General features: G+C 41.6%; 2 protein-coding genes across 3 annotated transcripts; one reads left to right on the top strand and one right to left on the bottom strand.

The window, feature by feature from the left end:
• Positions 1-20,472: 20,472 nt before the first annotated feature.
• Positions 20,473-32,434, bottom strand: LOC122773117 (LHFPL tetraspan subfamily member 6 protein-like). 2 transcript variants are annotated; one of them, XM_044031516.1, is made up of 3 exons: positions 32,081-32,434; positions 30,001-30,497; positions 20,473-20,571 (listed from the first exon to the last, which is right to left on the bottom strand). In XM_044031516.1, exons 2-3 carry the CDS (start codon positions 30,383-30,385, stop codon positions 20,507-20,509), a joined length of 450 nt encoding a protein of 149 aa, XP_043887451.1. In that variant the 5' UTR covers positions 30,386-30,497; positions 32,081-32,434; the 3' UTR covers positions 20,473-20,506. The 2 variants fall into 2 exon arrangements, with proteins under 2 accessions (XP_043887451.1, XP_043887452.1); XM_044031517.1 differs by lacking the exon at positions 20,473-20,571 and adding an exon at positions 28,922-28,977.
• A 468-nt stretch (positions 32,435-32,902) lies between these two features.
• cog6 (component of oligomeric golgi complex 6) lies at positions 32,903-68,048 on the top strand. Its single transcript, XM_044032093.1, has 20 exons — positions 32,903-33,104; positions 34,274-34,417; positions 34,858-34,929; positions 35,586-35,644; positions 45,077-45,188; positions 45,882-45,964; positions 46,120-46,190; positions 48,902-48,995; positions 50,510-50,638; positions 52,169-52,260; positions 53,739-53,803; positions 53,929-54,020; positions 55,985-56,102; positions 57,002-57,133; positions 58,023-58,190; positions 58,794-58,901; positions 61,596-61,649; positions 61,724-61,803; positions 63,901-64,079; positions 67,583-68,048. Exons 1-19 carry the CDS (start codon positions 32,991-32,993, stop codon positions 64,046-64,048), a joined length of 1,935 nt encoding a protein of 644 aa, XP_043888028.1. The 5' UTR covers positions 32,903-32,990; the 3' UTR covers positions 64,049-64,079; positions 67,583-68,048.
• Positions 68,049-72,089: the final 4,041 nt, after the last annotated feature.

Genomic DNA, 72,089 nt, shown 5'->3' with positions numbered 1-72,089 from the left:
TCACCGCTGCCACCACCCTCCCCCAGCCTCAGCTCCCATCAACCTTCAGCAGCCCCTGAAAGTGTGAAGGAAAAAAAAGAAAGAAAGTGGATGTAACGGAGCAAAGGTTTGGGGCATAGAGGAGGAAGAGGCTGATTAAAAAGTCTTTTTTTCAGGCTTTGTAGCCACAAAATGGACCAAGTGCAGGTCACACTTTCTTTCACTTCTTCTTCTTGAGGCAATCCACTGGAAATACAGGAGAGGAGCTGCCTGAAGATGATGCTCTGATCCAAGGAAGGTTACATTCATACGACTGCATTTTCACTTGAAAATGGCACTTTCAGATGAGAGCCGAAATGTAATGTAACACATACACGGTGCCTTTTGACCTGTGAGGGTGTGATTTATGTTATTTGGACAGATTTTTCTCATCTGCAGTTGAACTTTCCCTTCTACCATTCTTAAAAGGTTGTCTGTAGACATCGTTTACTGTAATTCAGCCACAGAAATCCACTCAAAATACTAAAGAAAACGTGGTTTTGAGTCAGACTGATGGTGTAAAAATGAGGTCTTTGTTGTTGCCCATTAGGACTAAATGAAAACGGAGCCAGCAGTGATTTTTCCCCCTCTCCATTTTTTCACACAATCTAAATACAACAGACTCCTCTGTTAAATAGTGAGATTTTAGACATGTCCTTTGCTAAATGTTGGAGATTAACGCATGTTTTCAGGATTTTTTAATCCCTGGGTTAGGGTTAGGATTACAGTTTGACATTGTTGGGTTTGGTTATTGTGTCGGACGTCGCGCTCATGATTCTTCCTGTGATGACACTCTCTGACCAATCAGTAGCCGGCAGTCTGCCGACGTCACATTTTAGTCTTGGCTCAGCTCACTTGGAACTTCACCAGAGCAGGTACCAAAGCTTTGGGGCGATGGTAGCTCAGTGTCAACTCGAAGGCTGTGGGTTCGGTTTCTCGGCTCTGCTAGTCTATGAAAGATGAGTGATAGGAAATGGGCTGCACATAGATGTGCTGTGTGAATGAGTGTGAATGGCAAACCTGTAGTGTAAAGCAGCTTGGAGTGGTCATCAAGACTAGAAAGGCGGACGATAAACAATTTTAAAAAAGTACTAATTGAAAAGCTAAAATAAACAAGTCAAGTTAGAACTTACACTAGTAAAAAGAAACACTAACGTTGAAGAGTAAGAGCAAGTATTTCACTCATGTGACTGATGACGAGGTGAAACTGAGACTGAATTTAAGTGTTACTTTATGCATTTTTGAGTAGCATGGAAGCGGCCAAAGGTTTGGGGCACGGAGAATAAAAAGCCCTTGTCCAGGATTCGTGGCTATAAAATGGACGACCAACTGCAGGTCACACGTTGTTTAATTTCTTCTCAAGCCATTCCGAAGGAAATGTAGGGCAGGAAATGCCAGAAGATGATTCCCGCTGATCTAATGATGTCTTCACGTAGCAGCATATGGGCACTCAAGGCAACAAGGAAATGAATAGCAAAATAAAGGCCCTCTGTAATTTCCTGAACATTTCAGCAGCAGAGAAATGAGACAATTTCCCCTGTAATTACATTTCGGAGGCTTTCATGATACGTCTTAATGGGAAGGAAAGTCGGCGCGGCGGAGATCTGGTAATGTGATCGTCATGGATAACTGACACTCGGTTCAAATCCGTCTTTAAATGCCTTTATTTTATGAGCCTCTAATGTATTCTTTACTCACTGTGCTGGTGCCGAGAGAAGCTACGGGTAAAGATGAGCTGCTAATTTAAACGTTCCATTTCACACATGGGAAAAAAAGAGGCAAAGACATAATGTGGGGTAATTTCTGGTTTCATTATTAATCAACATGTGGCTTCAGTGGTAAAAAGGCCATTTGTTTTCGACCGTGAAGTTTGCTGAAGCTGTGTTTGACTTCCTCTCGGAAAGGAACAAACAAGGAGCTCGGCCTTTTGGCAGCTTTTCTCGTGTCACTCACTTTGCCACAGTTGTAAGACTTTCAGCGTGTACGTGCCAGAGTAAACAGCTCGGCGCAAGGCTGGCAGGCCGTCTGCAGCGTGCGGCGGAGCTTTAATGCTGAGTGTCAGCAACATTGTTCTCGGCTTTATTCATCGAGTGAAACTGAGGACGATAAAAAGATTTTTTATGTGGGGTCTGTGCAAAAAAAAAACGTCTAAAGATTCATGCCGGGCCTCTACAGTCGGTGAGAGAACACAAACAAACAAGACGAGGAATGACTTTGCAAACACTTCTGTGTCGTCCTAAAATCTTAGCCTAATGGAGAACAAACACGCTGCAGGAGAACATCTTTGTTTCGACGCCGTGTGCATGCGTTTGCATAAATGCCAGAGACTCAAAGAAAACAGTGTTCCATTTTTAAAAATATATGTTTGTGAACTGACAGGACGGACGACTAAAAAGTGAACGGCTGATGGAACTAAATTCCCATCCTGTTTTCTCTGCCACATCTCGGTGCGAGAGTGTGGTCACGCCTGCTTGTTGCCTCGGAGGAGGATCCAGACTCCCCGCAGGGCGAGGAGGGCCAATTTCCACTGATTTTCATTTCCACGCTCTCTGACAGGATGTGGTGCAAGCAAGAGACAGGCCATTGCACTGGTGCCCACCTGGTGACCAGATGATGGCACCAGGGTCCAGTCCCCCCGCCCCCTTGTGCTGTAGCTCTGCATAGCCAAGCACGACAACAGGACAGACAAGAGGCCGGCCGCTGCCTGTAAAGCCTGTCGTGAAGACGGATGAGGCGATGGTGCCGGGCCTGGGGCCCCTGAGCTCCCTGCAGGAACCCTCACTGCCGCGCTGGTAGATTAGGTCTGGATCACAGTTGACGTGCCACAGTAGAAAGCAGTGGCTCAGAGAGAGGGCGGAGTATTTTCCTCTGGTTTGAAGTGGAGCAGCTTAAAATGATAAACATACTCCATCTGTTGCTAAAAGTGTTCAGTTATTGGATTTAGCAAACATTACTTTAAATATAAAACCAAAGTTTTGTCGTTGAAGGCAAAAAATGTCCCTTATTTTCCCCTATTTTTACAGGTATGAGGATTAAAATCCTTAATTATTGCACAGCTGATGGAGAAAGATAATTCATTCAAGTATCGGGCATTATGAAAAGCCTATACAGTATTTACATGATGAAAAATAGATAGTCTTTTCCCTCCACGTTTTTCCAATTTTTAAGCTGTGGAAGTTTCCCACTTTGCTTTGTCTCATCACTGAATATTACAAATCTTTAGTTTTTGGAACATGTAATCTAAGGGTATCAGGCATCGTTGAAAAGTTAAAGCATTAAGCTTAAAAATAAACATGATGATAATAGATGGACTTAAGCAACCCTGAAAAACTTACTGAAACAATTTAATCCCAACGTATCGAGCGAAAATGTCACGCTCTCCAGTTTTTAAGATGCGACGCTTTACCGCTTCTCTCAGATTTATATCACTGCAAATTGAATATCCTTATCTATTCGACAGTTGGATGGAAAACCAAGTCATTTGAAGGTGTCAGGCTTCATGAAAAGCTTCTTATTTGCATTATTTAGGTCTTTATAACTGGTTCCTACAAAAATCACCCTAAAAAATTCCATCACAACTTCATAAAAGTTTTTATCAAGCAAAAATAACACATTTTACAGTTCTTAAGATGTGACAAGTTACTGCTTTTCTTGCATTTATATCACTGTAAATTGAAAATGCTCATCTATTAGACGGTTGGATGGAGAACCAAGTCATATGTAGGTGTCAGGCTTCATGAAAACCCAGGAGCTTTTACTGCATTAAGCTTCTGATTTGCACTGCTTAAGTGCTTACAACATGATGATGATAGATTTTTTCCAGTTCCCACATAATCACCCTAAAAAAATTAAAGATAGCAAAGATATCACCTTTTTCCAATTTTTAAGACGTGGCGATTTACTGCTCATCTTGGATTTATATCGCTGTAAATTGAAAATCCTCAATATTAGACAGTTGGATGGAGAAGCGGGTCATTTTAAAAGTGTCGGGCTTCATAAAAAGCCTACAGCTCTTACTGCATTAAGCTTTTAATTTGCATACTTTAGACACTTAGAACACGATAACAATAGATGTCTTTCCACTCCCCACAAAAATCACCCTTTAAACTTTAAAGATGTCAGGCGTCATGAAAAGCCTACAGTTTTTTGAACAGCTTTTAATTTGTATTGTTTAAGCTGTTCAGACATGATAATAAAAGATGTCCTTTATTTTCCTCCTGCTCTTTAAATGTCCGTCTGATAGATCCCATCATTAGCCACTCAGGCAAATGCAGTCCCTTGTCCACCCTCACCCCCCCACCTATTACTGCTTCCTTGAGGATATATAGCCCGCCATATACATGCCAATGAATCACAGCCCTCCGCCGCTGCACACGACACGTTGCCCTTGGTTTAGGTGCTACTTCTCAAGCTCAAGGTCTAACAGCGGGGTAATTATCTCGAGCTGCCGCGACGCGGGAGGATGTTAGAGGATGTGTTTAGACGCGGCGCGGGGTGGGCGTTCCTTAATTGCCCGACGCGCGGTTTACAGGGATCAATCATTTGGTGGGCTGTTTTTTTTTTTTAAGACATAAGAGAGAGGAAAAGGAGGAAGGTCAATGGCTGTGAATCTGACGGAGAGGGAAAAACAGAGCGCTGTATGTGGGGAATGTAAATCAGCGCCGCGGGGACCGCGTGTATTAAACAAAGAGCGGCCGAGAGTCAGGCCACCCTCACAGGTGACGATGAGTGTTCTGTCGGTGGCTCAAGAGAGGATGTAAATCTCTCTCTTGGCCGATCGATAAGTCCTGCGACAGACGACCCTGTCACCGGCCCTGGCCGGGTGCCTCGCTTGTGTCAGACACTGGTCAAAAAAAAAAACAGAAACTCACATTCCCTCATGAATATGCTAATTTCGTCCCAGTCTTCTTCTTTTTTTTTGGCAGCAAATTTTTTGAGTTCCGGCCTCATTCTCCGACATAGTAGCAAGACGCTTAACCATGAATGTGTTCAGTGAATCCAACTAAGGTCAATATTTCTTTATTAATCGTACATCAGACAGCAGCGTGGGATCATGGGAATTGTTGTCTTGTTGTCTAGTTTTGGTGCCTTTGCACGTTTGCACTTTACGGGGAGAACTTGAGCGTCACAGTGTTCAGCAAATGTAATACTCACAATAAATGTAAAAACTTAAGACAACACACTGGCTAACTATAGTGGTACCCAATATTTCCGTCCTCACACGAGACCAGTGATTCCCAAAGACTGGCTGTGGACCCATAAATGGGTCGTGGGACAGTTTTTTTGGGGTCCCCAAACAAAGGTCCCAACCTTTGTAGTTGCGATTTAACAGCAGCGTGGGATCATGGGAATGGTTGTCTTGTTTTGGTTCCTTGCACCTTACGCGGAGAACTTCTGCAACTGGTCTTATGAGGGGTTTCCCCGAGAAGTTATCAAAGAGACAGGCAAACCATTAAAAGGTAAACCAAAGGGGAACGATAATGTAATAACATAGTGCTTTTCTAGTCTTGGTGACCTCTCAAATCTGCTTTACATTACAGTTTTACCATTCACACAGCATTTCTTTGTCTATGCCACATCTATCACACACTGGAGTGTCCTGCCCAGGGACACTCCTACATGTAGACCAGAGGAACCGGGAATCAATGGCACGCCCCTCCACTTGAAAGACGACCCACTCTACCACTGAACCAGTGCCGCCCCAAAAAGCCTGTTACAGATTAAATACATTGAAATAATCATATTCCAAAATTTTTATGCAGAGATATAAACATTTCTATCGTTCAAATCGTTGTTTCCTCCTTCCTATCGCTCATTTTGTCACATTCCACTCAGCGGTGACAAAGAAACACCACCAGCTGGCGATGTTTATGGTGCTAATCAGCTTTTGAACCTTTGACAGGTTCAAACAGGTTCAAACACCCTTGATATATGAGTTCATTTGTGTTGGGTCTTCGCCCTGCACTGTCCCCACGACTCCTGCTCTCTGCCTGTGTAACTACCCACGGTGGGACAGATGAGTACGTTCACAACAACAACAAAGCTCCGAGCGTGGACACTCACAGGCTCCCAGCTGATGGATCTGAGCTTTGATCATGATTACAGATCGCAGGTGTCTTACTGACTCGGCGACACCCTGCTGGGAGCCCATCGGTGAGCCGCGGGAAGGAGGACTGTTTGACTACTTTGTCCTGACGACAACACACCTCACAATCCCTGTGATACCTCTCTGCAAGCTGTCTGCTTTGAACTGTTGTTTTGCTCAGCTGCTTTCCAAGAAAGAGGATGTTGGTGTAAACCCAGGGGAGCCTCTGACGAGATTTCACAAAGGAAACTTTTTTTTTTTCCCTCTGTGAAGGAAATCATAAAAGACTCTCCACGCCCCAGTATGTCCATCCGGTCCCCTGTGTAATGTGGTTTTCTTATCAAACCAAACAGGCTTTTACTTTTGGCTTAAATGGATGGCCTTTGATCTCATGCCTCAACAAACTATCAAACAGCTGAAAGTCATTTTGGAAAAACACCAGTGCCCTTTTTGCTGCAACTTTTGGTGTTTGCGTATAAATGTGTTTGTGTTTTTACACCAACTGCCAAAGTTGAACCCTTTCTCCAAAAACACTGTATATATGCAGATGATATACAATATTTACTTGTGCTTTTATTCCCAATTGGACGTGATTATGACCACTAGGTATAGGGTTGCCGGTTTTAATCCTGACAGGTCAAGGGCCGTGGTGTCTCTGAGCAAGGCACCTAACCCCCATTGCTCCCCGGGCGCCGCTCAGTGGCTGCCCGCTGCACCTACTTAGGAGAGGCCGGGTAAAATGCAGCGATGAATTTCTCTATGGGGATTAATAAAGGGGGGAAAAAAGGATGGCAATTCTGGAAATCTGCCCTGATGAAGGCCTTAATGGCAGCGATGCTTTGACATGTTTTACTGTTGATATGATTCAATAGCCATGAAATATTAAAAGGCCTTTTAATGCATCATCCTCCAAAGTGCCTCAGATCTACGGTCTTACCCACACGGAAACAGAACTTTTCCTTTTTACGATCGCTTTCTTTTTGTTCTTGGAGAGGTTTTCCGTCATCACAAACGCCGCAGTGTACATGCCAGGCCCGCATGTGGCGCTGTGACACTGCCACAGAAACCCGCCAAAAACAGAGAGGAAGATTTGGAGCACGTGCATGAAGCTTGTCTCTCAACACAAGAAGACAACGACGAGTCTATGATATCCCAAAGCTGCATATTGGTTGTTAGGAAGGAGCAATGTGGGTAACAAACACGATCTTGTGTGTACAGGCCCTAAGATTTTCTGGATCCCCCAAACTGAAGAGCATCAGGAAGAAATGATCCATTACACGTGAGTAGCAATCGTAGCTTATCGTCTTTGACTGAGGCATTGAAGTGGTGCCTCACAACAAGGTTCTCCTTTCAAACTCTCTTTCAACTATGGTCTTTGAGGAGTTTGCATGTTCTCCTCGTCTCTGTGTGGGTTTTCCTCCGGATTCTCTGGTTTACTCCCACAGTCCAAAGACATTCAGACTGGGCTTGGGTTAATTGGAGACTCTGGCTCCATCCAGACGACTCCGTTTTTGTTTAGAAATGCATAAATTCTGCTCCGGATACGCCTGCCGTCATCACTACCCTGGCATTTTTAAGACTCAGACATGCTGGACACGCTCCGCTGCTGTCTCTGTTTTAGAATGGAAACTCTGGGGAGGTTTAGTCTGGATGGGCAGCAACAATGACGCAGTTACCTGCCTTCACTTTGCAAATTGGTTCTATGGTTGCAAATGACTTCTATTTGGAGCTGAAGTGCTTTTCTGGACGCAGATGAATCTCATTGAAGAAGACGTTTTCCAGTTAAAACACAGTGGTATGGATGTGGTCTCCTGCAGGAGTGAATCCGTGTGTGCATCTTTGTTTGTTGGCCCTGTGAAAGGCTGTTGATCAGTCCAGGCTTTGCCCTGCCTCTCACCAAACATCATCTGGGATTTATTCCGCTCCCTCTGCAACCCTCGCAGGATTAGCGGGATAAGCAAGATAATCGATGGATGTCTCTGGAGGACGGAGGACAAAAATGAGGATTGACCAAAAGCAATGTAGTTGTCATTGCTCATATTTTCTTGCGACTGAGAACATGGAGTGAAGGCAGAGTTCAGAGTTTCGTTTATGACCAGTTTACCTCTCCACAGATTTTTTCAAATCATGAATTCGATGTGAGTTTACGGTCCTATTAATACTTAACTCACATATACGACTGCTAGCAACTTCAAACAGAAACTCCACCCAGATACACGTTACAGCAGCTGTTGTAAAGCAATTAAAATCTTGCTATTTATAGCCTTGCTCAGGTAGAGTTATCATGTTAGTCCTCCTGCAGATAATTAGCTAACAACATCTGGGTAAATACAGTGTCGTCAAGCTGATAACAGAAAGGTCTTCAGTGAGGTGAACATCCACAGTCTGGATGTTATGGACCAACACTTAGACGGTTCCTCTTACGGAGAACCCCGCAGAGCAAGCTCTCAATTTAAATTTAGATGTACAGCACTCGGTTTATCCAAAAAGCTGCTCTAATCACATGGGAAGCCTCCGCCAAAACACATAATAAGACGGCTCCGGGACAGATCAGCAGCCAAGTGAGTCCACGCGCTCTTCAGCGGTTTCACTGCTCTTTTTGAGCTGACAGGCAGTAATAATGGATAACTCATAACTCATCATCAACTTGCACTGCCTGAGGAAGTGGAAGCTACTGTACATGAGTGTGGATTTGCAGACTGAGTGGGGGCTGGAGGGAAAGGTGCTGAGATAATGGTGGACGTTTGCTGGTCAAACCTCAGCAGCGTTGCTGCACGCCACACACACACACACACAGCTGTCCCTGCCTATATTGACATTTTGTGCATGTAAGCAAAGCTCAGTTTACACACGACTCCAGGAGGCTTTCCAGACTAACAATCACGTCACTGCTGTTAATGTTTTAGACTACATCAATACGACTACATTTTCACATATTTGCCCATCTGTAAAACTAAAACGTAGCCCCGCAGCTTTCAAACAACAACTGAGCCAGCAGCATTTTTTTAATTCTCCACCTTTGGAACTTAAACACCAGGGTAAGTTTGACAACAGGCATATTTATAGCAGAATTGATGTGTTTCTGAAGAAAAATCAGGCCTGGGTCAAATTTTACTTATCCCTTGAGCTCTGCTAGAGTCTGCGTGACATATATTTAATCATCCACCCAATTTTTACAGTGGAAAGTGTGGATCCTATGCAAGACGACGGCAAACAACCTGCATATTTTGAGTCCGTGTAGACCAGGGGTCTCAAACTCAAATGGGCCAGTGTGATCAGGAGGGGGGCAAAAATAACCCCAACTTTTTGGGAAAGGAAACAGGTCAGTAGGGCTAGGTGACATTAGCTTGAAAATGGAATCACAATATTCCACTATTTTTATTGCAAAAATGATATTAGCAACAATATTTCACAGAAATAATCCCACAGGCGTAGACTATATGCACTGAACCTCACGTCTGGTAAAAAGACACTGAAGGAGATGGACATTTTGCTTGACCCAGCAGAGAATAACAAGGACATTCAGATAAGGGCAACAATTCCTGGTGAGGAATCACAGCGGATGCTGTATCTGCGTACATGAAGATATGACCCAGGACCGAGTGTCAAACCTCAGTAACAGCAACATCTCCTCTCTGCCACCTCACACCAGAGAGCTAATGTTGGCACAAAAACAATATTGTGGAACATTTCATTTCTGGGCCAGTCGACTGTGAGAGAAAGACATCAATCACAATCTGATATCCAGCAAACAATCAAATATACAACCTACACTTTGTCTGCTCTTCTGTGTGACTGACAGCGTGCACAGTGTTATCAGCAGGCCTGAGTGCCTGTGACTTCACAGCTTCCATTATCTCCCCTTTTCACATGACAAGCATCCGTGCTCCCTGTCTAAAAAAAATAAATAAATAAATAAAAAAGGAAATAAAACACACTCACACACACACACACATTCAGAGAGACTCCGGCCAACCACTTACTCTGTGGTTATCTTCAAATGTCAGATGGCGAAGCACATCAATGTCAGCAGAACCACTTTGGAGGACTTCACTTCTAGATCCAGCTGCTCTCGCCGAGATTCAGCGATATATCGACTTCTGTGTCAGAACAGCTCAGTCAGCCACACTCTGAAACGACTGCACCTTTTACACGGCTTCTTCCTGGCTGAAGCCTTTAAAAACGGTGTTTCCTAAACTTTTTTTACACATGCGGACTCACAAACCATTGCTTCCCATTCATGAAATCGCCTTTCTGATTTTTCTTTTATGAAACAAGCAAAGGCAACATGGCAGAATCTCTGAATACATAACGCCCCTTTTCCACCAGCATTCCCAAGGTCCTGCTTCTTATAGTCCTGTTTAAGTTTCTCTAGCTTTTCCAAGACTTGTTTCGGCTTAACTTGTCTGCTATTTGGGTATAAACATAGTCATTTTGCGTCCACTTGTCATAGATCCTTATCTTTTGCTCCATATTTTCAAATGGCTGAAATAAATGAACTCTTCTTTCTCCTTTTAAAGATCTTGTTTAAAGGTCGGTTGAGCTGCACTGGCTTAAACAGCTGTAAAGACCACCGTTCTTCAACACACTGAGTTCCTGGTAAACTGAAAAGCCCCTGGTCACAAGTAGGTACTTTTTTTTCCCGGGTCATTTCAGTGGAAAAGAAACTGGAAAAGGGCCAACACATAGAAAATATTCCCAGTCCAAACAGACTTACAAGAAAAGCCAGAATAAAACATGTATTACAAATAATACTTAACATAAAAAAACCTCCAAACACTGCTTCCAACTCATTGGCACCAGAACATTTCCAGATTTCGAGCAGACCGGTTCTCACTTCACCATAAGGGCAAAACAGAACCTAATTCACACAACCTGTTTTCTTCCTGAACTTCTTTTAAAACTAACAACTTCAAGGAAAAACAAGGGGGCTAAACTAAAATATGTTCTGACAAGCAAGCGACAGAATGCATGCGAATGACCCACATCCAGACTGAAGATATTCGTCTTAAGAAAGGCTTGTGTTCAGTTATTTTGCATAACCCTGCTTCTTAATGTGCACAGAAACAATTTCAGGCAGCCTTCTTAATGGCAATATGTGGGAATGTCTGTATAAAAGGGGCTCGTTTGATCACATCGCCTTTAATTTGTGTAATTCTCTGCAAATTAAACAATTAAGTGACACAATTGTGTGTCTCTTTAATGATTCAGAATCGGTTTTATTACCCGTTCTGACCATTTTCTAATGAAGGCCACATCTTCACTCATTTTGCCTCTTAAAAAACAAGGGGACACAGAGGGAGGGGGAGTCGCCATGAGAGGAATGACAACAAAGGACGAGCACTGGAGTAGCACTTTCAGGACACTCAGGATAGCGACGCATTTGCTAATTATCTGGTTTTTGCGAGTGGTGCAGGAGATAAGTAGATGTGAATGATATCAATGGCAGCAGAGCAATACACTGCACAGCTCCTCGGGGCTTGGCTCCACATATAATCACACTGTAATTACAGATACTCCATTCTGCTTCACCTCAACAGGTGACACCCTGGTCTTTAGTCGTTTCACTTAAAATCTTTCCAGTTCCCTTCCAATTTGGTCCAATGTGAGACACTGTGATAAGGTTCATGTATTTCATAGAAAAAAAACTCTTTTTTGGACACTGAGAACTAAAAAAATTAAAGTAATTTGATCCCATTTTCTCTTTTTGGATGGATTTAAATGACTTCATCTTGCAATGATTTACGTAAAATGAAAGCCACAACACAGAGGAATGACGGTGGCCAGTGTTTGCATTATCTTGCAGCAATTTGCAGGAGATTGGTGTTTTCATTAGATTGGCGAGTCTATAAAGCCACAGAATAACTCATATTTAATCATTTCGATTCATCCGCACCGCCACCACCCACTGGAGAAATCAACTCATGAGCCAGCTGAAGCGGTCGCTGGAATATGTGATTAAAAAGCCCTGAGTTCAGTCACAGTGTGAGTCTAAATCACACAGGCGAAAAACTTTCTGTGATATTATGGTGTAATTGACAAGAGCCTGGTCGCTGTTCCCATGGGGCAGCAGGGGCGAGTCTACAGGCCAAGAGATTCGTGTGCTTTAGTTTGTCAGGCCTGAGAGAACAACAGCGGGAGGTTAAGGCGGGTCCAGACCCTGAATTTAATCAGAAAGCAAAGTCACTGCTGGAGCAGCATACCTGATGTTAACATCGTATCCCGAGAGGACGGCTCCGAGTGCGTCAGTCCAATCCTGACATTAGGACGCGACTCCACATATGTGACCTCTTTTGGTCATAAAACATCTCCCTGCTCTAAATGCAAACAAACACGCATGTCATTGTTTTTAGTCTTTTATAGTCTGAATTTAAAAGACGGGTACGCTGACGATGGATTCTGTCTGTGTGTGCGTCCGTTAGAGAGAGAGAGAGCAAGTGAGAGGAGCTCAGTGAATCAATGAACTGTGCATGGCTCTATAATGACATAATATTTCACTCATGTGAAATAGTAAAGCAAATTGAAAATCTATATGTGGTAGTCAGTGTTGATAGCAACAAATGACTTAATTTATGGGAGGAGTGTGAAAATATTTCTAGTTCATCGTGACACAGTTGCGAGCCAGATCGAGGTCAGGCGAGTTGGTGGTCCTGCAGTGGCACAGCGCACATTCATGCACACACAATTCACACATTCATTTTCAACCACCAGTATCATCGGTGCAGTCCGGCTCACCATGGCACGGTTTGGAATGGTTAAACCCGGACCTGTCTTGCATTATCACTGCAGGGGTGTCAAGACTGGACAGCAACAGGTGTGTCAGTAAATTCATCAAAGAAGAAACAGCTCATGACCAGGGTTCCCACACCTTGGTTGACATCAAATTCAAGGACTTTTCAAGGACTATTCCCTCCAATTCAAGGACCGAAATGTGCTGACACAGCTTAAGATGGGAGGGCAACTTCGCCCATGGTGTCCACTTTTATCGATTTGCATCACACTCTGCATCTGGGATCTTGGTCAAAGTCAGTCTTTGTCATTTTCTTTGGTGAGACAGAGATCTTGGAATTTTCATTTCCCAAGCGTTGTTTCATTTGCTCTCTCTTGCTTAATGTTACTCGCTCGTTGTTCTTCACAGAATCCCACGTCAACGGCGGAGAGAGACAGTGGACAGTGTCCACAACAACGCTAGTAAATATTGGTAGGCCTGAGAGAACAACAGCGATGCAGTACATCACGCTCCTTAGGTGCCGGACCATTGTGCTTGGTGCCCCAACAGAAAGGCGCCAAGAGTGGGACAATATGGATCATGTCTGTGAAGGTCCTCAGTCATCCAGGTCTTAGTCATTTTCAGTAGTTAGTTGACTCAACTGGAACCACTTGAGTTAAGTTTGAAGCCATTTCACCTCTCATCCAAGAACCTTCTTCAGTTCTGCGTTATTTATGTCCCTTCACAACTTTTGACAATCGTGACGCCTACAATTTTCCGCAATGTATTGAACCCAACCATACGACGTGGTGGAAAAGGTTTCTCCATGTTTCCCTGCACATGCGCAAAATGAGTCTGTGATGTTCATGTGTAATTGATCACACTTATTATTCCGTTCCAAGATATTGTCCTGCCTGGAGCATGTGCAATAAAATGTGAACAGTCCGTGCAGTCACAGATGTCCATATCGGGGTGCGTTTGTATCCTAGGCAACATGGATGGATGACCATACGTGCTGTACATCATAATAACAATAGGGGGACTAATGAGTGTCAAAACTGACTAGTAAATTTTATGGTTCCTTTGAAACCAGAGCAAGATCTTACTACTTATGTGTGACTTTTCTGTGACATGTCGTTTCAAGGCATGAAAAACATACACATGATTCAAGCAAGAAGTGATCACAAACAGAAATCAGTTGATGTGACTGATGATGGAAATGAAAGCAGCAGAGGAATTGGCAGAGCGGGCGTGGGGAGAAGATTGTTTTGCTGATGTTCTCAGCTCTCAAGAGGAAAAAGATGAGATATCATTGCCCCCACCTTGAATACAGCAATTTGTAAACTGCACCTGTGAGCCGGCTTGTACAGACAAGTTCTTCTTATTCAGACTTGAGCACCGACTTATTCCCAATTTATTTATCATAACTAACTATCTTTGGCTGGCATTTATTAATAACAGCCTCCAAATCTCACACTGCACGTCCAACAATTCCTCAACAATCCCATATAAGGACATTGTTTCTTGCTGATCTTCATACACTCATACTAATATGGGTACAGTGCGTCTTCTGTCCCGTTTATAGCCTCTGCGAGCTTTCTCTGAGGTGAAGCTCACTTAGTGCATTCCTGAGACCTTGTGTTATGTTTTCAGGGGGCTGCATTTCAGACTGAGTGGCTGAAAATATACCCAGCCACCAAATTGAATGTGTGCTCCATCTTGGAGCCTGTTATTCCAGACCACTTTCACAGTCTTTGTTTGCTGGCTTGATAGGGAGAATTTCTCCTTGCCGGGTTTTGTTTATGTCTTTGCTGTTGTTGACTCTGCTGCTGATTTTCTTTCGTTTTCAAGAGAACTGTTGAGGTTTGACTGCAGTCTTCTTGCGGAGGGTAAAAATAGCTTTTAGGAGATGAAGTGGCTATCAGCAGAATTGTCTGTGTTGGTTCTTAAATCTAAAGACAACTTGTGGTTTAGCTTGTTCATCTTAAGCGACAGACCCCTGACTGCTGCAAGACTCCAGGATTTCTCCAACTGGTGACCTTCCCTCCTCTCTCTCTCTCCGCCACCCTCCCCTCTCCGCATGCGTCTCCTTTGGGTCTGCACCCCCTGCTGCTGTGGAAACCAGATCCTATAATGGGAAGAGCCCACCCAACTGCTGCTGACCAGCTGGAATGAGAGTCTGGGAAGCAAAGCAAAGCTGGAATCACACCACACTGCTTCCACCCAAACACTCAAACAGTCTCCTGTCCCCTCAAGTACAGCTGTGGGCCACAAAAATGGAGATTTATGTTCCGCTTGTGTCAACTTAAAAAAACGAAGACATTTCCTGAGATATAATTTTGTGCAGCACAATTGCGGGGTTGTAATTTTACGATAATGACGGCGCTGGCATTTTGCTTGTTACTCCACCAAGGTGACTTTGATGGCGTGTTTACAATGCACACGGGACTTCTTCAAATTAAGTCTTATTTGCATTCATCACTAAACACGAAAACACTCATTCTCTCGAAGGTCTTTCTGCCTCTAATTTTAATAAAGTTAGCTGAACTCATAACAGAACCCCCACTCCCTCTGCTAGCATTCACAATCATGAGCAAAAACGGATTGGGGCTCCCTGCGCCAGCTCAAATTTAAACGACAGCGGTGATGAAGACGAGGAGGTATGAGGGAAGTGACGGGGCAACAGAGTATATTTACCCCAGATTCCCAGCATTCCTTCAGGCAGACAGCAAACGCAGACTCTGCCCTCAGCACACGGGTCAGTCACACTCTTAGCCACATGCAAGCTAACTGCTGAGAAGTAGAGATGCCAGATGGGGATGGATATTGTTAAGATTATATCAATACTCTTATTGATAGTTCTCTGTAATTTGAGAAATTGATGACTTTGGCAGCGAGGAGTGTACTTCTTACTGCACTGACAGACACCAGGCTCTTCTGTTCAAACTACTCCGCTGTTGTGATGGATTGTAAATCTTTTAAAATAACCTTGGCCACAGTCCTGTGACATCAGCTGTTGTTTTCCCCTGAGTCATGTTCGCTAGTTTGGACTGACTTCTGTGGCTGCTGCTTGACTGATGTTGTCTCTGGGATTAATTAGCACATAAATTAGAAGTTCTTAAAATGATGCCAATAGTGTGCTAAGTCACAGCAACACATTTAACCGACTTTGTGTCAGAGGCAGACTAGGAGAGCTATTCTGTTAGCTTTGCTACCTGTAAGCTTTGCTACATGTTAGCTTTGCTAAAGCAGTCAAACACACAGCTCTGTCTAACCATAACAAGGTGTTACCTCACTCAAGTTTGTGTGAGAGCCAGATTAGGAAAGCAACGAGGAAAGCTAGTTATGTTAGCCTTACTAACGCTAAGCTTTGCTAAAGCAGTCAAACACACTGCTGTATTTAACCATAGCAAGGTGTTACCCTCACTCAAGTTTGTGTGAGAGCCAGATTAGGAAAGCAATTTCTGTTAGCCTTGCTAACTCTAAGCTTTGCTAAGTATTAGCTTTGCTAAAGCAGTCAAACACACTAGTTTGCTTTAAGTTGTGCGACTGTTGCATATTGCAAACATTACCACATTTATTACATTGTCACATATGATGCAAAAGTTGCTTTGTCTTTGCTAAAACCTAAAACTTTCAAGCGCTGGTTCACAATGATGCTAAGATTAAACACACTTCACACATAATCACCTGACGTCAGCAGCTCTGTCATTAGAACACCGATGAAAAGTGGAAAAATGCTGACTATCTGCACTAGCATTTTCAGGTAGAGTCTTTTATGCAACTGTGACCATGTTGTGACAGACAAATGCATGTGCACGCCAGAATCCCTCCATCCTCCTGTGACCTGAACTGCAGCTGCCTTTTACCCCACCTTCCCTGAGCCTCACGTCTCACATCAGCCACATGTGTCTGAGTGGCCCACTGAGGGACACACTGACCCTGATCTAATGCTCTCGGAGACAGAGGCCACTCTCTTCTCCACACATTACTTGGCTCAGTCCCCGCGTGCAGCTCTTGATGCTATTCCTGGCCTCTGAGGAATAAGATGCAGGAGATACTTCGGACACAGTGAGTCAAATCAAATGAGACGTCCAAAGAGTCAGCGTGGTGAAAGGGACAAAAATAAATGACTCCAAATTGGGTCTTCGTGTTGCCTCTTTGGTGTAAGAAAGTTTGTGATGTATTTTTAGACCTGGTGTTCCTTTAGCAAATATATTTCTTCTTAGCTATTCTATACAGCCATATTATTTTCAGATCTGTCTCCATACATCCTGCCTATATTCTATTTCCTTGCTGACCTGCTATTTGACCCACGAGAAGGCAGCATAAAGGAAGTATTGACCCCACATTCCCCCTCTCTAGTAAGAGAGGGGTGTAATTATCTGTAGTGTTAAAGGCACGGTGCCTGTGAGACTGTTAAACAGGGTCTGAATACTGAGCAAACTACTTGATCCCACAGGGCTCAAACCCAATCTATCCAATCCATACTTATTCATTTATCCAGCCGACTCATGGCCTCCGACTCCCTGGGAGATTTCTAACAGGTCAAACGTGGGCTTTCCATCTTCTTCATCCCTAATTAGACACAACATGTAGAGAAGTTCAGAAAAACAGGGTCTTTTTTTGTTCTCACTTGTGTTTGCTTGTTTGCTGCCTCAGAGGAAGGCTCAGCTCTGAATGAAAGGGCTTTTCTTTTTTATTCCATTCTTGTATCACTACCGGTGACTAAAGCATTGCTCACTGTAACTACAGGCCAGAACACTGACATCAAACACGCTCCAAACAATGTGTGTCACCAGTGATACAGAGAGGCAGAGCATCAGCCATCTGTTCAACATCTGTCTGACTGTGATTCACACAAAGTCACCATTTTACATGTCGGTGGCAGAGATGTCATATGTGTTAACAATTTTCTCTCTGCTTTGCTTCTTCCCGTTAAAGCTTTTTATAGAAAATAAGGCCCTATACACACGGAAACGTAACGTAAATTATCTTTTGATCTGTTTTTTCTTAAATATGGCATTGTTCCAGGAAATGACTTCATCCACGAAATCCTCCAAAACGTCTCTAAACGCTGCTCTAAACAAGCCTGTGCATGGTACTGTACAAATTATGGTTCAAGCGTTCGCAGTCATCAAACTATAAGGTGTAATAACAATGGTAACACGCAGAGTTCTCATCTAATGCCATCATCAAGTCAAAATTTCAGTTTGGTAAAACTTTGAGAAAGTCTCCTGTCAGCTATTTTTTTCTGCGATGAAGTTAAATGAATACTAGACCTGTCACAGTCGGGGGTTATTGACGTGCCTGGCTGTTAGGCGTCATCACTGAAAGTAGACGTTGAATGACATGTTTTCTAAAAATGTGCCACAGCTACAGTTTGCCGTGATGAAAATGGTTGCAAGCGACAAAATGTGCTTGGATGAAGTTAACACAATTTGGTGGAATTTGAGGGCTTGAAAGTGTAGCTTCTTCTTTTTTGAAGATCCTCTGTTATCCGGGAACGTTTTGTGGTGAGGGAGCTAATAGTTAAGAAGCTGAAATGTCATTTAGAAGAAGAACTTGTGAAGGAACCCAGCTGTAAACTGATGAGACACAAGAAACACCACCGAATGAGCCATTACTGCTAAAGTCGATATGAGGGATGGATGACAGAAACTGCGTCCATAAACCTAAGTTGTTTGTCTAGTTTCACAAAGCAACTGCAATGTTGAAAAGCAGGAATAAGGAAGGATTTCTCTCGTGACACCAACAGCATGGTGAAAGTGAAAGTACTTAACTAAGCATCGAGGCAGACGGATGAGTTGTGGCAGATAAAACCCAACCAGGAAATGAATGCAGATAACAGAAATTTAAATGTCTCAGGTTTTTAAAATGAAAATGGATTCAGCAGCGTGATCTAACTTTGCTGTTTTTTGGGAGAAGTCGGAGTAATGTCGTAAACCTCGTTACTTTCACCTGTGCTCAATTAGCCACACCTGCAGTATATAACCTTCCCTCATCCTCCAGTCTGTGCCAAGTCGTCGACTCATTTTCCTGATCGTGGTCCAACATTTTTTCCTATTTAGTCTCTATGACCCTGTGATTCTTCCCGTGTCCCAAACCTTTTCTACAAGAAAACATATATCACTCTTTACCACCTGCTTCTGTGTCCTGCTTGTGAGTCCACTTCCTGCTCCGGGTTGTTACAAATGTGGACGTCAGACGAAACTGGTGCAGAATTATCGCGTTTTTACGCAAGAAAGTAGCAACGCGGATGCAGTAAAAAGCCCAACAACGAGGATTTGTTTGAGCTATAGTTGTTTTATCATCTTTATCATCATCGTCACGACCATCTGACATCAGATGCCTCACTGTAGAGAAGCAATTGCGGCCATTGTATCAAATATGTGCTCAATAATTTAGTATGGCCTCCGAGGGATGTTATAAAAACTGAAAATGGCCCTTGATAGAAAAAAAAAGGTTTCCCTATCACTTTTTGCTGATTTATGAGTTGAAAAATTATGACCACTCACTGCTACTGTGACTCAATCATTGAATAATTCAGATTTCCCAAAGGCCGTGATGAAATTGCTTGTTTTGTCTGACCAATTTTAAATGAATTGACATAAAAAAAAACGAAATACTCACATTCTGCATCTACTAAATGGCTTTCAAATTGGTGATTAATTGCTTTCGGTTCATTTTCGGTGGAAGAATGAATCACTCTGTCAACAATAACCACAGCAATACCTAAATATATGTGAACCTCTCAATACCCAGATATTGATCTCTATTTTACAGGCTGTGTGATGCCAGACGTGACAGCTAAAACACACCAGACACATTTACTGCAACACTTCTTGTTCCTATAGTGACTACAACACATTAACAATGTGCCGCACGTCTGCGACTATGACAGTGAAAACAATGACTTAACCATGTAACAGACTGAAATAACCTTTCTGTCTGTCCTTTGCTTCACCAGACTTCCTGTTTGACAAACCTAAATCCCTGCTGATGCTGGGCTTTGTGCCTCATGTCTCTCCATTTCTGTCTGTTCTGTCTTTCCGGCCGGGCCCACGTCCACTCTTCGGGTCACTGGGTACTGTCCCAGTCTATTTTTTCTCCCCTGCAGTGGACAGCAGTGTGAACAGCCACAGTACAGAGGAGGAGGAGGAGGAGGAGAGCGGTAGAAAGAGATGGAGAAGGGGGAAGGACGCAGAGGGGTGCACAGGAAGCAAAATTAGGGGAAAGGTGAAGCGACGCTGAAACAGAGACTTCCAGATTTAAAGTGCTGGAAGTAAGACTATCGTGGAAGGAGGAATGAGTTCCTCCTGAGAGAGACTGAAGGTTGAAGGAGAAAGACAGACCAGAGTGTTGGAGAGGAAAAAAAAGATTGCCTCTGATGAACAGGCTGCATTTCCCTGACCTCTCGACTCCAAACACCCTTGTGGTGTCGGTGAGGGATTGAGGGAACTAAAATAGCTGCAGGGCTGAATGAGCGCATTACTGTGTTGCAAGAGTGGTCCGCACTTTAGGTGATCAATCAACCCAGAGGAAGAGACGTCCACTTTATAACTATCAGTGGCCGGAAATGTAAGCAGTGAAGATGGCGTTCTGAAAAACCATTACACAAGAGCTCTCGTCTGTTGTAAAAAGGCCTGGCTTTCTCCTCTCAAACATAACAAGCCGGTGCTGTCTCATTAGTTTTACCTGATGACTACGTGGCAGATGAGGCGGCGCAGTTCGTCTTCATCAGACCAAAGTTGCAGACCTACGAGCACAAAGGAATGGAAACTGGGGGTTTTTTTAGAAGTAAAACGACACAACACGGCGCGTCAAGGACTATTTACCTTGTCCAGGAACGTGTCTTGTGATCCGACACCATTAAACAATGAATGTCAAGAGACACCGTTCCAGAAAGAGAGAAAAAACAACTGGAAACATGAGCTCTTCATCCCAGAGCCTTCCTCAGATGGATGCAATTTCATTTTTGTTGCAGTCTACCTCTTGAAAATGAGGGCTCGTGGTGAGAGGGGAGTGGAAGTACATATTCTGGGACTGGGCGAGATCCAGCTGGCAGGAACTCACAAAGCCGACACAAGGACAAAGCTCCTGGCTGTGCTGGTATGGCTCTCAAGCAGGGCAACACACTTGTGTGCCAAATAGCCCCTGGCAACATTCTGGAAACCGCAACAACGCGCCCATATTTTAATTTATTGACTTGTCTTTCAAGTTATCACTCATGCCCTTGATGTGTTCTTAAAGCTGTGGGGGCAGTGCAGAGCGATATGGTCAATTTAATTTCATTTTTATCATTGACCAGGATATTGCATTACATGCAACTCCCCACAGGTCACCTCTGAGGGAACAACAAGGAAGGAGTGATACAACCAAAACAGTTGCAAGATAAACAAATAACTCACCCGGAGTTGGACATATTTTCTGCGTCTGTCCTCAATGTGGTTCCGTAATGTCCATTTACTGACACACCAGTGTCAACCGAGCCAATCCACCAGAAAATAAAATGGAGGAGCTTTCCCAGGAGGCGACACAGCCAATTATTTGTTATTTAGGATCAACAGCAGCTCCAGAAGAGGCTGAGGTAGGAAGTATGTATTCAACCAGTGCACACTGTAGAGGCTACAGCAAATGTGTTACACTTTTATTGTTCCCCACCACACAAACGTGTCATTTAGACCCCAATCGGACCTCGTATTAATGTCCGTCCTTGAACGTGGTTTCGGGAATCTGGCCTTAGAGACAGCTTAGAGACGGACTCCTCAGTCGACGTTTATTTTGCACTAATCAGGGCTCATACGACACTGACTGCCTGACTTTTTGGGGTTAAAATAACATGTCATGCTACAGCAGCGCGAGTAGAGCTTCGACTCCCTCCTGACTCTGTATAGTCTATTGCAAACAGTCATTATGTGATTGTGTATGGGGGACGGGATGCCAGGTCTGATCTCATGTGGTCACAAGAGACATTCCGGGACGCACTTGTTCCAAACCCCGCTCTTGCTGCAAAGGCAAGAGCGCTAACCACTACACCCACTGTGTCGCCCCTAATCCATTACAGTTTTACATAAATTCTCTTTCTGCTTTCACAGTTTTTAATACCTGCAGCTATTTCTTCACATGTTCTTTGAAGAAGTGTGCAATTCAAAACCAGAACTTTAGCTGGTCACAAGATTAATGTACATGTCCAATAATTCTAAATGTGTTATCTCCCCCTGAAAGACCTCACAGGGGAGAAGTCAGGGGAAAAAAGGGGGACGCTTGTGAAAAATAATATTTTTCTGATCTCATTTCATCAAAGAACTGTCAGCACCCACGGGTAATATTTAATGGAACAGACATTAAATGTATCTGATCAATAATAAATGCTCTTAGATCATCGTGCGGTGATGGCATCACATTTCTCCTCTGGAAGACTAATGACTTCTTGGTTCTTGTACCGACAATGACAAAAGCCGAGGCTCTCTGCTGACCACAACCGCACCTTATGGCAGTGAAATATGTTGTGTTGAGCTGTTTTTCTTTCACATTCCCTCGAGGACTCACAGGTCTGCATCTCCTGCTGCCGTACAGGATAAAGTCCTCTGGTTGTACCCTTCATACTGTCCCAAGAAACAAACTCCCTGAAAAAGGCCAAATGCAGCCTGCCGTACTTTACACCCCTTCTCTTTCAAGGACGTAGCAGTTCTCAATAAAATACAGCCCGTGTCCTTCAGCCTTGAGTAGCTGCACTTCCTGACATTTTTATCAGGAGTGAAAATGATTTCAAACCAGCTCACAATCTCAGACGGTCACAGATATATTTTACAGCCATTTCGGGCAGGTTTCGGAGCGACGCTGAGCCTTACTTTAGTTAGAGGCTGGCTAATATGGGTTTCTTTTTGGCCAACGCCAGGACGATCTTCACATCCTTTTGGACAATATGTTTGGATGATTTTTTTTTAATTTTGTTTGGCCACTGGAAGAGTCTCCTATCAGAGGGCTTTGAAAAGAGCTTTGAAATCATGTAAACTCAGCTGTTCCGCCGTTGTTGTTTATCACAATGCACAATACCTTTTTTTGTGAGATTTCACATCCATAGGAGCCCTCTTTTCACCTCAAATGTTCAAAAGCTCCACACCTCAAAAGGTAGGAGACGACCTTTCTGCATCACCTCCGTTTGTTTCGTTCCGGCGCCATCCGTGATGCCCCTGGGATTTATAGAGAAGCTGCTAAATGCTGCGTCTTTGTCTTCATCGCGTTAAGCCCGCCTCTAGGCATTTGTGATCGGTTCCTTTTTTTTTTTAGTTTCACAATAACGAATGATACATGACTTCAATAAACAAACATTGGTCTGTATCTCTGCACCGCTGTGGACTCTGTATAAACAAAACATCTTACTAAACTAATCTTTTTTTAAAAATGAAAGATTCAAATGAATACATCTCCCAGTTATGCAATCAATCTACAAAATCTACATTTTTGTTTTGGATGAAATAGCTAAGTTTAAGGGCATTTAGCAGCATTTATCCAGTGTCTGAGAGCAAAATATAGACTTACATAAGTGATAATCTGCCTCATTTATGAAATTATAATGAGTGGGTGCAGATTATATAATCAGCCGCACCGATTCATCAGTCCCCATCTAACTACAGTGGCGTTATAATGGCTTTAAAAAGGACTTCTGTTGTGTTGAAAATGCAACAGGGTGCAATTGTGTGCGACTTTAAGTGGGTTTATATTTGCATATTATGTGATTAAGGACAAGTGAAGTTCACAGTCTACTCTTCAGTGTTTCTGGCACAGTGTGTCGAGCCTCACAACTTATTGGCTTCAGAATTAAGCTGAAGCTTTTGTCGGGAGGAAAAAGGGCCCTTTGTCTTTTCAAGCAACACTATAGCAATTAATGCTTTATCTTTGGAAATACAATGCCAATGTTGTTTTTTAATCAACTGTGAGTAAAATTAGATAACGTTACTCTGCTTTGGGCTTTTTTTTTTTCTTACACATTGAATTCCTTCCAGTGTATGAATGATTTCCCTTTTTTGGCTGTGGTCGGCCTCGGCAGCTGGCTTTATCGTAATCCTATTAATCCCTTGAAGTCAGTGGCGCTGCTGTGTATGAATTAGAGCGTCTCAGACAGAGATTTGAGATGGGAAACACAATCCCGGTGTTGGAAACAAAGGGTGAAAAACTGCACGTTTTGATCGACCGCTCGTTGTGGCAGTTTGAACCAAATAAATGAGCAGATTTCAAACATGGTGTGTTAAGTTCCGAATGTGTCAGCAATTTGAAATGTAGTAGTATATGGTGGGTTTTGGAAAAGCCAATAATAGAGTCCAGGTTATTGGATAAAAAAAGTACCACCGAGTCGAGTTATAATTAAACTGTCTTCATCTTTTACCTCGGGCTTTCTCTGTAGTAAACAGAACCAACGCAACCTGCATCTCTCGTCCTCTCCCCCTCCTCCGAACGTAGCATCTTATTGTCAAACTCCACTGAGCTCGTCTTCTCTCTCAAGCTCCAGCGGCACCACAGTGAAATGAAAAAGGGTTATTTTAGGGTTTGCTTCAGTGAGATGTTTCCCCGCGATTTCCTGAACCATCTCATAAGTAGATCTGGCAGGAGTTAAGAAAAAAAAAAAAAAAGTCCATTACACATTGACGAGGAAGGACGCTCCCATGCGCCCACCCCTGTCCCTGATATTTACCGGGGTGATGGAGAAGACCAGTCATCCAGTCATGAGGTCCCATCAAAAACATTACTGTGTGTCAGGTTCAAAGAGGAAAGAGATTGAAAGACGAAACAGAAGCATATATTAGACAAAAGGTTATTGTGCTGGAGGAAGAAAAATGTAATGTGACGATAAAGTAGATTTTAAAAAGCCTCCTTCCTGATGTTTGTGCTGAAAAAACCCCAAAAAGAATCTCTTTTTTTTTCATGTTTGAATCCCCTGTCTGTGCTGCAGTTGTTTGGTGAAGGCGCCACTGAATAACTAAGACAAGAAACTACAGCGAGAGCCGGTGTTTAATGTGAGCAGCACAGAAATCTCAAGCCTTTGATTTATGAGCCAGAACAGTCTCAGACTCAGACTCTGGTCTGTCGTGAACATGTTGCCATTAGCGATTAAGCAGCTGTGCAAAAAAAAAAACAAAAAACTCGCCCATTGTAAACAAGAAAACAGAAATAAGGACATAAAAGAGGGTCGTGGAGAATTCCGACAACAATAAGTCAGGTCAGCAGCTGAAGTGTTGATAAATCTTTTCGGCTCTAATCCATTTCACTGGATTGAAGTAAATTACAGGGAGATCTACGTAGGTAGCTCCAGTACTGTGTGCTCAAGCTGCGGGGCAAACAGATATTTTGATCTGCTCAGACAGACTGTCTGCATTCTTAATTACACTTGATCAAAATCAGATTTATGTGCGGAGACATAATCAACCTACAGTATCTGCGTGACGTCACAGGCGTGAACACTTGGTCCATCACCAGTTTGTGTGACAAATTAAAGGTGCAGTATGTAACAGTGAGAGTTTATTGGCAGGGATTTAATATACTACCTGTAAGTATGTTTGTATAGATTGTATAATCGCTTTAAAATGAAAAAGACATGTTGTTTCGTTAGAATAAGCCTTTCATATGTGCTTTATGGAGGCCGTCATCTTGTGCTACCATGTTTCTACTGCAGCAAAACAAACCAGCCAAAGTCTGTGTTTTGCATTTTAAATTGAGAGTTTAAAATGCAAAAATAAGAACAAAATTCTTGGTATCAGGTATGCAAAAGCCATCATGGTTCTCCATGACACAGTTCTAGCACTACTCAACTCGACTCGACTAGGTTGGCATCAGTCACGTCGTTTTCCATCACTTCATAGTACCTCCTCAACGTGGGCGGAGTCACCATAGCACGACAAACACACAAACTAGTGACTTGTAAAGCAGTTGCTTTTCGCTGTAACTGATTCTAATGATTCAGTTACACCGAAAGACCAGTTCAGTACTTCCTACTGAACTGAAATACAGCTGAACGGGTTTCAGCTAAATACACCACACTCCTCCGTTAAATGTTGAGATTCTACACATTTCCTTTGCTAAATGTTGGAGATTAACGTATGTTTTCTGCTATTTTTAAGTCTTTTTTTAACTGATCTACAGTTCCATATTGTACGGTTTGATTCCTGTGTCGGACGTCGCGCTTGTGACTCTCGCAGTCACATTTTAGTAGGTACTATCACTGATGGAAAAGCAAAAAAATAACCAAGTAGAGCCGAGCTGTGCTAGAAATGTATGATGGAAAAGCACCATAACATGCTTGGGGGTTGAGCAGAGGAGTCGTTGTTTATTGCAATCCGCAGTCTCACCATCAGATGTCACTAAGTCTTACACACCGGATCTTTAAAAGTGATGCAAAAGACAATTAGAAGACTTAGATACATCTGTAGAAATCCCAGATTTGATGTCATTTATTTTTTATTGTCCAGACTTTACAATCTAAATATGCAAAAAAGAATCAGACTTTAGAGGCTCTGGCCTCTCTGATAAGACGCTCTTCAACAGTGGACGACAACAGGCAGCTGAGGAAACACAAAGGGAGGACGACAGTGGCATCAGACTGTGAACCATGAGGCTCCTTTTGCATGCACCAGCTGCACGCCTCATTTGCTCCCGCTCCCTGTTCCCGCTAATCGCTGAGATTTGATCGTATCTCTCGGCACATATCTCCCGCTTCCACCCCGCCGATCTTTATTTCTCCGGCAAGGTTTCTCGGTTAATGAGAAGTGATTGCCGAGCGTTTCAATTATCAAGTCGTTTTTTTTTTTTGTTTTGTTCCGTCCTCTGACATCACAACTCTCCCCGCCAGCTTCGACGTCCCATTCTCCTCTTGTTAGTGATTGAAGGGGGAAAACACGGAGCGGCCCACACCGAGCTTCCGGAATCTGTCACTTCCAATTAGCTCTTCTGAGACATCTCTGCCCTTTGGCTCACCGGCAGTCAAGTTAGGGAGATCTGAGCGGTGCCGCGCCTTCCCTTCACTATCCCTACATCAAAATTCTCGATGTGTGACTTGGAATCATAAGAAACTCAGGAGGGGATTTTTAAGGGAAAAAAAAAATCACCAAAAATAGCAGCTGTGGGGCTGTCGCAAGCTTTTATGACACGAGAAAGTGCACATTTTCTGAAGCCTTCACCTTAATCATCCTCCATATTATACATCATTAATACTGATGTTCCTAAGTCGCTAAGCCTTTTAGAAGTAGGACACGGCGCGTTGTGGTGGTCCTCTGAAGATTTATCCTGCAGGAAAACCTGGCAGCTCTGTCAAATCAGCCTGCAACCTGCTTCCTCTGTCAAATCTGCTTTTTTTTGAAAGCCACACTGAAGTGATGGGGGATTGTAAATAGCAGTAGTGGTGGTGAGCCACAGTATGCAAGCAAACGTTTCCGAGTTAATGAGAGGGCTGGAGCGCCGCCGCTTCTCAAACTTGGCCTAGAGAAACTCGCGGCTCCGATGGAACGCCTTCCCTCAGACCGTCCGCCACCGAGAGAACACATGTACAAAAACCGAGCGTGTACATAAACAAAAATCCTCCGCCGCTTAGAGTGGCGTCCACTTACGATGACCAAACACACAAGAGGAGGCGTTTCCATGCACAGATCTGCAGCGTGGACAGAACTCTATTTTTACAAAGAGCAAGCGAAAGGGCGTGGATTTCTTTTTCAATTTAAAGACGCACATTCTGGACGAAAGCCAGAGTAAAGAAATCACGCTGACATATTTTGGGCTCGTGGCCCCAGTGGAGTTTGATTTTTTTCCATCACTTAATCAGTCAAACTAAAGGCAAAAGAAAGGAAACAAATGTCAAAACTGTGGCTGCAAATAAGAAAGAAAAATCGTAATGAAACCTGTTGGTCACGAGTAGGAAGTTAAAACATTGCTATTAATTATATTTCTCACTATTAGGGTTGTCAGTAAAATCAATATTAAGAAATAGTCTTGGATTAGACACTGTTATATAACAGGCAGTGTTATTTCACAGGATAACACTCAAATCTGTGTCAGAAATTGTAAAATTGCAAAAGCTGAGAAAACAGTGGCAGCCGACTTTAATGACTCTTTGTGATCAACAATGAACATATGGTGCTAAATATGTCACCAGAAACACACACAAAAAAGAACATTTAATGTTAAATGGTGCAGTATTTTATGTCGGACAACCTCCAAACTGTATTATAACTGATGTTATTGTTATTTTGTTCCAATCTGTTAAAAACAGCAGGCATAATTTACAGAAAAAAAGAGCCATTTTAGCCATTATAAACTGTGACGTTTGTGCTGAGTCATTTCTAGCTATTTCTCCAAGACATAATTCTCCAACTGTGTAACAAATATTCTTCTCCCATAAAGAAGAAACAAACAGCCCACGCCATGACTCAGCTAAAACGCTGCCACAGCATTTTATTTACATTTTCACAGTCATAGAGCAGAGTGAAGTCTTAATCCGTCCGATATCCGATCGAGTGATTTTAACCAGCATCATATCGGTTAACGACATCAAGTGAGTAACATCACCGTCATCCATCAGGGAGAGTTTTCACTTCCTGTAGATTCTGAGAATCTGATGAAAACCACTGGCTTTTCTCGCCATGAGAGCAGATTTAATACTAAAGAGCTTTGGTTGGCCAGAGGTATTAAAATAAAAATCGAGATTTCTTTGTTTCCTCGACAATGCGTGACAATGTCGTGGACCGCACTCATGTCTGGGATATCTAAACAAATTTGACGAGGAGTTAATTACAGCCATCGGCACCAAGCGAATCCATACAAACATCCATATTTGAGGATTTAGAGAGAATCCTTAGTCGTCCATAGCAAAGCTCGACAAATATGTGATGTGACTGTTTAAAATGTAATCCACATGCCACGTTCATAATGATTATCAGAGCCTCTGTACTTTGGTCTCTCAGTAAGGTAAGGCCAAAGTTAAGCTTAAGTGACGTTTTTTTCCTTCCCCTTGATGTGACTCAGATGTGATTTATTTAGGGCTGTGTGGACATCAGATTTGTGGCCACGCGCCGACTGCATGAAAACCCAGATTAACAGCTCTGTAAACATTTTTATTCATCCTTTATTTACCCCGGAAGGTCCCACTGAGATACAGGATCTCTTCTTCCAGGGAGTCCTGGTCAAGATGGCACAGATAGTTACAGAGACAATTTCAGATATAAAACTCACAACACAATATAAAAGTCAAAGGGAAGTAATTAAAAGAGAGTAAACAAAGAGAGAACATCTGCCAACTTCCTGGCAATTTCTGGCCATTAAACTCCAAACCCGAACCCTGTCGCATGATTCAGAACTAGGAAAAGGCTCAGTTCCACTTTTACTTGTCCAATATCAGTCTGTACTTAGTGTAGCATATATTATGTGCAATTTAGGTACCAGTAACGGACTGAGACCAATACTAGAATATCATATCATCAAAATCCGTGCAACTCATGCACTGGTCGTTTTTGTCATCGACCTGCACCAGAAGCTAGACAAACAATGCTAAAGCTAAAGCTAAATTCATTAAACTCACACAAATCTTTGAAATCTTGGGTGTGTCTCAGGCTGATTACAAAAAAACATAGACTATACTTTTGTATACTGTAAATAGTTCTTTAACTTTAACTAAATGCCAAGACTTTTCAGTATTAAACCGTAGATCCGTCAGTCCTGCTAATAGTTCACAATAAATGATGAAAGACTAAAGTGCTTTTAGTTTGAAAGAGGAACAGGATGTGCTGAGTTTGTAACTGAATATCATTTTTGTTATTTTATGATAGGTCTTTTCCCAAAAAAGCAGCATGAGCGACAAGCCATAACAACACACACAAAGAAAAAAAGAGCGAGAGTAGAAGCACATCAGACCATCTGAAGTGATCACCACACAGTCCAGCAGATGGCGCTCTCAGTGCAACTCAGACTTAGATCCATTTTGAATGTCCTCTTGACCCATTAGACAAACAAAGTGACGTCACGTTGTTTGGTTGTGAAAATGTAGAAACATAATATCTTCAGAGAAAAAGCTTGTCATGTGACATTCGTTCAAACTTCAACCTTGAAGTTATGAATGTAAACTGTCAAATCTGATATTCTGGATTTAATCAGATTTGAACCCAGCGTCTGCTAACGTGAAAACACAAAAAAAACACGCTCTTACCTCCAACAAACTGGATGCCACCGGCCACGCGGCCAATCGTGCGCGAGATGAGGTCAGAGATGCAGCAGCCCATGAGGGCCGTGAGCGCCACCAGCAGGAGGAGGCCGCACCCCACGCCCGTCACCACCGTGCAGATCCGCCACTCCAGACTCGGGATGCCGTTGAAGGAGGCGTAGCGGCCGCACTGCTCCAGCATGACGGTGGCCTGCCGCTCCTCGTCCCTCACCGGGTAGGAGCAGCGCCGGAACGTGCCAAAGGACACGGGCTTGTCCATCTGCGTCCCCAGCAGCCAGTAGGGCATGAAGAAGCCCACGCAGGAGGCGGCGGCACAGAGCAGGGACAACAGGGCCCAGATCACGCCCGCACATGTCAGACTTGACGCCATGGTTAACAGTCTGTCACTGAACTGGAGGCAGTTATATGAGCAGTTGCTGTGATGAGGGTCACACTGAGCACTTCACACCAGCAGTCTTCACCTTCTCAGTGACTCCGGGTCCCTGTCAGGAGCAAGAGACACAAACAGCCTGAGCACGGACTGAGAAAGTCATCAGTGGGAGACCAGAAACTTGTTCGTCCCCGACCGGAATCAAAGTTATTAATGATTCCAAGTAAACATGATCTGTTAATCTGTTAAATGTGTTTTTCTAAGAAGACCTCAAAGACTTTTCCTCTCTGATGATGTCAGCAGATACAATTAGACACACTTTATTGTCCCCTGGAGAACACTATCTCCAATAATATGCAATGACATTGTATTGCACTGACCCTTTAAATTGCACAGGCCGTCTAATTTGTAAACGGTATCATTGGAGGACTAGTTAACCGGTGTTTATACTCAATAACCAGGAGTCTCAGACTCAAATGACCTGGGGGCGACATGAACTTCAAGTCTGGTCAGAAGGTCAGCTGACAAAAATGAAGAAGTGTCCAATTGTGTGGGAAAAACCAACTGTTCAGTAGGGGTGGACGACGTGATATTAAAATATTCCATCATGACATGGCAATAATGTCATTTGTGACAATATTTCACATTATTTCAAAATAAAAGTGTTTGTGTTAATGCCGAATGATATCTAGTTCACAAAGATGCAAAACAAATGAAACTATAAATATAAAAACCAGACATTTTTTGTGGCGGGACGCAAGTTTGACACCTCTGCGATACACAGTATAAATGATTTCATCAATAATATGATGAAATATCATATTATTGATATAGTACAGCGACAATGTGGTGCGAGTTTGGTAATCATTGTGTTCAAGGGAAATTGCACAATCTTTATTATGTGTAAATTTCTGTTGTTAATTGTGTACATTTTTCCATTTTTATTTATATTTTACCTTTCGTGCACCGTTGCTGTGTGGAGCACCAACAATTTCATTGTACCCTAATGTCCAATAGCATTAAATTCTATTGTATTCTAAATAATATAATAGTAATACCAAATAATTTATACAGTAATGACAGAGTATTAGCTTAGTATCTTAAATCTTGGCTATTGTGTTGGACATAAGGGAGGAGAAATTTCAACGTTCTAACATAGTATTTATCTTTTTTTTTTAAATAAAAAATGTCATGTAAAGTTATTACACCAATGGTAATTGTCATTAATACCATCTTCTTAAACATGATATTACCTCTTACAAGATTATTATCATATTGCTGCTGTACTATAAAGTTTTACCTGAAACTCAGACCAAGTAATGAGCAAGTACAACTAATAATAATAAACATTACAGCTTAATCTTAAAGGCTGCAAATGAGTACATTTGTATTATTAGTTTTAATTTTATTGACTTGAAGTTTTATTTTAAAAAGGAATGCGAAAATCAGGGATATAAACTTTAAAATGAGGTCACAATTTCCAAAAAAAAAAAAAAAAAACTACAGACAACACAGCCCAGTGCGACTGATGTAATCGGACTAAATTAAATTAAACCGGAATAAACATCCTATTGGTGCGTGTCAGGAGTGACCTGTGAGGAAAGACCCTGTTTCATCGCAGTGCTTCCACTGTCGGAATGTTAATCACATAAACGGAGCAAAGAAGGAGAAGAGGAGGAGGAGGAGGAGGCTTACATGGTGAAGGAGCCCCGGAATGAGGTGAACATCTGCGGACTCCACAGCAAACTTTTCTCCTCCACAGACTCAGAAACACAACACACGAGAATCTCCTTCACACAACAAAAAAACCCAGTGAGAGTATAATCCGATTAAAGATCAATCACTTCCAGCTCCTGCTCCTGCTGCTGCTGATCATCAATATGTTGAACCAAAGCGGTGATCGATTATTGTTCATTCAGTCCCGGACAGAGAGAGGGAGAGTGAAGGGACGCGCGGAGCTTCCCACACTGAGTGAACTGAAGAAGTCCACATTCCTGCTGAGAGAGAGGGAGAGAGAGAGAGAGAGAGAGAGAGAGAGGAGGGGGCGAGTCCACGAAACACTCGTGGGACTGAGGGAGAGAGAGAGGGAGAGGGAGGAAAGGAGAGAGAGAGGGAGGCGGTGACCATCAATCACACAAGTCCCCGCCCAGAGGTTGGACTTGCTGCTTCTTCCCCCCCTTCTCAATTATTTTTTTTTCTTCAAAGAACTTTATTAACAATTGTAAATACAACAACGCTGTTATTGCTCGGGGATATAAAAATAAGGATTACAAAATCTACAAAAAAGAAAAATACAGATAAATTAGAAGAATACACAATAATATATATACATACATATATACATATATGTATGTATATGTATATCTATATATATATATATATATATATATATATATATATATATATATATATATATGTATATATATATATGTATATATATATATATATATATAATCATCAGTGTTAAATTGTTTCTTCTCTTCATTTCATGCAGCGGAACCTTGTGTCGTTCCTGCTCAGTAAATCGCCCGGACGTTGATTTCTGACGGACCAAAACATCTTCGAGGGCAGTTGACGTGGAAGTATTTGTTTGTGTTCGTGAACGATGGCGGATCTTAAAGTAGAGATTCCCGCTGACAGCTCCATTCAGAATCCGCCAAATAATCCGCTATCAAGGAAACTGAACAAAATCCTGGAGACGAGGCTCGACAATGACAAGGTAAAACTGGAAGAGGTTTAGCTACCGGCTAGCCTGCTAGCTAACCTCTGAGCTAACTGCGTTCAGAATGAAGAAAACATGATTTCAGAAATATTTTCAACAAAATATTTAGATATTTATGTGTTGTTATGTGTGTAACAGGTTGCTGTATTCAATTATTATGTACAGCATGGACGCTGATGTTTAGTCTTATTTGTAGCATCCGTAGGAGCAGTTTACACTGCTAACACACACAGTTTACACTGCTAACACACAGATATAGTTTGAATTCGATGTATCTCATTAGAAATATCGACAGCAGGGCTTCTTCTTCTTCTTCCACAGTGGATCATCTGCCTCCATCTCCAACTGTCCTCAATGTCCTCCTTTACAACATCCATGAACCTTTTACTGTGGTCTTCCTCTTTTCCTCCTACCCGACAGCTCCATCTTCAACATCCTTTGAGCAATATAATCACTATCCCTCCTCTGCACCCAAACAAACCATCTCAGCCCTGCTTCTCTGTCACTTTATAACCAAACCATTCAACCTGAGCTGCCCCTCGAATATACTCATTAATGTTTGACAGTTAAAATAAATTAAAATGATGTAGCTGAGATTGGCACAGCACCCCCCGTGACCCTCTGGTGGAGGATAAAGCGGTTAGATGATGACTGACTGACTGACTGAACTATTTAATTTACCACACAATAATTTAAATACATTCCATATATCGACTGCCTCCCTGGTGTTGTCCAAGCCTGGTTACGTTCACTTTCACTTGGGCTGAGTTAAGGTTAGCATTTGTCTCTACGGCCTTGTTCAAACTGCCAAAAAGAAATGACATTCGTTTTTAATGATTGTTTTTTTTATATTCTTGACAGAAAAAAATCACATCTGATTCAAAACACAGATGGAGGTGTTTTCAAAACAGGTTTCTGCATATGCGTCTCAATTTGGACACGCCTGCTACAATACTGATAAGAATTCACTCTGAGTTTTCCTTGTTTTACAGGGTTGTCCCATGAATTCACATAATTATCTTTCCTGCATTTGTATTGATATACAAATTGTATAAAGTGCTGTGTACATAGGTGTGGAGCAAGCTCTAAATAAAGAACATTTGACATTGTCATAACACAGAGTAAAACAACTGTTCAATTCAAACATGTCCTGTATGTGTTTTCAGGAGATGCTGGAGGCTCTGAAGGCGCTGTCTGTCTTCTTCACTGAAAACAGTTTGCGCACCAGGAGAAATCTTCGCGGTGACATAGAGAGACGAAGCCTGTCAATCAATGAGGAGTTTGCACGACTTTTTAAAGAAGTAAAAGAGGTGAGGTGTAGCATTCAGAAAATACTTTTTTGCCTGTTAATGTCATATTGAGGAAGGGATGTTTATATTATATCTTTCATGGTCCTGGCATTTCAAAAAAATGACATCAATGAAATGTTTACAGCTCCTAAGTTACAGGCAACTAATAGTGGGCTTTACAAATATTAAAATGTCATTTTAGACACCATGTAGTTTAGTGAGAAATGACACGGTGTGTAGGATTTCTTTGAAATCATAAGGAAGTGGTTTGTCTGTATTGAGAACTGTATTGAAAAACCTATTTTAAGGAGGACGCTTCTCAATGTTTGTTGGCAGCATTAGACTAATGTACCACATTCTGTCGTTACAATGTCCAGATATCGCTATGGCCTTTTTTGATATACAGAGATGTAACTGTAGGTTTTCCTCACTGGTGCCTTAACATTTCACGTTTCCCACAGGAGCTTGAAGGTGTTAATGAGGACGTCCAGGCCATGAGCACATGTTGTGAGGAAATGACAAACAGATTAAAGGTACAGCAAAAGTCTTCTTATATCTTTTTATCACTTTTCCTTTACATGGAATCATTTTACAAAGCTAATCAGAGTTTTCATATAAGTAACTGAAGGTAGCATTCTGCTGTCGTCGTAGAATTGGTATGTTTGGTACAGTTCAGTTTGATACACCACACAATTATTTGCATTTCCACATATACATTTTGAAAACTGTATCAAAGTAATCAACTTTGTGTTTTGGGTACCAAGCACAGTGTTCTGGCTCCGGAGTTAGGGGAAAATTGTTTTTCCATGCAACCTTCTCTCAAAAGAAGCTTGTATTCTTTTTGTGATAAACAACCCAAAAGCAAGAAGACAGAACCCGGGAATACTGTGTGTCCTCAATTGTTGCTCTTTGTTTACTATGTCGTATTCTTGTAAGATTTATTGGCGAGCTACACGGTGTCGAGCTGGTATGATGTTCAATTTATGTAGCTTTCACATATCACATAAATAGCTTATGTAACTTATGAATCTGGCACACACATTCAGTGGCTGTACTGTTCCCAACTGCACTGTGCCTGGTGGAAACGAGGCTTATGATGTTAATGACTTCATGCAAATGATAAATTAAATGTTTCTTAAAAGTATGATGTTTGCAAGCCATCCTAAAAGAAGTAACTTTTCTCCTACAGGCTGCAAAGGAGCAAACACAAGATCTCATTGTGAAAACCAACAAGCTGCAGGGAGAAAAGTGAGTAAAATCGTATGTGTACATGTCTGTGAAAACAAAGCAAATTACTTCTGACTCCTTTAACATTAAAATAATTACTTTTCATTGAATGTGCTGAGATCAGATACTCACAATGACTAGAACATTTACATATTAACCAGTTTGTGTATTTTGATTGTTATAATTAAACTAAAATAATGTTTTAGAAATGTTCAATTATCATTTTTTAGTCAAACCCAGTAATGTACAACGATGTTCCTTCATTTGATTAAATACTTTACCAATTACCAATACTTGTGTGGAGTCTGGAAACTCACAATCAGAAGTTTCTAGCACACATTTCTCTGTGGCTGTAACTAAATTGTCACCAAATTGTTCAAGAAGATCACTTTAAACCTCTAAACTGGCATTTCAATATGTACGGGAGACACAAAAACAGAATTATCAGCAGAAAGTTCAAATTTACGACCTCCCCTTATCTGTTCCAAAACTACAAGTCATTTTGGAAGCCTATAAATACGTCACTGATATGTATCTCCATCCAGTCCAAAGCCAGACACCGTCATTTCCCTGCCGTCATTGTCTCATTTCCACAGAGAAATTACACCCTTTTGTCTTTTCAGGCAAGTTCCAGAGACAAATATCACTTTACTCAAAGCACAAGATAAGCTTTTATTATGCGGATGCTGTTCACAAAGTGAGGCCTGGTTGAGCATGTAATCACTTCCTTGTTTGCATGAGGACATTTTTCCATTTCATTAGAACCAATGCATTAAATTAAAAATAACATACTGATCATTTAAAATATTTCACTAATACAGATGTAAATCTGCCAAATTAAAACACATCTGATGAAACATCTTCTCCTCCCTGTCAGATGTTGGAAAAAAAATTGGTGCAGGGAAGGAGGAGCTCTTTAATTTTGATGAGGAATGATCAATGATTCATGCGACTGATGATTATATCTCTTGCACTCGTCTATATCAGGAGGGCAGCAATCATCTCTAATGTTTTATTTGTCATGTGGTTTGATGTTTGATGACCTTCGCTGCGCGTCAAGGTAGTTCCTGTTGACTCTGCGCGATTACCGTGATCTCACCGAGGCCACGCTATTACAACAGGAGAACAGCCCATCTGTGTGTTTTTACACTTGAGTGTGTTTTGAAATTTGCTGACAACACACTTTCAGAGCCATGAGATATGCAGATTCAACGGCTCTACAGCACCATGACACAAAGTCGTGAGGAGAGGGGGTGTCCCTGCATTTTGGGTACTCACTTATTCAAGACTCATGAAATCCTGATGGATGATGTTGTTTTTTTTCCTTCCTTTTTTGTTTGACAGCTTGTCACTAAAATTAAAATAGGTGTCATCAGTCTACGACATCGGCTGGCAGAGTGTTGACAGGGAAGTGGGGAAAAAAATGAAACACCCACCCTGTTTCGCTGATAGCTGGGGGTTGGGGGATGTTGGGGTGGGGCTCATTACTAGCGTTTGTGGCGGCCGTGACCTGAGTGCTTAGTGACCTTGCAAGCGGACACGGAGGCAGCCACACGGACAAAGATAATGTAGATTTCTGGCAAAAGACACTGCTGACAGCTGTGATGTACCGCAGCAATTCCATGCTCTGCTGGCACAGCTTCAGGACCTCCTAACAAAAGGGTGACTTGGGAGGGGAGGGAAAGGTTTTGAATCAGAGAGTGGTGAAAGACACCGATGGGGGTAAATCTATCAGTGCACACTTGCAGGCGATGAATTAATAAAAGTCACATCGCTTTGTGCAGGGGTTTGTTTAAAAGTGGTCAGAGCTGTGACACGAACGTCCTTCTCACTGTCCGCCCTGCCGCGCCGTTGTCTCTTCGTAGTGGTCCGTGGGGACTTGCTGTCCGTCTGTGTGACATTTTCACTTGCAGTATCACACTGACCCCACAGCCAGATGGGACAGTGGCTGCATGCTGGGGTTTGTCTATGAGCTGCCAGTTTGCACTTAAGACGTCCTCCACACCAAGACCTTATCAAGACGGAAACAGAACTTTCCCAGGACAATCTTTTTCTATCTGCAAATACAGCACTTTCTTTGTCTTGATGACAACGCAACGCTGGTTTACGCTACAGTTGTGCCATTCACTCACACTTTCATACAGTGCATGTATGTGCAGCACTTTTGCTGTCACACGTCTCTCATATGCAAAGCCGTCAGGTGCGATGTGTGGTTAGATGCACTGGCATCTCGACTAGCGGAGCTGGGAATGGAACCGACAACCTTCCAGTTGAAAGACAACTTGCTTTTTAAGAAATGTCTTCATACTCATCAACCCCAGGTGGCTCTAAACCCTGTAGTATATATGCCAGGCCCATATGTGGCACTGTGATGCTGCCACAGAAAAACAGAGAATGACCATAAAGCTTACGTACTGTCTACAAACTCTAAACACAAGAAAAGAAGAAAGCAATAACAACAGGCTATGACATCACCGTTGTCCCGTTTGTGGCAATATTTTCAAACAACAATAAAATACAATATTTTTGAATGATTAAATTGAAATTTTTTTCACTTCTTAAAAAGTGTTGTTTGAATCTATTGACACAAACCTAATTCCATATTTCTCAAAGCTGTGTTGAAAAAAAATGCAATGGCGGTGTTCACTCAGGGTTAAAATAGCATTTTTGGTCAGTTCTGTGTGGATAAAAAACCCCAATACAAAACCCATTGTGTTCTCAGTTAGGTCTATTTCAGGTCACTGTCCTCTGCAGTTGTGCGGCTGTTGACACTTACAGCATAATCTCAGAGTTTATACTGATAGAGCAGCTCTAAGAGTCAATTTCAAGGCTGTGCAGATGCTCCTGATGAGTATTTACCCGTCAGAGCAGACCTGACATGTACTGTTTGCTACGTTACCTGCCAGCGGTAGTATCATTATCAACTTTAATGAAACTGAAGGGAACAGCAGATTGCTCACATTGTGCAGAAGCAGGAAGCTGAAGAGGGCGAGCCAGTCGGAGTGGACGAGCTGTGTTTGTCCTCCGGCTTTCAGACACGCTGTTCTTTTGTCCGGGGGTTCGCTGTTGTCATCGAGACAACTAAGTAGGTGTTGTGTGTTGTTCCACAGTGAAACGTAATGCTACCCACCTGTCCCCGCACTGTGTCACCTTTGCAGTCGCGTGACATGTTATTATCATGCTGAACAAGTCGAGACGAATCGCAGAACACATGTCTCTTTGACCCTCGTGTGCAGCTTGAACTGTTCGTTTCTCCGGTGATTGGCCGCATGCCAAAGTGCAATGTAGAGAAGTTTTGTAACAAAGATTTACATTTTGCTTTTGGCGTGTGGCATGCAGCTACACATCCCCCACCCCAGTAATTTCCTGTAGCATATGATGAATGATCAGACACGGAAAAAAAAAAAAAATGCTGCGTTTCATTCAAGCTACCTTTCACTCAAAGGAAATGTTCTCTGTATGATTTCTGTGTAGGTCATTAACAAATCAAAAGCTCTCGAAAAGCCCTTGAGAGGACGACCGAGGACGTCAAAGGGCTGACAAGCGATGTAAATGAACACTTGAGTGTTATTAGCACTCGGCTGGCTGTTAATGAGGGGTACGGCTGTGAGCTTGCCTTTGTTGTCATGTGATGTGACTGGCTGCGGCCGCACTCTGTGATCAGCGGCGTGTGGATAACGGGTTTGCGAGTGCCAAATTTTCACCCACTTCTTTCAAACGGCCTCTAATAGATTTTAGTGGATGGTCGACTCGGATTGTTTACATCTTATAAGCAGGGAAGACTCTTCCGACAGAGCTGCGTGATTATCAGTCATATTCACTAGAGTAGTCACCCACTGATTTAAGAGAATACAGTTCTCGGCCACACTTGCATTGGCTTCACTTTCCGGACCAGAAAAATCCATTCATTATTTATAAGGCGGCTGCATTCATACTACTCGGATTTTGTTTTAAAACGCATAAATTCTCTCCGACATACGCCTGCTTGTCAAAACAACCTTGGAAGATTTAGAGCTCTGAAATGGATACGTTAGAAAATCACAGGTGACTCCACTTGAGTTAAAAAGAAAAACAAAACAGACACCTTTGGACAGATTCACTTCCTGACTCTTATCAGCCGTGACTCAACTATCAGCTGTGAATGAAAAGCGGCTGTTAACACTTTCAGTTTCAGATTCACCTCATTCAAAAAAATCCCTGCTCTTTCTTTCCTTCACTGTTGTTTCTTGGCAGTCGTATTTTCTTCTTTTTAGATCTCCAAAACATGGCATTGTTTCAAGAAATGTCTTTATACACACAAACCGCACAGAATGACTCTTAACACTGTAGTTGATAAGAACTCACAACACACGAAGAAGACGGCGACGACAGAGGGCAAGAGGTGGGATTTGTCAACTTTTTTCCCAAAGTTGTGTATTGGTTGTATACACAAAGATGCATGGGTGACATGTTTTCAGTCAAGAATAGCATTTTAGGGCTCCCAAAATGCTGGTTCCACAAGGATAAAACGCTGATCCAAAACAAAACTGCAAAACGGCAGATTCTCCCTAAACTCATTCTTCTGTTCATTCTTCTGTTTACAGCAGCAACTGGTCATGTAATGACTGTGCAACATTACATGGCCCTCGACTTATGTAACTGGACATTCTTCAAGACAAGTTTTCATCATTGAGTTCATTTTCCTTTCAACCGCTCCCCCCGTGTCTCCGCCGCTCGCTTCTACATCGTGACGCTGCCGCACTCCTTTGAGCACGTTGCCTCTCTCTGGTATTCAGTAATTGTAGTCTGGAAAAGAATGTGTCATGTCCTGACAGTGCTGGAGACAACACTCATCATTCCCTCGCTCTCCTTTGCCCAGCTCCAACACGCCTCCCTTTTTTTTTTCTTCTCACAGGCCTGTCTCTCTGTTGTGATCTACATCTCGTTAGATCAGGTCTGTCATTCTTGGCCGACGCATGAAAAACCTTTTGCAAAGGTTGCCATGTGAGTTTCGGTATGTTTTCTCTGCCGGCGTCTGAAGTTCAACATGTCCACTAAAGGACAGATGAATCAATATCAAGACTGGGGATGACTGCTGCTTCAAAATTAAACTTGCGAAGCCATTCTTCTGACACAGGATGCTGAGTAAATTATGTAGCTGCGAGTCGGGAGGTTTAAATCATTTCAGAAGTTTCTCTTACAAACACTTAAGTTGCATCACTGCAGTCTCGTAAACCCAGTGACCACAGCTCAGTTTGAGGCCACCAGCTGTCGGCGTCTATAGTTTTAAATGCTTCATGAATGACATTCCAAGATACGGTATGTTAAATGTTACCGATAAGGTAAGGTTTATGAAGCTTTTAAGCCTATTAGGAGCCACGGGTGTCCAATCAAATTTATGTCCCGTCAAATTGGTACGTGGGACCCTTTTGTCCACGGTTGCTGTGTTGTGCATGCGTGTTCCTCCTCCCCGCCTTTCATTTCTCCGCAGCCTTAAATGACGAAATTCCTCAACTTGAACTCCATTGAACCAATGATCCGGTGAGACTTTTGTAAAAAGTTTGCTGCATTGATTTGCATATTAGTGATAAAATCTCCCTTTCTTGAGACAACTGTGTCTCCTCTCCCTCCAGCTTCACAGGATCTGTATTCGTTCTCATGCCGGTATGAATAGATGCTTGTTTCGAATGGAAGTAGATTCTCCCATTCATGCATCCCTGGGTTTAATTAATGGCCTCATTAGTGTAGCTTGTTAATAATATATCATTGTAATAGTGTTGACACATCAGGTATGTGAATGGCCGCTTGTTTTAATTCATTGTCTCTCAACAGCATGATGTTTTCCTGCTATTGAGAGCGTGTATGAGGGAATTTACCAGGCAATTTTCAGTGTTCCCTCCTTTGTGGGATTTGATTTACATCTAATCTGTTCGCATACCTTCATGGTTTGGCGATGACAGGTACTTGAGTCATTTGTTTCCGAAAAACACTTTTTTTTAATAGGTGAAATGTCCTTGACGTCCTGAACACGGTCAATTGAACATACGCACGGTGACTTCCTGGTTTTCCAGTAAGCAAGCCTTAATATTTCTTGTTAAGATGCCGAGATTCTGTAATTGTGCACAGAGGGATGCAACAGTTCTCCCTCGGGACTCTGAAATTCAAATGCCTCTTTCATTATAGGCCACGTTTAATCCCTCAGGGCTAACTACTAACTAATCTGTATCGGACACTGAATAGCTACATTTCCCCTTAACAACAATTGACTAGAAGTTAAGGAGCTGGCTTATATTTGAAGTGCTGCTCCAAGTCAGTTGTTTTATTTTGACTGCACTGAATGACTGTCGGCAAGAAAGTTGGCAGAGAACGTGCCGCCAAACGTCACTCTTCTTCTACTGACAACAACTACCTGTGTTGTGGTGGAGCTTGAATTAAAAGGGCACCATTAGGGCGTGGAATGTATTGACATACTGTGGTATGTGATTGGAGTGGAGTTGAGGAATTTTGACCGGAGTGCGTAGAAAACGAAACGGCAATAAAAGAATCCATCCATCTTCTACCGCTTTATCCTCCACATGAGGGTCGTGGCTAGCGCTGTGCCAATCTCAGCTGACATAGGTCGATAGAGACATAGAGACAAACAACAATCCACTCTCACGCTCACATCTACGGTCAGATTAGAGTGTCCAATTTGTCTAATCCCCAAATCTGCATGTTTTTGGACTGTGGGAGGAAACCGGTGAACCCAGAGAAAACCCACACACACACGGGAGAATATGCAAACTCCATACAGGAAGTTCAAAACGCGTCGGCTACAATATAATAGTAATAAATAAATAAAATAATATTAAGTCACCTTATCTTAGTCCATCTAATGTCACTATACCAGTGTGTGAAGTATATGTGAGGAAGAGGAGGTTATTTTATTGGGAATAAATCTGCCTCCTGTGAAAAGTCTGTAGCTGATTTTGCTCGACGTAGTTACACCTCTGTAGTTTAACGTTGGTGATAATGGTGTTACTTCGACAGTATTTTCTCTGGTAGTACTCTGAGTGGTACTTGTCGTATTTTTACGTAGATGTATTACTATTGTCACTCCTTACAAATGAAATGCCTTTGCCAAATTCTTGTGATGAAGTCATTTTTTTAAAAAAGGTATGCTGTTCAAAACCCCTCAGGGCTGAGATACAGTACAGCCAGGCTCCCTGCCTCTTTTCTTTTTGTGTGTGTTGCAACAAAATTTTACTTTACTTTACGAAACTCAAAGACTCCCCAAGGTCCTGAGTGTGAGCGGCTCAGTGAGTTGTGCAGAGAAACACTAAATCATAGAACCCTCCAGCAGATTTACAACCCTTTACTTTCAGCCGACCAAGCACTGGTAATGGCTGAATGAGAGACAATGGTCAGATAATGTCGGGTTCTTCTCCTCCAACCAAAACAAGCTGGTGATTTACTGATCTTGCCGTGCCTTCACGTAGAAGGAGGGAATGTAGATGAGGTGGTTCGCACGGAGAGATGGGGACAGAGGGAGGACTCGCTGTTGTTCTGCTATCCCATGACAGAGTTCCCTGTCTGACTGAGGCGGTTGCCATGGCCACAATTGTGTGGTGACATTAATAGTGACACTGATAGAGATCACTCAGCTGTTATTGAGAGTGACAAAAGCCGCAGTATCCGGCTCTGTATTCTCTTTGTTTCTCTCGTTTCCCCCTCTCTCTCTCTCTCTCTCTCTCTCCTTCCCTCTCTCTCTCTCTCTCTCTCTCTCTCTCTGTACTTCATGCTGCACATGATATCTCCACTCAACCCTGTCCCACCCTGTTGTCAGTCACTCCCAGTTCCCTCTGAGCCACCCACCGGGGGCGGCATGTGAGGAGCATGACTGCCATCTGCTGTAGGACTGTGGACAGCACATCTTGTTGACAACATGCTTTGTTTTTTGAAGTTAGGACAGGAACCATCCATTATCTGTACCGCTTATCCTTTGATGGTCACGAGTGGAGCTGGAGCCAGCTGACATTTGGCACAAGCCAAAGTACACCCTGGACATGTTTACCAGCCTGTTATCAAAGAGCTAATATACACGGATAAACAACTGTTCACTCTCACATTCACACCTACAGTTACAGTCTTGATTAGGGCTGCAACGATTATTCATTGATGACTAAAGTATTATATTCAAGTTTTAAGAATTTCCAGCTTCTTAAACGTGAATATTTTCTGGTTTCTTTGCACCACATAACAAAAGAAATCATACTCAATAATTTTGGTTTGTGGAGAAAACAAGTAATTGAGAAGATTATAATTTCCAGGTTTGGTAAACACTAATCAACGTTTTTCATAATGTTCTGGTATTTTATGGACAAAAACAAATAGTTGATTAATCGATAAAATAATGAATTTTTTGGTAACATTCATATAGAAAGTAAATCTAATTACAGTGAGATTATTTAACACAATTATGCCAATAGCCACCACAAGGAAAAACCAAGAAAATCCGAAAAGTAAAGAAAATACATAACATTACACTTAGAATTATTGTACTAGTCTTTCAATTTGCATTGCAAGCTGTAATTATTTTTTACATTTTAGACTTTTTTGAAACCCAAAAGAGTAACTTTACTTCCAAAACTGACACACAACTGTATTTAAAGGAATGCTTTACAGGTTTGCATTTAGTTGAGAAATCTCTTCATTCTTTTCTTTGCTACGCACCCACCAGTGACACTTGGTCCTGTTAGCTTAACTGTTAGCAAAGATGGCGGACACATACGAGTGGGTCTAAAAAGTGCGGAATTAGCGTTGCAGTTTCAAGGCTCGGACCAAGGCTTGGACCAAGTGTCACTGGTGGGCACGTAACAAAAAAAGAAGATATTTCTCGACTCTCTCAACTGAGGTTGGGAAGCCTATTCTAATATGCCGACACAGTATGACATATAAGGCGTTACAAGTGAACAATACAATATCCTGAGGTAGTTTTTATTCAATAAATCTGTTTTATAAAGAAAAGCAATAGTTAATCGACAGATTCAGCCCTAGTCTTAATTAATATAATATCATGTGCGTCTATATGGTCTGTGGAACCACGCAGACATGGGTCGAACCTGCAAACTTCACAGAGAAAGGGATATGAACCCTCGATGGCATGAATCAATGCACCACTGTGCAGCCGTTTTATTCCATTTTTCAACACTGACAGAGTGTTAATATTATTTGCACAGTTTGGGGAAAAGACAAGGGAATAACAAGACAGTGATATAAAACTGAGGGATGAAAGACTGAAGGAAAAGAAAATGTGACAATAAAGACTTGTGACAGTAAAGTCCATTAGGGCCTTGAAGAGGTACAAATCATCGTGACAGCATAGCTGGCAAAAAATATTTCAGGGAGAAAACAATGCATTTTATGAAACAAAGATACTAAAGGGGGAACAATGACAAGCAACATGACAACAATGTGTATCTCTGTTCCCCTCAGTCACCGCCTGGAGGTGAGAGCTCAGGTTGCTCAGGCTTTTCTTGCCAAGTTCCAGTTATCTCATGAGGAGATGGCCACACTGCGAGGAGCTCGGGATGCTCCTGTTACTGAGGTAATTCTATCATAATATACACTTGTTTGCATTCATGAAATCATGTTCATCACCCCATTCCCACATTTAGATTTTTAGAACATGCTTTGCAGGCCATTCTAACATTCTGAGCACATTCATATCATGTATAATGTCTGTAATGTGACTCCTTTGGTTGAGATGACAACAATTTTTACTCACAACTGATTTGAGTCAAAACAAATCTTCATCTTTAATGTATTACATATATTGGTGTTTCATTTTATTAACACACTGTCACACAGATGTGTATATAATTCTTATTCTTCTCTTTTATTACTCTAGTTTTTGTATAGTTATATGTAAATCCATTACAGCTTGAATATTCAGCCGAATCTACAAATCCTTTAGCCCTACTACTAATCATGGTAAAAGCAATTAACTTAAAAAATATGTGTATATATTTATATGAAAACATAATTTGACAAATCTGACTTCATGCTGTATGTATTCATGCTGTTTTAATTTTTACATGTGACCTTCCGTAGTATAACAAAAAACATATGATTTACACCGTGACAGCAACAGCAAATAAGGCTGATCATTTGTTTTATATAAAATTACACAGGACAAACAGGGGGATAGAAATCTATATATACATACACACAAACATATATATCTTTATATACATGTACATTAACCTGTGTATACTTGTGCTGTCCTGCTTTTTTTCAGGAGTTCTTCAAAGCTCTGAACCGAGTGAAACACATCCACGAAGATGTGAAAATCCTGCTGCGAACCAATCAGCAAACTGCAGGGTATGATTCACAGTCTGTCTGCATTCCACCTGCAATGATGATTTGTGATATTCATCACATTTATTAAGAAGCAGAAAAGTGTTAATAGTTAATTCGAGCAGGTCTTTCAGAGTCTTTAATGTGAGGTCTTGGTTTGTTGTGTGTGTTGGCTCCAGGTTAGAGATCATGGAGCAGATGGCGGTGTTACAGGAGACATCGTATGAGCAGCTCTACCGCTGGGCCCAGAGTGAGTACAATACACGGAGTTAATGCCACATGTACACTGAGGGATAAAGCTGACTTACTGTGACCCTCTTTGAACAAGGTCTCCAAGCTCAGCCTGGGTGTTGTGTTTTCAAACACGATAAATCCAGTCCTTCTGCTTTAGTTTACTTACATTTGTCTCTGAAAAGGTTTTTTTGTGGGTGAGTTGTTGGATGCTGGTTTATTTTTTAATTGGCTATAGCAAATAACAAGTGCAGTCACCCTTTCAAGTGACCGTAAATATCCAATAATAGCATGTATACGGGTCGTTTGAGAATACATGTGACTCATAACCTCTGACTGAGGTTTTTTCAAAGGACCGTAAGAAACCCAACAGTGTTTTTTTTGTCATTGAAAATTAAAAATGGAAATATACGATTTATAACCTCATTTGTGCAATTAGAGAATAACTAAACACATCGAATCAACTAAATTATAAGTCGCTCCACATAAATTATAACTTGTTTGTTGTGGTGTGAATTCACCAAACGAATAAAGGTCACAATTTTGGTAAATTCAAACGGTTGATAGAAGGAAGTCTGTGTGTTATAAAAGTCTATTTTTGTCAGGAATAAGTAGATTTAAAATACAATATTACTTTACTGCATATTGTTTGAGGAGGACCGGCTCATGTCCAGCAAGGCTGGAGTGCGTTGACCCATTTTTTCCACAGCCTGGAAGATTTGCCCCCGTCAGTCTGTTGATAGTTTCTTTTGTATATGAATCACACGCAAACTAAGTGACTTCTTTGTTGCAGCGCATTGGAAACTATGATTGGGAAATGTTCTTGGTTCTTGTGATTTATGTCTTGTCAACACAGTTGCCATAGTTAGCGACATTTGGCAACAACACACCATGTGGCTTCAAAGTCACCAGATATGTCACTTTAGATGGATGAGACTCCTGTAGACATTTAAAGTCCCGCTAAAGCTGTAGGGATTCCCCTCTTTACACATGAGGGCCACATGAAAACAAAAATGTAAACACAATAAATATATAAAAAAATATAAAACAGCCTGAATTCTGAGATTAGTCAGAATTCTGAGTCACTTTTTTCCCCTCAGAATTCTGTTTTTGTTTTTGTTTTTTAAATTTTGTTTCGAAATCTCAATGACGCATCTGAGCCGTAGTTGGAACAGAACCCTTCTTCAAACACAGTACTGATATATAACCCTTACCTGTTCACTCTTTAGCAACTGCACCTGCTCCTTCACTACTGCCTTTGGTTTGCTTGCAAGCTTAGATGTTTTTTGTCCCTGAACGTGTTTGATTTTGATGCAAAAACACATTAAAAAAGCTCTGCCGCTTTATTTTAAAATTCCCCAAAGATGAGGAAATGAAGAAGAAGAGAAGAAATGGAGACAAAAAAAAGAGCAGACTCCTGCTGTGAGGCTGCAGTACCACTGATGGAGAAAGAGGGAGACAGAGAGCTAAACCATCTGTGTTTGTGAACAAGTCCAATCTAAAGCATGTATGTGTTTCCATGTCTGCTGGAGGAGCTGAACCACAGACACACACACACACACTGACCCACATGTTTTAGTGGGACCAAATTCAATGATTGTTGGTGTTTTCATAATCCACTTGTTTTCACAACCATGTACATTATAGAAGCAACATTTTCACCATTGATAGATAGATAGATAGATAGATAGATAGATAGAAAGTAAACAAACAAACATGTTCAACATTTACAATGACAACACAATTACATTTACATCTCGCCACATGTTTGAAAAGGAGTGGATAAACATGTATGTAATTACCCCATTCCTATTACACACAACTCAATTTATAGACTGCTTTATCCCAATACATTTATACATTTACAGTATTTTTATACAATGTTCTTAATGTTCTCAGTACAACACTGCCCTGGATTAAACTTCTGTTCTTCATTCTTATATTTATTCAAAAATAAATATAAGGATAAAATGTTGCTTCTATACTAGAGCTGCAACTAACGATTATTTTCATACTCGATTAATCGACTAATCTTTTGGTCCATGAAATGTCAGAAAACGTTAAATGTTCATCAGTGTTTGTCAAACATGACTATACTGACGTTCTCAAATGTCTTGTTTTGTCCTCAAACCAAAAGAATTCACTTTTAATGGTTTGTTTGTTATATGGAGCAAAGAAATTAAGAACATATTCACATTTAAGAAGCTGAAACAATCAGAAATCTTGTTTTAATCATGAAAAAAAGCTTCAAACCGGTTAACAGATGTAATGGGAGCGTTTATGAAACAGCAACACTAGTTGAATTTGGTCCCCACTAAAGCATGTAGGTCAGTGTGTGTGTGTGTATTCAGCTCCTCCAGCAGACATGGAAACACATACACACTTTAGTTTGGACCAAAGCAGATGACTGTTGCTTCATGTTTGTTTAACAGGAAGTTATATGCTAGTGTGTTTACATTTATATTCTGTAAAAACACTGTCGGACAACAATGCTAGCAGACTTTGGTCCCCACTAAAGCTTGTAGGTCAGTATGTGTGTGATCACGTCCCCCATTGTCTCAGAGCAGAGAATGTTGCTGAATTCTAAATGATTTAAAACTAAATGTTTTGTTTAATCATTCAAATTTTTAAAAAAGACAATTTTCTGGAGTGTAAACGACTCAAAAAAGAGACTTTACAGGGATTTAAAACTAACTGTATGTCCACCTTGTTGTCTTTCTCTCCACATAGATGAATGCAGGGGACTGACCCAGGAGACGTGTGATATCAGCCCTGTGCTGAGTCAAGCCATGGGCGCCTTACAGGACCGGCCTGTCCTTTACAAGTAACTTATAAACACACTCATGCCATCAGATCTGTACTTTTTATTTAGCTTTATCACCAATGCTGAAATAATATATTCTGTAGGAGGATTAAGAGGAAGAAATTAGGACCTTTTCCACATGATTTAAAATCCACAGATCAGTTGGATTCAGGATTTTTGTTTTTTTCCCCTATGTCTTCACTGCCTCTAGAAAGTGAGACTGTAAAAAAAAAAACACTACTAGGTGCTACACTTCACCATGAAGTGGCCGTTTTTTAAGCTGTGGGTTTCAGTGGCCACTCGCAGCTGTTCTTCTCAAACAAAGAGAAACAAAGAGGTTCTTGATTGGGGGGAAAAAAAACAAAAAACACAACAGAACAAAAAGCCTAAAGCAACAGGAGACACGTCACCGCTGCCATGCGAGCAACAGAAATTACAGATTCCCAAAAAGAAATCTTTGTCAAAATCTGACATGATCAAACTTCCACTGCTGGTTTCTGCAAATACCGTCTAATGCCTACAACTTTGAAGTGGTGTATTTTGCATTAATTAATGCAGATATATTCAGAGTTCTGTGTTTTGTATAACACCCAACAATAGAAGTGGAATCAACCATGACTTTGTTTTATTAGATATACTTAGCTCACGGATGTTTTTCACCTCCTCTTTCATTGGTTTATTTTGATTATTGCAGAAACATGTGTCACACCTGCTTTGTTTACACAACATGCTGATAAAAAAGCAAGCTAATAACAATACAAATAGTGATTTTAGGTAGATGTCAAGGATATGACAAGCTGCTTACGTTATTTAAATTCTCATTTAACACTTAATTCAATGTGCTTTTTTAGTAATGGACCCTCTTTCTGAGAACATGACATATTCACCGTTATGGACCACTTTGACTTTAAAATCTTTAAGTGTTTTTCTGTATGAAAAAGCACTACTAATACTCACTCACAACACTGCCAGCAAACAGAAAATCAGTATTCAGAGATGGGATAAATGCTTTTAAAAGCATTCAACGGCCGTATCTTTGCAGCTAATCTTATTTTGTAGTGCAGGAACAGAGACGCCACGATTTCCTGTAACTTAAAAAAATATATAAATCCCAATTTTCTCCTTAAAGCGAAACAATCCAATGGAGAATTTTCACACGTTACACCGATATGTGTTTTCTGTTAAAGAAAACCTCCTCCCCCGTGTGCCTGCATTCTCGGAAATGCACCTGTCTTGGTGCCCAGAAAGTGTCCAAGGTCGTTCATTGGCTGGGGATGTTTAGGCTGAGAGAGTGGAGACCAGCAGAATCTTAATTCGTCACTATCTTCGTGTTTAGTCTGTCACAGTTTGCCACTGCCGTGTAATCAAAACAACCTCAAACTCTTTCCTTTTTGGTAAAAAAAAAACAAAAAAAAAACAGTCTGCATTGTTGATGCACAGATTGTCAGCGACTGACCTCACCTCTAACTGCCGTCTTTTCACTCGAGGGTTGGATGTTGAGTGTTTTTTGTTTTTTTTTCTCTTGATTTCTTCAGATACACGCTGGACGAGTTTGGGACTGCGCGCAGGTGTGCGGTGGTTCGGGGCTTCATCGACGCCCTCACCCGGGGCGGGCCTGGAGGAACTCCCCGCCCCATAGAGATGCATTCTCACGATCCACTGAGGTAAACAATCCCACTACCATGTGACACTTTTATCCCTCAAATCCTATTTCGAGATTAAACAAATCTCAGAAAGCATCCATGTAAATATGCCAGAATTTGTACAATTGCTAAATTACATCTGTAGTTCTAAAGTAGCTACAGAGCACATCTCATTAAACAATATTCAACAAATGGAAGCATGTTAATAAATTTAGCAGAGCTATCTCCAATTCACAGTTATGTAATAGATCTTTGTTAAAGAAGACTTAAAAACGTATCTTTTTACTCTAGCCTTCAACTTCCCATTCCTTTTTATTCCACCCTGCGCTGTGTTTTATTGTTGTATTTGCTTTTTAAATTTTATTTTACTTTTATTATGAAGCACTTTGAGCTGTAATCCTTTTATGAATTATTGCGTGTTATAAAAATAAAGTTTTTTATTATTATTATTATAATATATAATAAGCCGAGAGGCCGTGGAGAGTGTGTTTGTTTTGTTTTTGAAGGTTAAATAGTTTGACAGTCCCTGATATGAGCTGGTGACCACCTATATAAACTTTTGTCCGTCATCTTTATCGTTACCGCACAATCAAAGAAGAGTGACGTCCTTTCTTGTTTGCCAAGGCCATTGAGTTTCCTAAAATACTAAGAGAGAGGCAGTAAATGTCACACCAGACCTTTAATACTGACATTTCTTAATTCACCTTTATTTTCGCTGGTGTTGGAGTTCAGTTTGTTTTGTCTGATTTGATTTATTCCTGTATCTGTGTAACAACTATGCATATATCGAAAGATTAATACCGTGTTAAACACAACAGCAAGATGCAATTTTCACAATTAACAAAGAAATTAATTTCTGTCTCTACTTCTGTCCATCCACTGTAATTCCAGGTGTTATTTCTAAACACTGAGGTTCTGTATAAGGTCACAAAACCATTTCTTGGGGTCACACATGTAAATAGTCAGTATTTTTAAGCCTGGACCTGAGCAGAACCTCAAATTGCGCACAGAAAAATCCAATTGAAGTCCTTGGCTTTGTCTAAGTCTAGATGCTACAGGAAATGCAATGTTTGACTCTCAAACAATAAATGAACTAAATGTAATTCCTAACCGTTTCCTACCCTTTTAAGTCCTGGTTCAAGATTGTGTTAAATGTCTATTTTGTTGTGATGTGTCCGAGTGTGTCTGTGTTTCCTCTTGTGCCCGGGAGCCAAATGAGTGATTTTTCTCAGAATGCCAGCCATGAGCGGAACACAACATCACCTCCACTTTATAGGGGAGGCATCAGCAGTTCTGAGAACATCGAGTTCTTTCTCTCTCACACCTCCCTGCGCCCTCACACCCTCGCAAACATACATGTATACACACACAAAGGCTTACACATGATAATTGAAGTTTAATCTCGCCTTTCTCCGCCGTTACATAACACCCAAGAGCTGTTTTGTGTGTGAGGTGAGTGAAATACAATGACTCGATACAGCTGTGGTCAACGTGTGGGCTCACAGTCGTGTGTTTTCTTTTAAATATAGCCTGTTTTTGCACTCTGGTCAGGTATGCTGGAGATATGGTGGCCTGGCTGCACCAAGCCACTGCTTCAGAGAAGGAACATCTAGAAGCTCTCCTCAAACAGGTCACTGTGCAAGGTAACGGTCCTTCGTTCAAGTTACAAATGATGTGAACACACCTACAGTTTTTAAAGCCGCTGCGCTGATGACACCTGTAGCTGCCGGCAGTTTAGTTTTGGATGTGGTGGCAGTAATTCCTTTATTGTCCAGTCTTGCTTTTTACAGTCACAGGACAATCTCCAAAATAAAACCACTGCTTCACTACACAGATTTTGAAGAAGTTATTCATGCATTCATATTCTCCAGACTAGACTACTGTAACTCACTTATCTTTGGTATCAAACAAAAATCACTATCATGGTCTAGTACACAACAGCAAGGCTTCTTACAGGTGTTAAAGGACATTTAAAAGTCACATCATCCAAGTCTTGGATTCTCAGATACAGGCTGTCCCAAAGTCGAGGCTCAAATCCAAAGGAGCCTTTGCCATCAGACCCTTTGACTTTGGAAGGACCTGCGTGAGGAGATGAGGCTCGAATAATCAGTTCTTAAAACTCAATTTTAGATCCTTTATTACCATTAAAGGATTTTATGTGTTGCTGTTGCTCCTCATCTTGGATGGTTTGCATTATGTGAAAGCACTATATATATATGTATGTATATATATATATATATATATATATATATATATATATATATACATATATCTCCAAGCCTTTCAACCAGCATTATCCTCTTCCTTTTGAGATATGATTTCTTGTGCTGGACCCCCAGTAAGTTTTTAGCAGTAGAATCCACTTCTGAAATGTATCATGGGAATTTTCAGCTATATTCCCACCTTTTGCACGTGTCTTGCTTTGCCCTCACAATGCCGCTCTTCCTCTTTGGCTCCTTCAGTCTTGACGTAAAAACAAATAACTTGATTTGTGCAACACTGCTATACTGAGAATTGTAGAGAGAGAGAGTCATGTGGAGCTGATGGGCTTAAATCAGTTGTGTTGGACACATTTGGCAACAGACATTCATTTATTTATATTAAAAGGTTACACACTACAGCTTTAAGGTCACTCACACAGTTTTGGCCATAAATGAAATGCACAAATAACGATAGATTTTCATGCATTCTACAGCATATAGATAAAGTAGGAACCGTGGTTATCTTCCCTACATATTACAATTACAGGCTGTTTCTAGTTTCCTCTTTCTTTGAAAATTCCATCCGTCTTGGTAACATTAGCTTTTTAAAAAAAAAATCTTTTAAACTGGTGCATTTTAAAAAACAGAGCTAAACAAATGTCACATGGACTCACAGGTCTTTGATTATCAGGAACAAACTTTGATGATTCAGTCATCCAGTGAGGTCAGAGATGTTGGGAACAGTCAGACGATGTAAATACCTCTAATTCTAGTACATTTAGTTCTTATGGGCTAATTGGTGTATTTTTAATACTGCACTGTGCTGTTGTTTTCTTTTCTTTTTTTTACCCCTCAAAACAGCTCATGAAATCCCAAGCAGCCTTTGACTCTTGTATATGTATGTACTCGTCTTACATTAGGAGTGGAGGAGGACATGCAGGAGGTGGTTGGACACATCACTGAGGGAGTCTGCAGGCCGCTGAAAGTGAGCGACCAAATTAGTTGAAGAAGCTTTAAGCTACTTAAGCTCTGCTCTGTTTGATGTGTTTTGTGGTCTGTCGGGTTGTTGTTGTCGTTGTTGTGCTCATGTGCTGTGTATCTGTCCTCCAGGTTCGGATAGAACAGGTCATTGTTGCTGAACCAGGGGCTGTCCTCCTTTATAAACTGTCCAACCTGCTTAAGTTTTACCACCACACCATCAGGTAATTCATCACTCACACACACACACACACACACACACATGCACAAGTCAGCTCTCAGTGATCCAATCACAGCCAGGTTTTCACTAAGTCTGACTCTACAGATGTGTCCACTGTCAGTGTGTCTGTGTGCTGTGATCTTTTTTGGCATAAACACAGACCATGTCAGGACCAGTAGTCCTCATGGGGACCAAAACCTGGTCCTAATAAGGCAGAGCCTCTCTACTGAGGCACTGGTTATGTCAAGGGTTAAGATTTGAACTGTGGTTAGGTTAAGTTTAGGGTTAGGCATTAAGTGGTTATGGTCAAAGTTAGAGGCAATGCTGTTTAAATAAATGGAAGTCAATTAGCAATCAGTGTTAATATGTGTTAAGAGTTGGTCTCTAATACTTATAATACAGATTGCATTTGTGCAGCTCAGTAATGTGGACAGTGTCCTCAGACCACCTCCCTATGTGGTTTTTGAGACCGGACCTGGGGACACATTCAGGTCGCATTGGGACTATTTGGAACGTAATGACAGCTTGAGAGTCATATAATGGTTAACTGTCTTGTTGTGGAAAACCTGTGAAAAACGACATTGCAAGATCAAGGTCCCCGAGTCCTCAGAATCAGGAGTTTTTAATATAGCGAGGATAAAGCAGTAGACGATGGATGGGTGTTTTACGATGGTGATGTACCTGTAGGGGAGCATTGTAGAGAAAAGGTCGGCCAGACTTTAAAACCAGGTCTGATCAGGGTCTTTAAGTTTACAGCAGGCGTAATAATCATCGAACAGTCATTTGTCAAGCAAAACTGTAGCTCTATTAATGCTGTTTATTTTTCTCTGTTTATAAGCGAGTTTCAACAGAAACTGTGATGTGTTTTAAATTGTGGAGTGCAAGCTTATATTTGACACTTTTCTAGTGTTTGGATAGCCGTGAAAAATAAATATTTACTGAGTGATTCAGAGCCAGGCCAAACTCAGGTAAGAGATTGTAGGCGGCTACAGTAATCTGGTAAAACTCACCATTTGCTCTGGTAAATTGTCAGTCAGGGCTGAAATAAGCGGAACACACAAGTCAAATTTGGGGAAAACTACTTTAGCAGGATTTAGTCTTGAAGCTTTACACCAGAGCCTTGGTTCTGGTCCAATTATAAATTAGATTGCTGTGGCACCAAGAGTGGATTATGGCAAGTGGATTACCAGGGTAAAAAAAGAGCAGTCTACGTTTTGAGGTAGCTCATCTGTTTTCTGACAGTTTCCACTCTGGGCTGTAGATCTACTTAACTGTGTGTGTGAGCAAGTTTGCCGTCCACACACAGAGCAGTAATTCATGAACTGACAGGGGAAACAGGATAGAACAGAAAACTAAAAGTGGCAGCATAAAAGTAATTCAATACCAGTAGAGGAATAGCCTCAGGGCATTTTCACACCTCAAAAACTCAACCAGGGTCTTTGTTTCATATTGCAATTTGGGGAGGGAGCCTGACATACGCGCATTCTGTTGTCGTTACTTACTTTTGCTTGGATTGAAGACGGTATCTGATTTCATAGGGTAAAAATCCTTGGACCTCTGGGCCTTGGTGTCGGGCACATTTCATATTTCACATGTTTTGGTTGTGAACTGAAAAGACAGAGCGGTCTGGACCAAACAAGGAAGCAAACGAGAGACCTTTATAGAGACAGAATAAACATATAGCAGGTTTGTATAAAGAAGCTAAATCCTGCAGTGTTTGATGATGGGATGTACAGGGCTTATTGAGTTCTTTTACACAGATTGGATTGAGCAATTCAACACTTTCATGTTATTTTAATGACGCATAGATGTCTTTTACAGTAAAATAAATAAATATATATATATACATAGAAATGTTACTTTCTGCAAAACAGGACCTTTAATTAATGAGTTGATGAATCTAAAATAAGATAATTGTCTAAATAATTGCCATATGCAGCCTTGTTGACTTGTTTGATCTTTGTCCAGCTCTATAATTGGGACCAGTGTGGCTTCTTTGCTCATCACTATTGAGGAAATGCACGTCCTCAGCAAAAAGATGTTTTTCAACAGCCTGAGCCTTCATGCGAGCAGACTCATGGACAAGGTATAGTATGAAGTTTCTCTTATTTAAACCACTATTATTCCGTTATTTTCCGTCCCTCTTCTCCCCACCCGATGTCGTTTGTCTATGCAGTTTTCTTTTTTAAAAAAATGAATAAGTCGGTCAAAATGATGAAAAAAAAATCTACATAAACAAAGTGACTGAAAGTAATACCATAACTTAAGGAAGGAAGTGGACCTGCCCTGTTGACAAGGAGACCGTTTCTTTGAGAAAATGCTGAAAAAAGAGCAGTTATTTTGAAATGCACCTTGAGGACACACCCACTGTGTGTATGTGCGTGTGTGTGTGTCTCAGCTCTGCGTCAAACACAACAAGACTATTTCTGAGGCAGTTTTGCTTGTAAACAGTTCTGGCCCTGCTGGCCACAGCATCAAAATGGTGCTCGCTGACAAAAAAAAAAAACAAAAACCCACCAAAGTTGTTACCACTTAGTTAAATTGGCGTCCAAATATACCTCAGCACGAGCAGGAGCTCTTCCACGTTACATGCTCACTGTTTGCCGATCAATAGCATTTACAAGAATTATACCCGTTGCTTGGTGTTAATCAAATTGGAGGCCCTCAGGGTTTGTTGTCAATTCCAGCTAATGCCAGGAACACAGCCTTCTCATAATTTCCTTTATTAGGTTGACAGAGGTGGCTGGGCTCAGATCTGTGAAGGCCAATGAAATCAAAACCCTCTTCATTAAAAAAAGAAAAAGCTCTACTGACTCTGAACAAGCAGGGGCTCAGAGTAGCAGCGGGGAGCAGTTGTATGTCTGTCACGCTGCTTGTTCGAGAGGTCTAATGTTGTGAGGACCACTTGTCTTTCTGAGTTTAAAACCCATACATCTAATATTTGCAAAAAAGAAAATGATGTATTACGCTTGGTTCTTTGGGCAGGTGGAGCTTCCACCTGCAGACCTGGGACCCACAGCCTCCCTCACTCAGACACTGTCCCTCCTCAGGGAGGTGCTGGCCTCCCACGACTCGTCGGTGATGCCTCTGGACGCCCGTCAGGCTGATTTTGCTCAGGTAAGAAAACACAACAGGATGAGATTGAGAGATAAGGGCGATTCATTACTGTTTCGGTTAAATCACTGCGTTATAAACTGTGTCGAGATCACTCTTGTTTCTCCCCTTTCTACCACCATCACTCAGCCCAACCTGTGTAGAACAGTGTCATATAGGGGCCTATTTTTCACAAGATTACTTCAGTTGTTGTTGAAGTGTGTGATCGTAAAGCTACACATTCACGAGGCCTTATCCACGTGGAAACAGAACTTTCCCAATACAAACCTTTTCTTTTTTCTTTTTAAAACGCTTCAAAAAATATCTTTATACAAACAAAACCCTCAAAACAACCTTAATGCTGGGGCGCCATGGTTCTCAGTCTGTGGAGCTTCCACTAGTGGTACTTGGAGGAAAATCAGAAATACCAGCTAAGGAGTTTTGACTGGAGTGCGTTCCCAAAACGCTGGTTCCTGATGCGATAAAAGCTTTTGCGGATTCTTCTAAATTCATACTTGTGTAGACGGAGACTCTAACACTGTCTGAATTTGCAAAAATACATTTATTACTGCAAATTATCTGAGTCAAACCATCATTAGACTTTGTTTATTGTATTTGTGTGTTGTTTTTATTGGCGTCTTGTGTAACAGTGGCAGATTATGTAAGATTAGTCTTCTTTCTTGTCCTTTTATATTCCTTTTTTTTTAGACCTTTTTTTATGTGTGTTTGTATTTTCTTTGTTTAAGGAATAAAATGAGAAAGAAAATGAATAATGAATCAAGTTTTTGGATAACAAGGTTTTTGTTTATCATTGATACAAAAATGAACGGTTTTCTTTTTCTCTACTTTGTTGATTCGTTTGCCTGCACTTGATCATTAACACCAATAAAAATGTGTCCGCTGTTCTTCACAGGTGCTCTCCTGCATCCTGGATCCTCTGCTCCAGTTGTGCACCGTATCAGCCAGTAACCTGGGCACGGCCGACATGGCGACCTACATGGTCAACTCGCTGTACGTCATGAAGACATCGCTGGCTCTCTTTGAGTTCACTGACAAGAGACTTGAGATGCTCGAGTTCCAGGTTTGCCTTCACTTATTCTTCTTTATACGTAGAACGCTCCTTGACGAACATCAGCACACTAACGCGCTCATTAAAGGGGAATCTGACAAGAGTCAACATCAAGGTAATCACAAATGACAAAGCCACAAATTAAATCAGAACAAACCACACCTTAATTGCGGCAACGCAAACTGGACCGTGACGTTAAGACATCATTAATGCCGAGCTTACTGTCACCACATAATCTGTGCAGGGGCTGTTGTTCATTATATTTAATTATTTTTATCCCTTTTGTCAAAAAACCTATAGAGCCAAACTATTTTATTTAAAAGAGAGCGAAGAAGATATGATTCTGTCTGTCATATAAAAGAGTGTGCGTCATATATTGTTGCTCATACTCCAATGTGTCATCTATCTGTCTATTTTTAGCCTGTCGAGTACCACAAGAGCTCCTGTGGAAGTTTCATTATCAATAGTGCGCCGATTCTCCATTAAGCACGAGTACCATTGGCTCACAATGGCAGGCTCAGACTGGATTTTAAGCTGCGCTCTCCCTCTCTCTCTCTCTCCCTCTCTTTCTCTCTCTCTCTGTCTCTCTCTGTCTCTCTCTCACATGTTTTACAGATCGAGGCTCACCTTGACACACTGATCAATGAGCAGGCGTCCTACGTGCTGACCAGAGCCGGACTGAGCTACATCTACAGCTGCGTCCAACAGTACAGTGCCGAACAGGTCTCACGTTGACCCGCGTCTTCACATACACTGAAGTTCAAGAACTGTGTTCGCCCTCACATCTCCTTTCTTCTCTTTTTATTACACTTACATTGTTGTCTCCACTCCTTCATGGGTTTACAATGGTGCTCGCTGTGGTTACTGTGTGATCAATGCCCTTATTAGGGCATAATAGCATTTCTGTCAGATTTTCAGATGAGAAAAGGACAGAGGGAGGCAGATCATATTATCTCCTATTAGAATATATTAGCTTGTGCAGACGCGTCCTTTGCAGATGAGAGAGAGAGCTGATGCCCCGCAGCCTTTGTCCTTCTTTAAGACTCACTTTGCCACTGGGCTGACTGAGACCCATAGTTGTGGTTTAGCATGTGACTCTTAAAAAAAAAACAAAAAAAAAAACGGGTCACGTCAGGACAAACCACACCCAGCTGCTGCTGTTGCTGTAGTTAAATGTTTAGCTCAATCAGGAGCTGTCATTCTTCTGCAGACTGCTTCTCTACTCGGGTGGCCTCTCTTGGTTTTTTCCTAAAATAGTCTCCTGTTTGAAATGATTAAGTCTGTCTCTGGATTCTCGACGCAGCGTCCCAGATGTCAACGGTTTGACAAAAGTCCCCGTTTTAAAACTCACTTCATGTCCACCGTTTCTATCTGTTTTTAAAGTTTTCCCCTGCAAATTTCAGCGGTGGAATAAAGCAAAAACAAGAAAATAAGCGATTAGGAAGAAGCGTTTTACTGGCGAGCAGATGCGTTTCTCTGCTCTTAGTATGTTTGTAAATGTGCCCATGTCCCCATAAAGTCAGTCCAGGCACTGCAAAGTTGTATTGACCCTTGCACCGTCGTCTGTTTGCTGCTTTTAATGTTGGCAATTTCAGTGTTTAAGCTCGACTTAATGTTGTCACTCTGGATCGTCAGCGTCGGCTAATTGCCTTAAAGGTTCCCACTGTTGACAGTACTGTATTTACTCTGTTGACTTAACATCAGGATTTAGCCAGAGGCTTTCTTTAATTCACAAATCAACTAGTTCACTTTACTAAAAAGACAAAAGAGTGTTTAGTTTTTTTAATACGTGTGTAAATGATTTAAGAATTACAACAGATACTTATCGTAATTTTGAATTCTAGAAAGTAGGTAACATTAAAACCAGGATGAACACCTTTTAAGTGGCTCATCAACAGCATCTGCCCGTCTAATGGCCTCGAACAGGCTACTCCACAGCTGAGTGTCTCCGACAGAAAAAGCCCCACGTGTTTCACTTCTTTTCCACTCATAAAACATACTCTGCGAAAAATGTCGGCGTGAGACCGTGGAGAGATTCGTACACTCTGGCCAATTTCAAAAGAGCCAAGGTAAAGATGCAAAACTATCAACGTAAACTGTCAACAATCGTGTTCTGAAGTAGTTTAAAAGCAGAGCCTGTCATTCCAGGTTAAAACTGCCTAGAGATATGAAATGACAAACTTTAACGCTGTTAAATTAACTGTTTTTTTTTGAGGTTTAGAATATTTATAATTTCACCAAGGATAGCGATGTTGAACCATAAATAAGTCTGCCGTCATGAGAGAGGAAGTGTCGAGCAGTTATCAAGATAGATGTGACGTTTTGTCCTGATACAGATCTTGCATGTTATTTTGCCGCCCTGAGGTAGAAAGGACTAAACGTCAAATATATTATATATATATATATATATATATACATATATATATATAATAAACTCTGTCCAAAACCAAAGAAAAAGAAATAATCGTTATTATTCATGAAAGTAGCCAGAGGCTCCATCACACAGACATAATTATCTCTCTCTCTGCCTCCATCCTTTTTTAAACCATCTGCCGAGGACATGCATGGTATAAAAATACCACAGTACGAATCATTTTCAATGCTGCGTGCGGGTTTGAATTAAAGGATCACAGACGGCTCATCTGCAGTTTTTTTTTTTTTTGCCTTAAAGGTCCGGCGTGGACGAAGTGACGTCTTTTGCACGCCCGCGCTGTTTCGTTGTGTGTGTGTGTGAGATTTAGTGGCGTGTTTGTAATATTATTTTGAAATACGCTGAGCAATAGTGTGCGTTTGTGACGATTGTAGCCATGTGTTTAACTTTGATTTATTTACGGAAATGACTCGGCACCAGCTCGTCATAGCTGATACTGCTCAATACTGACAATAAAGATGCAACCCAAGGTGCTTTCGACAAAAACAAACAAAAACATATGAAATAAAATGAAATTTCATCACAATATAAAAAGTATTACTGACTGAATAGAGAGGATTTGCCTCTGAATTCTTCACAATTTTGACCGGCTAATTTACAAAGGTCTTAAGTCACATATGATGGTGTTCGTTCTGTATAACTAATCATAAAATCATCTGAATGTCCTTCCTGTTGCCGCTATTGTTTAACGACAGCTGTCGTTGCCACCGGTCATAAAACAAGAGAAAAAAAGACACTACACATTTTTTTTTTTAGATCAGCTAATAAATGAAATGAAATATTGATTTAAATTATTTTGAAAGGAAGTAGCCAACACCAGTTCTTTGCTTAAAGTACTTTAAAATAACAATGTATTAAACTGTTTTTTAAGTGATTATACTCTTATACAAACACTTCTGCTAATAAATCCTCTTAAATTACACACCGGACCTTTAATATCATCCCTGTTTGAACAATCTGAGCTGATGTTCACTCTCCTGTCTCAGGGTCCTCTGTCCCTCCTCCCCAGTATGGACAGCTCCTCTGTGAAAGCAGCGATGGTGAGTTGCAACTCTTTTTTTGTCCCCCTGTCCCAGAAGGGAATAATAAATAATATGATTCTTCTTTGAAACAGGTCCAGTTTGATCGGTACTTGTCGTCACCCGACACGCTCGTGATGCCGCAGCTCAACTTCCTGCTCAGTGCGGCCATCAGGTGAGTTCATTTCCTTGATGAGGGCAGCAGCAGACCCCCCAGCTCTGTGTTCAGGGACAAAAAATAACTTGTATGCAATATTGAGGCTTGGCGGTAAATGTTTACCACGTTTCACGGTGTTTAAAAAGGGTGAAAGAGCGCGCGTTCAGAGTGATAAAAATAGAGCGACAGCGTTGACCAAATAATGTTCAACATTCATTAGTTCCCCCAGATGTAATGCGATCATTACTGCATTCCAAACAAAGCACTCGACTAAATGCACAGCGAGTTCGGACGCTAAATTGCCGAGAGCCACCGACACACTGAGCGGGTGCTCGGGCCCCGTATTTGTCTCACTGATCAGAGAGTGCAGATGCTTTTAGCTCAATCTAGCTGCTACATCGAAGGGCTCTTTCTGTGAGTCACGTTTACTGGGAAGTACAGCCGGCTTGAGGAGCACTCTGTACCTCAGGTTAATGTTCCCTATTAATGGACACGGGAGCACTGATGGGCAGGACGCCATTAATTATCTTCTGGTCCATTTCTCACTCTCACTCATTCCCTGAAATTATTCCTCCTCTTTGTCTTTTCTCCCCCCTCCCCACTCTCTCTTGCACTCACTCTTTTCTCCCCGTGTTGCCTAAACACACAAAAACAGTGGCCGGCTCTCAGAAAATACCCCCTGAGTGCTGAAGTAATGGGAATGTTCAGTAAGACCTCCCTTAGTTTTCGAATTTTGTGTTAGTGCACTTGGATCGGAGTGAGGTTAGACACCGACTGCTCTGCGGTTCTTTTGTTCTCTGTGGGCCAATTAAAAGTATGGATCTCAGGAGTCTCCGAGTGAGACACAAGTGAGGCTCTCGTGCTGTTTCCTCAGGTCTTCTGCTGCTGTCTTGTCACATCATATCCTTTAATTAACTCTATATACGCTTTTGAGTGGCGAAATAATGGCTTTTAATGGATTGAATGATGAATGATGACAATAGAGCTGCAACTAAAAAAAAAACCCACTCAATTTTCCAGGTTCTGTTCTCATCGGACATTTTGAAAGTGTTTTTCAAATGAGCCTGAGGCAGAAACATCTGGCTGCAGATGTTTCTGCCTGATTGCTGATTTTATATTATACTTATATTGTGGTGTGTGTTTGAATAGCTGTAATCTCGTCCCGTCTATAGTAGCCGGTCTTTTCCAGTCTCAATGAGCTTTATTCCTGCTTAAATAAAGGTTTATTTTATTTTCCTGATTAATCGACTAGTCGTTTGGTTCATCAAATGTCAGAAAAACTTCCAAAAATGTTGATCAGTGTTTATCAAACCTGGAAATAATGATCTTGTTTTTGTCCGCAAACCAAAAGGATTCACTTTTTAATGATTTCTTTATTATAGGCTGCAAGAAACGATGAAAATATTCACATTTAAGAAGCTGAAACAACCAGAAATCTTGTATTAATAATAAAAAAAGCTTCAAACCGATTAATAAACGATTAATCGAGTAATTGTTTCAGCTCTATAATCAACTTTATTTAAAATTGCCCACAACTAACTGCCATAGCTCAAAAAGGAGATAGCAAAAAATTTATTAAATAATAAAAACAAGATTGACTCGTACTGGTACACTTGACATTATTTGAAATCATTGTCAAAATGAGAAATCACTTACGACTTCGGCTTAAATATAAGCTCCTTATCTTCCTGTCAGTTGTTGCTAAGGAGAAACTCGGACTTTGTAAGGTTGACTTTAGCGATTAAAACATTGTCTTGTAGAACACGGCCTAAAAATTAAATCCTTAATTTATGGCTCATTTTCTTTGATGACACCTGATGCTTGTGCGTTAATGCCGCACTGTGTATCCGTAGATGGCCCACACCCACACACACACACACACAGACACACAGACACACGCACACTCCACCATGCCATGTTTCAGCCTGGCAGGAGCTCACATTGGCCACAGAACAAAACAGTAATTAGGACAAATTCTTACACATGACTGCTTTAATTACAGTATCGCTCTGCGTCGCTGTCATGAGGTCATGAGATGGTGGAATTTCGACAGGAACCCCCTTCTGTTTTTGTGAATCTGAAAAAGTGTTTTGTTTTTTGCATCCGTTTGTGCAGGGAGCAGATTTTCCGTCAGTCAACAGAGCTGGTGTGCAGAGCCTACGGAGAGGTTTACGCAGCGCTGACCAGTCCGGCGAACGCCTACAAAGACCCAGAGAACCTGGTGCCCAGATCCACTCAGCAGGTTCAGGCGCTGCTTTCCTGAGAGACACCTGGTCCATGTGAGAAAGACGCGGGTGAGATCTGGCACTGGGCGTCCTGTAGGGTATTTGGTGGACTATATAGTAACACAAATGTATTTAAAGGTGTGGTGTCACTGAGAGAGGCTGTCCTGTTTGCAATCAAAGAGAGAACTTTTTACTTTCTCTGCTGCAGGCAGTCGTCTTGTTTTTCTCCATGTGAGGCACATGTGTCTCCCTGTCTCTGTCAGTCTTCACGCCGCCGCTGGTGTCCACGGTTGTACAAAACAATGTCTTTTTATCGAAAAATTACCGAAAATGAATATAAAAACAAAAAAGGGGAATCGAAGAGGCTCGTCTTGTTTTTTTCCATTCTCAAGTGGTCAGGGAAAAATTCACCCTCGGTGCCAAAAGGAACCTCAGAAGCTTCAGCACCGAAAGTCGTGTTTATTTTAATCTCATCTGCTCCGAGCTGCGTGGATAAAATGGAAAAATCTGTCTTACCGTCTTTGTTTGGCTTTTCAAACAATGTCTAACCCCGCTGACTAAGACTTGAAAACAAGACAGTAATGAGGCTGGATTGGGTCATTTACCATAAATTCTACCTTCAAATGAATATTTGGCCGGTAAAACCTCAGGCCTGGTGTGTCAAGAGGGGGGAATGTTTTTTCTCACTCTGACCACAGCATTAAAAAGTCGTCATTTTTGAAAGCGTATCCACAAACACTGCCTTGTTTTATACCGTACACCTCATCGCCTGACGCTAAACTTACTAATAGTCTAATTCAGATTTAATAGTGACGTTTGACGTCATTTCCATGTGTGCAAATTGCTTTATTTCACATACAAAGACACGTTTAAGGTGGTGAGCGGAGACGGTAAAAACAACACAGACAAAATGCAGCACAATAAGTTTAAAACCGCATAAATTAAAAGATAAGGAAGGACAGAATAAAAAAAAATGCTAAGATGATGAAGTAGTATGATTTTAGATTTTGCCAAATAGTTTTTGTAAACACTTAAAGTTTTCAGGATAAATTTAAATACATACATAATGCTAGGCTAAGTGTGCGAGGAGAAAAAAAGTAATGGATGATTAAATTCCAAAGAAGGCAGTAATGCACTATTACGGAGGCCAACTGTCATAAAACACCGCCACCAGCCGACCGCTCGACCATAATTACACAGCGTTGATTTCAAAAAGATGATCCTCAGCTTTTAGAATATCAACGACACATCTACAGAATCCAAAAGCTCTGAAACGACGTGAAGACAAGACAATAGTCTCCCCCAATAAGCATTAGAATATTTCACATCCTCTTCATAAAGAACTCCACAACAGTATTGGACCATTGAGACATGATGGGGGTGTAATATGATACCAATAAAAAAATCAACACGCCGTCCAGCTCGTGTCATCGCCAATAAAAGTGCCGTTGAAAACACTGAAGATTAAGTGCATATTGATCCTATCTGCTGTAATGGCCTCAGGCCCGCGGGGCAGCATTTCATTTCTGCTCTGTGATAGCAAGGTTCATGGCAGCAGGCCCTGATCTTGGCAGAGCTGCCAGCACTCCCAGTCCCAGGATTTCCCCGGCTCACCGGATGTTACTCGGATATCATTGGCCAGGACATTGAGTACTGGGAATAAATGGAATTCCACAAAGTTCAGCATCTGGACGACACTCTCAAGTCCTTTAAATAGACACCCGTGCTCGCTTCCAGCTCTGCTTGGCTCAGGTCTGATACAAGCTGGATTCTTGAGTGTTTTTACTCTGTGTTCTCTGGCAAAATGTGGGCTTCTGTTTGAGAATGATAACTCTTCTTATATGACTATATGACACATTAGGACTGGGTATTCCCTCAACCATATCCTCAACAGTATTTACTACAACAGTTGCTGTTATTATTATTATTATTATTATTATTATTAACCTAGGAACATGTAAACACAGGCACTACGAGATCTTAAATTAACTAAATATTTTTGGAAATCCAGTTTTGAAGCCTCGAGGTTAGCAATTTGACTGGCGCCAAGTTGAGGTTGCGCAACCAGAACTCCACAGACGTCACCTGCATCCAGGCTCCTGTCGGACGGTACCAGCTGTCAGTCACAGCGGTGGCCTCTCGTGTGTGCTGTTACTTTATCGTTTAATGTCCTCCAATGGGAACATAGTTTAAAAATGTATATCATTTTCTCTTGAAGACCTGAAACTAGCGATGGAGAGGAAGAGGGAGGGAGATAATGGTTTACCGATGTTGTAAATCCACTATTTAGGCTCATTTTCTTCATAGACATCCATTCAAACAGACTTTGTTTTGTAACCAGAGGAGTCGCCCCCTGGTGGCTATTCAAGATATTATCCACTTTGTATATAATATGGTCTATGGCTGAAACGGACCATCTTAGCCATCTGCCGTGAGGTTGTGATAAGTTTTGTGTTTTTGCAGCCCATGGCTAAGTGGAAAGGGAGCTTGGCTTGTAATCAGAGGTTTGCTGGTTCAAATCCCCACAAGAAAAAAAGGGCTGGTGTACCCCTGAGCAAGGTACCCAACTCCCATTGCCCCCTGGGCGCTGCTCAGTGGCTGCCCCGCTGCTCCTAGTAGAGGATGGGTTAAATGCAGAGAAGGAATTTCCCTGTGGGGATTAATGAAAGTACAAATAAAAATTACGAATCTTTTTGCATGAGTCACGTCCAATTCTGGACTTCCAAGTGTTTTCAAAAATCCAAAAAATGATCCCATGTATTTGATGTTTTACCTTCAGTTTTGCTGCTGGTGGATTCAGCTTCTCGTCCAGGTTTTTTTGTGACGTGCAATGCCATCATGGCAACTGATTGCTGCCACCCACTGGCTTTATTCTGCATTACCGCTGTCCCCCTTTTACGCAAAATTTCCAAAAAGATATGTGTTTCAAGTGAGTTCAAGTAGTGCTTAGGTGCTGGGTTTGATTCCCGGCCTGAGACCTTTCTGTGTGGAGTTTGCATGTTCTCCACGTGTCTGCGTTGGTTTCCTCCGTCTGACCTCGATATTACGTTGTATAATGATAATAAAGAGGATTTCAGATTTCCCAAATATTACCTCATAGTTCGACAGAGGGCGCTGTGAGAGCAGCTTGTGGAAGAATTTAATAATTAGAAAAGTAAGGAACTCACCTGTGAGCTTAGTGGACGTGGAGTAGCATGTACTGATAGAGTAACATTTGAATCACACAAATTATACTTGTTGATATTGTGCCTTATCCATTTCTTGTAACACAGTCTAAATAAAAGTATCCCTACACAGTTTGGTGGTACGTGAGCGCTTTTTCCTGCCACTTCCTGTATTAATGAGTCAGCGGACGTGACAGGTGATGGAGCCACCACTTAGAGGCAGGTCGTGACAAACATTCATCCCATCATTTCGCTCCATGAGACAGCGGTCACCTGGCTTCTGCCTGTTGAAGCATGAGACCAGCTGGAATCTGGGTTAAAGGATAATAGCAGCAATATTGAGGTTTTTTTTTTTTCCCTCTCTCTCTCTCTCTCTCTCTCTCTCCCTCTCTCTCTCTCTCACTGCAGTGTCTGGTGGTAAATGATGACCCACAGCTGACAGCTTGGGTCTTCTGCCTTGACACAAACTTGACTTGACTGGATGCTCGTTCAGTGTGGAATCACACGTGTTCCTGCGCCGACGTCGCTCTGTCTTTGCGGGGGTTTTTTTTTTGCTCCAAGTTGTAATATGTTGCTTGCTCCTTTATTTGAAATGACTCATCGTTCTCCTCAAAGAAGGATTCTGTATCGAGCAGCAGCAGTGGAGGGTTTGCGTTCCATCGAAAAAGAAACGCTGTTCTACTTTACTTGGATTTTCAATAAAAAAAGTCAGAATAAAAGATAAATCCAGTGTAAACGCAGGAATAGCTTTTTTAAATTGGCTTTAATTTTTATTCTGCGGTGCATCTAAAGCAATTTCCATCATTCATTTTTTGAATAAATATATGTGATTGTAATGATTAATTGATAATAAATCAAAATTAATCACCACCTATTCTGATTAACGGTTAATTGGGTTGAGTTCTCTGGTTTTAGCTTCTTTTATGTGAATGTGTTTATTGGAGAAAATTAAATATTGTTGATTTGTGGACTAAACATGTGTAAAGGTCATTTTGACGTGTTTTTTTTTTTTTACTATTATACTTCAGCCACTTGGACCAAACAGGCAGTCAAGACAATGATCTATAATGAAATTGATTGAAATTGAGAGCATTTAAAATGTTCCAAATCTCATATCATGTCATTGTTCTGTCTTGTATTCAATTTTCTTTTATTGCATAATATGACCAGTGACTGCCACCGGATCAAAAACACACTTTTTAGACATTCCAACCTTCTTTCAGTTATAGACGATGCTCCAGATGACCTCCAGTGTGTGGAAACAGAGGAAATTTATTTTTATAAATGAATAGAAAACAGGAGCAAATGATCTAGAAAACTCATTCAGCGTCCTCTGTGAAATCCATGGTCCTGCAGTTCAATGATATTTTGATGGATTTTTTTTTTTATATCTCTGAACAAAAAAAACGATAGTACAATGCTAAGGTCATCCATGTTGGTTTCTTCAGTCTGGCTGAAATGATTAATTACCAGCCTCATTGGAATTTAATTTGTATGTTGATTAAAGGTACATTATGAAATTAATGTGTTAAATCATATAATGACCATAGTATGTCGTCAGACATGAAGGAAACAGTGTGAATTATTTGGTGACTTTATCACCCAAGTATGTTCCCATTCAATTTATGGTTGGAATCTTACCACTGATGCAATAACAGAAAACTATGACATTTATCTCTTATGATGGAAGAAACTGTAAAAAGAGACTCATCAGATTTGACATGTGAACGCGGGTTCAGACCCTCGACCATCAGACTGAGTTTCATTCGGATCTGAAGTCCCATTCAACAAGTTTAGACATGTAAATCTCAGCGACATCTCAACAGATCAGGGCGACTCTCTTGCTTGCATGTAAGATGTTAATAGCTTCTATACAGATCCAGAAACCTCTGAATCCAGTCGATTCAAATGGAAAAAATGTTAAAAAATGCAGTGTTTAAGTCTTGGTGGATGTCTTTGCTTTGGTGTTTTTGGCTGAATAATAAGAGAATTAACAGTCCAACACGGCAAGTTGCAGCTCTGGGTCAGAGATGCAGAACTACCCTCTCTCTCTAATATGTCTTGATAAGAGGAGAAGAAAAACGAGGGTCCACACTGGAGATGACGTAGACGCCTGAGAGCGGAGAGGAACTTGAAGACGGACGCTGATGTGGATCATTTTCTCCTGGATAGGTAAGCAATTTAGCGAACCCTCTGTGGCTCTCTCTCCCGTACTATATTGTTACTTCATCATGTGATAATTCTGTTTAGCCGTGACCCTGCTGCAGCACGGAGCAGACACACTTTCATTATACTCTGATTACATTCCTTTTTCTTGGCAAGTGTCTTTATAGTGTCTTCCTCCGGTGCTACAGCCAGGCAAGGGACAAAGGTTTGGTTACAAGAATGGTGGGGACACTACGTAATATTCATAAATATAAAATAGACGATGGGACTGTTATGTGTGTGCAGTCATTTTGAGAACAATTTAGGTCCAAAATCCTGAGATCTGCTTGAACTCGTATCTTAAAGACCTGTTTGAGTTCAACGTTTCCAGGTTAGAAGCACATCAGACTGTCTGCAGTAATTACCGCGTGGTCCAGCAGAGGGCACTGTGACCGCATGCCTGCAGTGTAGCCCGGTATGTTTTAGTTTGTTTTCTTCATGCTGCCTTTCACTGTGGCACTGCTATCTTCACGCACAGATAGCAGCTTCTCCAATCGGAAGTTTTTAAGAGATCAGTGACGGGTTTTTGGACTTTGTGCCACAAAACTATGAAGGAGAAACGGTGTACAAGGTGTACAGCGTTAATGTGTTATCTGGTTTGATTAGGCTCTTGCCTCTCACAAACTGTCCTGTACTTGCAGATTATGGACTGCTGTGTCCGCACGCCTTGTTAAACATTGCTTACAACATAATCGCTCTCCAATTGAAGGAAATATCGTGGACCTGCAGCGTGGTCTGGATCAATACCTGTGGAATGCTTTGTTTCAGGCAAATTCTTGATTTCATTCAAACCTCTCACTCACCCCCTCATCTAATTAAGCATATTAGAAAGAATGGTTTATTATGTAATTTGCCCATGAGTGCAATCTCTTGCCTCACATCCAAGCTCACTCATAATTATCTATCCCACTGCTTTCGCTGCGCCTGTAGAGGTAACTTCATGTCAGGCCTCCCTCTCTTTGGAGGCTATTATGCAATTTGTATATCAGCACAGGAAGGGAGACACTGTGAAGCACTGACCTGAAAACACAAGTAATTAATGTTCTTTTCTCAACCTTGTGCCGCTCCCGTCCTCCTAATCAGCATTTAATTCACTCAGCACAGCCCGACTCCAGTAACTTCAGAGCTGCCTTCAAGAAAGAACAGAAAAAGAAATCAGCATTTGCGGCTCATGATTTTTTTGACACCTACTGTAAGTCACTGTTATTTATGCACGTCCATCTGACACTGCGGTTGACGAGCATACTCCCTGGCTGACCAGATGCATGTCCAGGTGGCCTGATAAACAAAGCATATCAGAGACGCTAATCCAAACACGGTGTTTGGATAGTTGTGGGATGAGAGGCGTGTGCGAGCACTGACCGCCTCTCACTGGCCAACGACAAGCCAATGACGGAGCTGCTTTGCCCTCGTGCTTTTTGGGGGGAAAAAAAAGACCGGACCCCCCGACGGGGCCCCCCGAATGCTGCTGCTACAGTATTACATGCGGCTCTGATACCTTGTTGTGAAAGTGTCTCCGCCTCCTCTCCTGTTTGCTTTCTTATGGTTGGAACACTTTGTACTTAGCCAAACATAAGCACGAATTGTGTCACTGAGTAATGATCACATGTCCTCTGTTGTTGTTGGATGTTAGTCACACATTAATGATCATGAAGTTGAATATGCTATCCATATGTGTCTTTGCATACGTGTGTATGGAACAGGGATGGGACGCACTGTCACATCCCGACCAGTAGTCTAGCATGTTGGAACTGTTTCTAACTTCCTGCTGTCTGACATCTGCTACGACGTGCTCCCGGACGCAGGATGACAGAGTTACGATGTCAGTTGTGACCAATGGCAACACAGAGACTCTGCACGTGCCAAAGTAACAAGTGTCTACAGAGAGCGAGAGAATAAGTTACCTCAAGTTCTCTTAATGCAGCCTGTCCTCAAGAACCAACGCAGAACGTATTATACACATAGCTTCGGAGCTTTTGTTTACATCGTCTTTCTGGATGTCGTCCAGCCTCTGTCTGTCGATCTCGTGCGGCAGCCCGTGTCTGTCGATCTTAGGCAGCCCGTGGCCAAGTGGAAAGGGAACTTGACTTGTAACCAGAGGGTCGCCAGCTCAAATCCCCACCCGGCCAAAAAGGGCTGGGGTACCCCTGAGCAAGGTACCCAAACCCCAATGCTCCCCGGGCGCTACTCAGTGTGGCAGCCCACTGCTCCTAAAAAAAAAGAGCTAACTTTAAGACACAGCAAGAATCTGTGCCGTTGTGATTGATAATCTGACATGGTGACCATCGCGAAAGACGATAACATTGTGCTGTCTGATCCCGGCATTCCACCACCGTGTTTCTACAGCAGCCGGATTGGACGGGAATTCCGCGTTTTTGAATCAGGAGCCTCCTGAACAAACATAAAGTGCCATGTGTCATAGTGAGCAACTTTCAAGGACGGACCTGGGCCGCCCCGCGACCTCCTGACAGAGAGTCTGGAATGTTTATTTTTCCTGTCCCCACAGTGGCTGTGTAACCATTTGGAATTCCATAGTTTTGGTTGTTTTCAGAATTAACCCAATAAATGCCCCGCCTACTAAGAACAGCCCTGCATCACCACTCGCTGAATCGAGAGAGAGCTATGAATCTGTTTTTTCAAGGTGTCAGCTTTGCAACAATAGTCACCTTTAACCCAAAGACTTCGGTTTCCCAGACGCTACCTGGTGGGT

The sequence above is a fragment of the Solea senegalensis genome, linkage group LG8 (genome assembly GCF_019176455.1).
Source record: "Solea senegalensis isolate Sse05_10M linkage group LG8, IFAPA_SoseM_1, whole genome shotgun sequence".
NCBI lineage: Eukaryota > Metazoa > Chordata > Actinopteri > Pleuronectiformes > Soleidae > Solea > Solea senegalensis.
This window is presented reverse-complemented; position numbering and strand designations above follow the sequence as displayed.

Excerpts from the sequence above, each read along its gene's own strand:
- LOC122773117 (XM_044031516.1), bottom strand. The coding sequence starts at position 30,385 with ATGGCGTCAAGTCTGACATGTGCGGGCGTGATCTGGGCCCTGTTGTCC. Across the intron at positions 20,572-30,000 it reads TGGCATCCAGTTTGTTGGAG|GTCTGCAACTTTGGTCTGAT; the intron begins GTAAGAGCGTGT and ends TTGTGCTCGTAG.
- cog6 (XM_044032093.1), top strand. The coding sequence starts at position 32,991 with ATGGCGGATCTTAAAGTAGAGATTCCCGCTGACAGCTCCATTCAGAAT. Across the intron at positions 54,021-55,984 it reads TTTTACCACCACACCATCAG|CTCTATAATTGGGACCAGTG; the intron begins GTAATTCATCAC and ends ATCTTTGTCCAG. Across the intron at positions 58,191-58,793 it reads TTGAGATGCTCGAGTTCCAG|ATCGAGGCTCACCTTGACAC; the intron begins GTTTGCCTTCAC and ends CATGTTTTACAG.